This window comes from Rosa chinensis, chromosome 2 (assembly GCF_002994745.2).
Source record: "Rosa chinensis cultivar Old Blush chromosome 2, RchiOBHm-V2, whole genome shotgun sequence".
Classification (NCBI taxonomy): Eukaryota; Viridiplantae; Streptophyta; class Magnoliopsida; order Rosales; family Rosaceae; genus Rosa; species Rosa chinensis.
In genome coordinates, this window is record NC_037089.1 from 24,484,884 (window position 1) to 24,556,972 (window position 72,089).

Consider the following 72,089-nt stretch of genomic DNA (forward strand, 5'->3'; position numbering starts at 1 on the left):
GTGTGTGGCCGCACCAGTTATTATGTGTAGGAGGAAGATGAACAAGAGAGGAGACATTGAATTGGAAGAGATTAGTGACTTAGGCAAGTGTGTCTTTGAATTGGTACGATATGGAGTTTGTTGTGGCTTTTTATACTTGTGGAATGCCCGTACAGAAAGAATGTAGATGTACTGGTTATTCAATCACTTAAAAAAGAGATGGTTAATATTATTAAGAGGTATTTGAAAGTCAACAAGATGAACATGGTGCAATTAATCCTTCTACAATATGCACTGTGACAAATATTAATCCTTCTAGTTATTAAAGCTGGGCTGATCGAAGTTTGTGGTTCAAAGACGGTTGGCTCGGGTGGAGGTGGTGATGGATTGTCAGGCACCGGTGCAGATGATCGAGGAGGATGTAGTGTGTTATACGAATGATGTAGTGAAAAGCCTAATATCTCTCTTACATGTTCACTGTTCAGACAGTCTCAATTTGTTCAAGGGAAGCAAAACCCAGCGGCTCACGTGATTTGTAACCCAAGAACATGGAGCATTTGTTTGGTTAGAGGCCGAGTTTTCTTGTCTGATCGGGAGGTAGTTTTGCAATTGAAAATGTCAGTGCCCGAGCCGTTAAATTAGCTTATGAGTGTGCCACACCACGAATAATGTGCAGTATAAAAGTTTCCGGCTCGGAAGTTTCAATACTCCAGAGTTTTATAGGAATTTTAGAAAATGACAGTATTTGAGCTCGATCATTCAAAAGTACTAAAATTTTTAAATAATTTTGAGAGAAAGTTTGAATTTGTAAAAGAACCCGCACTCAGTTCAACATCCCCGTAAATATATGCGTAAATATATGTTTTTATACAAATGATGAAACAAATCTTAGATGTGTATGAACATATTCAGAAATTTGTCATATTAGAATTTGTCAATTTATATCCAATTAGAAGTAAGATAACAAATAATATCGAACAATAAATCTTGAATCATTCATAGCATCTAAAGGCCTAGACTTCTTTAAAAGTTAAACAAAACAAAACAAAATTACAGAAATCGAACTATGCTTAACCCTTTGGAACCCTTTACGGCACTTTCACGGCCATAACAAAATTAAGAAAATGAAACGTTACACAACTTATTAAATATACTCTAAGCTATAAGCATACTTAAATTTTGATGGATCGAGCCGTTGATAATCAATTTAGACAACAAATAGTATTTTGGTGACGTCATGCATGATCATGAAAAGTTCACTACTGTCTACTGCTCTCATCTCTAGTGTAATTACATGGCCTATAGCATGATAGTTTGCGCTTTGAGGCCTCTCCCGGAATTGCTTATGAATTGTGTTGATAACTTCAAATTCTGATGGCAGTAATTCTAGTATTTTGCTGCTAATTATGTTCAATGATTATTTTTACTTCGACTTTTTTGGATTTGATTGTTTTAGAGACTCTTGTATTTGGTTTTGTTGTCCTTTTTTCTTCTTTTGAAAATTTTTTAATGGTTATTTATTTGGGTAAATACCCAAAGCCAACAAGTTCCAAAGTACTGTAATGTCAGCCAATCTGATGGTCCATTTCGGATCCTTATTATGCAACTGTCCTAGTTGCAGGACCAGAACACCAGATAAATAGAAGCCCCTCAATTCACATGAAAGTCTGAGATGAAGTCCCTCGGTCCCTCCATTATGTGCATCAGACAACTTTCAAAGGTGACCATTTCGTGTGATCGTGTCCCTTGATGTATACATATCAGGCTACAGTCGAAGCACTTACCCACTATACAAACCACTCACTTTCTTCCGCTTGATGTTGCGTGACATATTAACTTTTCTCCGACATAGGTATACCCTCAGACAGTCAGACCTTAGTTTGATTTATTAAAACCTTTTCACTTTTGTTTACGCTACATTATTGTATCGATACATCAAGTAGATTAGTTTGATATATAGATAAATTAGCTCGATATAATGATGGACTAATTTGAGATCAAGTCAAACTAGTCTACTTATACATGAAGTTAGTCTACTTGTGCTTATTCATAATGTATTGATACATTAATGTACCGTAAAATTTTCTTTCTGATCATCAAAATAATCAAATCGAAAATCGTTCGATCATGTCATTTCATTATCTTCATGCTTATTCCAGTGTATAATTGAAAAACATTATGATTGTCAATTAGACAAACAAAATTAAATGGGGAAATAGCTATCTTTCCTCAGCCGAAAAAGGTTATTGTACTAGATGCAAGGAACTTCTTTATCTTTGTAAAGATGGGGCACACAGTGGTCGAGTGGTCCATTTGAAAATGATATTTAATTACTAGATTACCAGAAACAAAATCCCCGTGCGATTTGAGATTTGACTTATCCAATTTACAACAGTAATAAGCTTTTTCAGATGAGGAAGGGAACCATGGAGGACTGTGGTTGGGACGCCTTGAAGATTTCTGCATATCTCACTTTCAATACTTTTGATTTACTTTTCTGTAGTGCACAATATTCTTCTCATCTCCAGCAGCCTTTGAGCCGAAAGTGTAGGATTACAAATCCAAGAGTGGATCATTACTAATCAGATTTTCCTACTTCTGTTATCTTACTATGGATAGATATGCATAGACTCAAAGGCATAATGTCTCGTAAAAGTGGTAAAACGTTTACTAGCAAAATATCTATTCAAGAGTTACTGCAACGATCAAACCTAAAATTAAAACAGTTCACAAAGTGTTGTTTACTCAAAACCTAAATGACTCCAGAAATTTTAATGTAGGATAAGGCTTTAACCAATTTTAACAAAGAATATAAAAAAAAAAAAAAAAAAGAGCGGAACATGTCAATAGATTTTTGCCCTAGGACAACCTCATCAATCCAAAGCAAAAAAAAAAACACGGAACGTTATGTATTCACAATTGCTAGACTACGACGACTTTCAAACAACATGTATCACCCATGAGAAGGTATGCTCGGTGATAATTGACAGCGGTCTACATGAGAACTTTGTGGCAAAGAAAGATGTGGATTATTTTCAATTATCGATGGAGAAGCATATTGATCCATACTAGATTCCATTCGGCGAGGAAGAATATGCACGAGTGTCAGAAGTTTGCAAAATTCCTTCTATGGGAAAATTTTATATAAAGAAGAGGTTACTTGTCATGTGATCGATATGGATGTTACTTATGTCCTCTTTGGAAGACCATGACATAAAATAGTCAAGGGTATGTATTGCCAAGATGATTCATATTTATTTTGGTGGGAGTCTCACAAAATCAAATCAAATCAAACCTAAAAAGAAGATCATCAAGAATGACCCTCCTAAGATGTGTGAGAATCCAAAGAAGCTTTGTCCATTGATAACCAACCTATTGAAGACAAAGTAGGCCTCATCATTTAACCCGCAGATCAAGTGGGCCGATGGAGGCTCGCAAGCCCGACGGCTAAAAGCCCGTTGACGACCCCTAAGACAAAGAAGTTGATCTGTTCATCGAATGGTTAAACATGTATAGAAAGGATATTTTTGATGGTGAAGATCAATATATGATCAAGTACGATTCTCAACGCATAACTCAATACTATTCTATCAACATGATTGTAGCTGATAAAGCAGATTTGGAGATGCATGTTCACCAAATTAAAAACTTTGTCTCTACACCAAATTCCATGTCATACATGCCTACTAGTGATCAAGATCAATCCAAGGAGAAGTCGATGTCGAATCCTTTTCAAGTGGAGGAGTTCAGGTTCCAAGATGCATATTTCAAACTTGTCTATGGTATTGGATTCATGGTGATACCTTCTAAATTCAAGAATGTTGAAGATGATGGCTTATCATATTTCATTCCTACTAACGACCGAGCATTCAAGCAAAACTGGAGGTCGAGTTCTTTTCAAGTGGAGAAGATAGATGTAGCTCATCTTTAGCCAATTTCAACAAAGAATATCAAAAAAGAAAGAAGCGTCGTCATATTAAGAAGAATGATTTGAAGATTGGAAATTGGTATTCAAATAAGCGTCTTAATGATAGAATTATTTGTAAATTGCTCTTTTAGATATATCAGGTTTCTCGGGGTTGGGACCCTAGATACAAATTGGCGTAGTTTGACTACTAAATTCTAGAAGAATTTAGGATCTTATTTCCTGATTTTGGTTAAATTAGAAACCTTTGTCCTAGTCTATAACTAGTTGTTATTTACGTTTTCTAGTTCTACTAGGTTTAGGATTTGGGCACTATATAAGCACTTTATTTTTTTTTTTGAAAATCTATATAAGCACCTTATTAGATTGTAATTTGAAGTTTTGAGATATTGAACAATAAAAATCAGAATTAGAGAAGTTTCTCTTTGTTATCTTACGCATGTTTCCGTATTCGCTAGTGGATTCGAGCCTATTTCGCAAGTGGATTCTAACTTGTTCCATTTAATTTCAACACTTGACGAAATCATGTACGATCCTATTTCGCAAGTGGATTCTAACTTGTTCCATTTAATTTCAACACTTGACGAAATCATGTTTCTACAGTAACACGCTTCCGACATCAACTCTAGCCTTGCAAAAGGGTTCTGTTTACTATCAACATCACTCTACTTTCTCTTTTCATATATTCCAACCAAAACCTTCATAATGACAAGAAATCAGACTACGAATAGAACAATGCTATTGCTAATGTCGTAATCTGTATTCTTTCTAATCTTAAGTCTGACCCCTTCAAGACTCTCAGAATGTGTTGATAGGGCGACGATTAGCCACCCTGCAATTTTTCCTTATCTCCCCAGGTTGCTCAATCTGCAAGTCACCCATCTTTATCATCCCCTCAATAAAAGCCTTGAAAAATTCTCCTTGATCACTGCTGAACAGCTTAACAAATCCTCTTGTCTGCGGAAATGTGAAAAGTGTTTGATCCGAATTCAGAAACCCTCTCCCGGAAGCCAAGTCCTTGAAGTACTGGTTATCAAATATTATAGGTGTAGCATCAAGGTCTCCAGTCACATTTTGGTCCACATTCAAAGGGCATAGTTTCTTTAGCTTTTCTCTGAACTTTGGTTCAATGGCAGGGTCTGGCCTGCCAGTGCCGGATTGGTTGTACATCCGAAACATGATGGAAAAGCACCGCCCCTGTCCAATGGAGTGTGACCCTGAAAGTGCAACAAGGTCTTTGACAGAAAGATTGAATTTGGCAAAGAGGTCAATGAGGGAAGTTGCATTGGCTCTTGGACTCGGCATAATGTTGTCCGAGGCTTCTTGGCTAGCTGTTAAGCTGTCCAATCTCCCTACCTTTACTTGCCAATCTGGTCCTCCAGTCTGACAACAAAAAATCAGAAGGACAAACCAGAAAAAGAAAATAACTCTCTCAAGTCACAATTCATGTTGTACAAATCTTTCTCTAGCATTGGTTATAGTCAAAGGAAATTACATATGCAATAGCATGATATCCTCAAAAAAGGGGAAAAAAAAAAAAGTAATAGCATGATACTGCAAATCAACATTACAGATACAATCTTGTGCGGTAAAACAAAAAACACCTTTTGGGTTCAGGAGTTCATGACCCCTTTAACATCAATTGACAGGAAAAAAGAAAACATCTTTTGCCAGCTTTACTCATTTCATCCTTTAATTACAGAGGGAATACTTGTCTCTAAATCCCATTTTGGCATGGGGTAGATTTGCAATCATGGTCTGGTAATCCAAGCCACAAATTAACAAAACTAGATTTTACATTTTTAGTTTTGGGTGATGATAAAGATGGATAAGAGAGAATCATACCAGAGCAACAGCATCTCTAGAAGCCATGATTATGATGTCAGCACAAGAAACAACACCAGGACAGGCTTTCTCCAAGGCTTCCTTGACTTCATCAACAACCTCATAAGATCTCAGTGAATTTATGTTTGAAAGGGAGAGTTTTTCCCCAAGCATGGTTGGAGTGTCATCAAGTAACATAGAAGCATCACAACCCTACAACACATATAACTTAAAACCATAAACACAAAGGCCTATAAGGTCTATAACCAAATTAAAGCTTTTTGCTTTGTTTTACTCACATTAACAAAGCAATCATGGAATTGGAAGCGCATGACCGAGGCAAGGCTCCGGGGCTCTCTATCATAAGCCTTCTTCATGACACCCCGGACTATGGTTTCAGCTTCCGGGCACGTCTCGGAGTAATAATCGGGGCAGAGCTGCACGGCCGCCCCGGTTATTATGTGGACAAGAAGGAGGAGGAGAGGAAAGAGGAGGGGAGACATTGTATTTTTCTTTATGTCCAATCCAACTTTGTGCATGTCTATATAGGTGAAGAGGTGAGGAGGCTCTTACCCTTTTTCTGTTTGGGGATTTGGATTGGTGGGGATGCAAGGATGGCTCATAATGGGGTTTCAGAAGACACAAGAGAGCAGGACGGGAATTTTCTGGATCCTACTGTGTGCTGTGATGGCAGGAAGCAGGGGAATATATGCAATTGGGCAAGACGGCCGACTTGAAGAGACCATAGGCTGTTGAGAGACTGGGAGTGGGGACTGGTGGCTGCGTCAACAATTACGACACCCACGATGTCACGATGATGCTCTGACTGATTCTGAAGAGACTATCAATATATATACTCTTATTTCCTGATACCATTTTGTAATTATGAGGTTTGTCCTGAGACCCTGAAAAGATCTATTTTTGGGTATGGATTTTAATGGGATGTAGACTGAGGAAAATCCAGCTGTTATAGCACTGGTGGGAAAAAAAGAATAAAGGCATCATTACTTCATTAAGCAGGCGTTTTTGAAGGCTTGATTGTAGAGGATATCCAATTCAGGGAAAAGAAGAGATCCAGATCACCTTTCCTCTGCTTTTGCTGAGGAATGGCTGAATCCAAGTGAGGGAAAACCTTTTATTTTATTTTCTTTTTTCTTTTAACTTGGACTCGTTGAACTATAGTGTGAAAAGAAATACCGTTTTTTGTTTATAAAAAAGAAATATTATTTTTTTCATTTTAGTAATCAATTAAATAAAACGTACTACTCTCTCTCTCTCCCTCTCAAAAGAAGAGGGCAGCTAGGGTTTCCTTGGGTAAGCTTGGAGGCTCTCGTCCGGCGGCTCCCATGTCGGGACATGCTTTTAGCCTTGTCGGTGAGCGGTGAGTGCAGCTGGGCGGGGAATTTTTTATTTTTTTTTATTTTTTATTTTTATGGCTGTTTCTCAGCCTGTTGCTACGGCGGCTTGGCTCGAACCTTGACGAGCTTGCAAGCCTTGTGGTGGTCCTGCTTCTTCTGATCGCTTAGAGGCTCTGGCGGGAGCAGACTGGTGGTACCAGCATTCTGTCCCTTGATCGGCGGTGGCTGGCAGGATAGTGTGAGGTGGGGTTTCGACGGGCTCTTTTAGATCGAAGTTCTCCGATCTAATATGGGTGCTTCGAAACCATGCGGGAGAAGGTGTTTTGGGGGAGGTGGTGCTTCTTGTTAGCTTGTTGGCGATACTAGAGGAGTGGATGGTGGCCAACGGCTACTCGTGGCAGTGGCTAGAGTCTTGTAAACGTGGTGGAGGTGTGGTGGCTGCTGCAGCTTGGAGTTTGGCTAGGGTTTGAGTGTTTTTGGGTTTGGACTTTGCTTTGGGCCCAACTTCATTTTTTTTGTTATTTCTTTTTGTCTAATAATGCTCCCTCTTTTACGGGTGGGTGCAGTGGGACTTGGCCTTGTATACCTTGTTTCTCTAGGACGTTACAATGTGCCCAAGGATCAGTAATGATGTACACCATGAGGGTCTTAGGCGGATGTACTGGTTTTTTTGGTGTTGTAGCTTCTTAGTGTTCAAGGCGTAGTAGTCTAGGCTAGTAGTCATTTTTAATGTGCAGTCAGTGCACTACTTGAGCAATGATTGTAATATGAGGGGTGTTTGTACCCTTCATGCTTGACCGAATGAGGTCGTATGATTTTATATCAATGGATTAGTTTTCCGTTCCCCTAAAAAAAAAAAAATAAATAAAACATACTAAAGCATTACTTTTCATTGTTTAGTTTTGAAAAAAATCTATAGAAATGATTGTTTACTTTTCATTACTTTTATAGAAATGATTTAGTCATGAAGAGTTAAACATCTAACGGTGGATTTGTCGAACTGTGATTTAAAAGTGAGTCTTACAACCGTTGCTTTAATCCTCATTTTAAAGGTCTTCATTAGAGACCCACCCATATATATTTGGGAATGTTATGAAGTATTGAGGTGTTATTTTTAAACTATGAAAGGCATAAATGTTCATTTTTATTTTATTTTATGACGGGGAAGTACAAATTGCCATTGCCCCATAATTTTTGTTTTTGGACCCAACTTTTCTCATAGACTTTTCTAATGGGCCGAGAGGGATATGAGAGCAATACGATAGAGAGACCAGCCCAAACCTAAACCTCCCGGGGCGCACAAGAATCCGATAAACCCACAGCAGCATATCGAAGCGCAGCGATTCACTGAGAGCAGCCACCAATGGGCAGAGGCAGAGGAGGTTCACGCACTCAGAGACGCCACTTCCGTCAGAACAGAGAGAACGTCTGGAAGCGCACCAAGCCCGATCCTTCCTCTGAAAACAATGGCGCCGCCGCCGACCCTTCTTGGCAGCCCTTTGCTACCCAAAGCCCATCATTCGAGGAGTACTATAAGGTGTGTATAATATGATTTGTATGCTTTTGGAGTACTAAAGCTTGAATCTTTGTTGCTTTTCAGTAGTAAAGATTGTAACTTTTTTTTTCTCTCTTGGGTGTGATGGTGTGTAGGAGCAAGGGATAGTTGCCCCAGAAGAGTGGGATTTGTTCATGGAAGTTCTTCGAAAGCCGTTGCCGGCTGCTTTTAGGATCAATTCAAGGTAGTATATGAAGTAATATGGACTCAAAGGAGATGGTTGTTCAATTGCAGTAGTGTTTGTGTGTAGGCATTGACTGAATTGTATGTTTTTTTTTTTTGTGTTTAATTTTGCAGTAGCCAGTTTTGTTCCGATATCCGAACCCAGTTGGAGAGTGATTTTATGATATCTCTTCAAGCTGAGGTAGGGTTGCTTTGAAACTTGGGTGCAGTGACACCTTGTGTTGCTACATTTGGATTTGGTTGTTAGTGCAAGGCATGTTTCGGTTTTTGCTTCTTTTTTTATTATTTAAACTATGCTGTTCAGGTGAGTGAAGGGGGTGAACCGCAGCCTATCCGGCCATTGCCTTGGTACCCTGAGAATCTTGCTTGGCAGTCAAATTTTTCTCGCATGCAGCTGAGGAAGAACCAAACTCTTGAGAGGTAAATGATGTAAATTGTTAGAGATATTGGGTACAGTAAGTAGTGAATTCCTACCTAGAAACTATGTCATTTTGGAAGCTTGTAGTACATCCATATTTTTATGCCACTGTCCTGTAGTTATTTTCAACCATATGCATGACTGTCCATGGCCCTTTGTGCCCCTAGGAGTTCCTATATCAGTAATATGTATCCACCCGAATAATTTTGCTGGTTTCAAAGTCAAGTTGCTTGATTCAATCTCAGTCATGCTCTTTCTAATTGTTTTTTTTTATCTCTTTTTTCCTAGTTCTGATGATAGGATTTTCTCAGGTTTCATGAGTTTTTAAAGCTTGAAAATGAGATTGGAAACATCACAAGACAGGAGGCTGTCAGCATGGTGGGCTGTTGTTATTTACTGTTTGTTCATTTATTGTTTAAAAACTGTTAATGTGTTGTGATCATTGTTTGTAACGTTTTGGGTTTTCAGTAGACGAAGTTCACTTTATCTTAATGCTCAAGGATTCAGTCGTGGTTTTTTTTTTTGATGATACAGGTGCCTCCTCTATTCCTTGATGTACGTCCAGAACATTTTATACTTGATAGTAAGCCACTTATGTTGTATTTATTACTCTCTCTCTCCCACCACCACCCCCCCAGTTGTTCAAGGTTAAAACCTTGTTTGACCAAATGATAGGATTTGGACTTTTTAGCAATAGAAGAAAGTAGTTAGTTCTTTCCATAATGAATTTCTAAGCTTCTTGGAATTTTGAGTTAAAAGGTAGATGGATGAGACTGGCATAATGTCTCGTAAATTTTCTATCTGGAGAATTCTCTACCGGCCTTTTGTTTTTTTAGTTCTGTGAAGTTTATCTCATGTGTATCTAGTATAAAGAAGTGGCAGATTATTGTTGAATCATTATTTTTAACAGTACCAAACTTTTCTGACCATGTGCTGCACTTTTCCCAGTGTGTGCTGCACCAGGTTCAAAAACATTCCAATTGCTTGAGATTATACACAGATCAACAAAACCAGGACTCCTACCTGATGGATTGGTATGCATCCTTTTAATTCCTGTTTTATGTTCTTTCAGATCCTATTCTTCTATTTTGTCTTCTCTTCAGATGAGAGTAGTGGAATCCCTGTCAATACCCTATTTAATTGTCCTAGTTAGTACAAATCCTTCTCATTCTACTGCCATATCTGAAATGATTCCTTGTTTTTTCCTTTTTCCCATGGATTAAGGTTGTAGCAAATGATCTTGACGTTCAAAGGTGCAATCTACTCATCCATCAAACAAAAAGAATGTGCACAGCTAACTTGATAGTCACAAACCATGAAGCTCAGCACTTCCCTGGCTGCCGTTCACACAAAAAAAGCTCTAGTGCTTCTGAAATAGGAACTGAATTGGAGCCACCCATCAGTCAACTTCTCTTTGATCGTGTTTTATGTGATGTCCCTTGTAGTGGCGATGGTACCCTCCGCAAGGCTCCTGATATCTGGAGGAAATGGTAGAACCTTTATTCTCAGTTACAATTTCTTTTGGCAGGTTGATGAGATTTGTTTTGCTTATGTACAGGCATGCAGGTAATGGCAATGGGCTGCATGCTCTACAAGTTCAGATAGCTATGCGAGGTATCTTTGATGATAAACTTTTGCTCAGAATTTCGATATAGTTGTGTGGCTCTCGACTTCTGTCTATAATTCTTATGTATTGAAATTCATATTTTTCCAGCTCTCTTAGAGATTTTGAGTAATTTCGTACAAGTGCCAAGTCCATTATATGCTTAATGTGTTATGAGTGAATTGGTTAGGAAGCGTCACATATATGTGAATTCATATGACTTCTTTTCCTTGGACAATGTGACTTGTCTAGTGGATGCTTATGTGGTTTGTGGCTTTCAGATAGACCACATATTGTCAATTAATGATAACCCAGAATGTATGTAGATTGATTGTACATCATGTGGAGTTTTTTCCTTGATGCAATGCATTTCGTTGGGAACTAGGGAAGTAGTTATTTTAGATGCTGCACCAGGTGCATGTTAGTTTTTCCTGGGATTTTGTATTTTCACATCCCTGCGTTGTTTATTAAGAACATTACTTTAAATGTCTCTCGGATTGATTCAGTATAAACTTTGCTTAAATAGACTATTGTGAGTTTAGACAGAACTTAAGTCATTGTCTTTCAGTGTCTGACATTGTGGGCATACATAGGTCTTCTTCTGGTTAATCAGTGAACAGAGGATTGAAGGAAGGCAATTTTATTTCTTTTTTAAGTGAGCATACAAAGTGTAGCTAATGCGATATTCTTTATTACAGGTTTGTCTTTGCTGAAAGTTGGTGGAAGAATGGTTTATTCTACCTGCTCTATGAATCCTGTTGAGAATGAGGCTGTGATTTCTGAGGTAATAATATTTGATATAATTTCTACACACCAAGATCCTGGATCTCTCTAATTTATACATTGTATGTATGGACTATGGAGTTTGTGTCACCTTTTGAAGATAGAGGCAGAGAAATAATTGGCAATGTTTGGTTCTTATGCAGTTGCAGTTTTTGTGAATAAAATTTATAAAACTAAAATTTGAAAATTTTACATTATCATGTAGGTTTATTTTGTTTTATCTATTTATTTATTTTTTTGTCAAATTAGTGTGCTATAGTGGCCGAAGAAAGTAGTTAACTAGGGACATATTTGTTAAAATATTGTAAGCCAACGTGGTGAACTTTCTTAAGATTGCTGAGAGCCAGAGAGCCTGTAATTTATGGACTCATGATAGTTTGTCATGGCATGCTAACCATGCTAACCATGGTGGAGGGTTATATTATTTCCCAGTATTGAACTACCCCAAAAATCATTGTTCTCCCCTTGCAAACTCTGTAATAGATTGGATCATGTGCTGTTTGACATATTGTTAATGATTTTCTAATTAGTTCAGTTGCTGATGGATATTTGTTTTGTTTCATTGCTCAACTCTTTTGACCTAGGGCATCAGTTGCATAATTGCATCATTTTCTTTTCTGCGACTATGCATAGAAAAGTTGTGTGTAATTTTTTTTTGTTCATTTGACCTTATTTGACCACGATGTCTGCAGATTTTGAGGAAATGTGGTGGATCTGTTGAGCTTATTGACGTCTCTAGTGAGCTTCCTCAACTTGTCAGGCGGCCAGGTCTTAAAAAATGGAAGGTTAGTTAGTGTTTACTTTGTTATGCTAGTAAGCTCTGATGAAAGTATGATGTGCATTGTTTAATAAAAAGCCACTTTGTGGAATATAAGTTTTCTTTCTTGGTTACTGAACTGGATGGGATGGATGCTGATATCATTTTGTAATGCTATAACATGGTCATGCAACCACTGAACTAATGTAGAATTGTAATAAGGTATCTTTGCTAGTATTTTCTTTTGATGGGAAAACTAAAGAGTGGAGAAGCTGCCATATCTGCTTTCTCTCCAGGTAAAACCTGCAGGATTTCATAAATTGGAAGATAGGATCTATGCATTAGTAATGTTAGGTGGAAGCTTTTTATCCTACTTGGCTCCTTGGCTATGTGTTAGTTCAATGAATATTTAAATTTTGTGTCTCCTAATGCATCAAATTCAACTACATTTCCCATCTTATTGGATAGCATCCTTGGTCTTTGATATAGTGATCTAAATTGTGCAATGTTGCTTTCAGCTTCAACTTTCTTTCACTGTATAATTTCATATTTTTCATTCACTTCTCATCTCAGGTACGTGACAAGGGTCGATGGTTAGTTTCCTCTAAAGATGTTGGCAAATATCGCACAAATGCCATTGTCCCTGGCATGTTTCCATCTGGAAGAAGCCTTGCAGTATCAATGCACCACAGTGGTAGTATGGATCAGGAAGAAAAGCAGGAGAATGGTGAATATGGAAATGTTGAAGATGCATTGCAGTCAAGTGAGGATGCTGTAATTTCAGCCAGTGAAGTAGACGAGGAAGTTTCTTCGTTTCCACTAGAACGTTGCATGAGGATAGTCCCACATGATCAAAATGGTGGAGCTTTCTTTATTGCAGTCCTCCACAAGCATTCCCGTTTGCCAGGTGACATCTATCATCGAAGTCATTGGATCTTTCATAATAATTGAATAGCCTGGGCTAAGTTAATTTGTAGTGTCTTATTAATGTATGAATTAGGTGAATACCATCCCATGTAGGAAACAGGTTCTGTCCTATGCAATAGGTGTGACTTTGATTTGGATTTGAAGCAAATCATGTACTCTTCTGTTTATTTCTTTTCTAATTTAGTTTCTTTCTTTTGCATGTTGAGCAGCCAATCAGGGGACAACTTGTCCTGAAGGTGACTTGTGCTCTACAACTGACGAGCTGATTGTAAAATTACCAACTCAGGATACTGAAGATACAAATGGGTTGCTATCTAATTTGGCAGATGATACAGATGAGACAACTACAGAAGCTGCCTCAGAGGCAGAGTTAATTGAGGGTGAACAAGAGGGGGCCACTTTGGAACCCGATACTACCATAACGAGTGAAGAAAATGTATCAGAGGCAAACCAAGTGCCTGGTGATGTGGAAGCTGATCCAAAGAAAACTCGAGGAAAAAGAAAGCAGCTTCAAGGCAAGTGGAAAGGAGTTGACCCTGTTGTATTCTTTAAAGATGAAGCTGTCATCAATGCCATAAAGACATTTTATGGAATTGATGAATCATTTCCATTCAACGGCCACCTTGTCACAAGAAATAGTGATACCAATCATGTGAAGAGAATTTACTACATTTCAAAGCCAGTCAAAGATGTTCTTGAACTGAATTTCTCTGTTGGAGAGCAACTTAAGATAACATCCATTGGGCTTAAGATGTTTGTAAGTATTTCCAATCTGAACATTATTATTTTTTCTTTTCCTTTGAAATAATGTCCTGTTATTCTTCTAATTCCAGAGACATGGTCAAATAAAGTTGTGTAACATTGTCATGCTCGGATGAAGTTGATGTGATGCAGGACTTATGCTCTTCATCATGATGGCTTGCTAAAAAGCACATAATTAGAGAACATGTTAGAGAAAATAGAAGAAGACTGAGAAAATAATTAGAAGGGCAAAGGAAAAGAAAAGATTTAATAGCAAAAGTGAGAAGAGAACCCAGGATATGGATTTGAATTATGAGATATTATCTATGTGCTTTGTTATTATAGAATAAAATTGAACTGTCTTGTCCTCTCAAGTATTGGATCAATATATATAGATGTATTATGTTCATCCTAGGTTCCTTATCCAAGTTAAAATTTTTGCTGCAGTCCTGGGATTGATGAACAATTGTTTTTTATATTTATCTGTGATGCTTAAATAATATTAAGTTGTCTCTATCTAATTTGATCTCATTCTTTATAGGAACGACAAACTGCAAGTGTTGCAAGTTGTGCACCTTGTGCATTCCGGATATCATCCGAAGGATTGCCACTTATTCTTCCGTACATCACCAAACAGATTCTATATGCATCCCCAGTGGACTTCAAGCATATTCTTCAATATAAAAGTATCAAGTTTTCTGATTTTGTTGATGCGGAGTTCGGTGTGAAGGCATCAGGTTTAATGCTAGGGTGCTGTGTGTTAGTTTTGAGCAAAGGTACATAGCATCATGTGGTCAAGGACAATAGTGGTGATTTATGTGTATATTTATTATTTACCCGAACACGTTTTATATATACAGGTGGCAAAACCTCGTCAGATCCTATTCAGGTAGATGAGTCAACAATAGCCATTGGATGCTGGAAAGGTAGGAACAGTTTGTCTGTGATGGTCACTGCACTCGACTGCCAAGAACTGCTTGAAAGGCTTTTGATGCGCATTGAACCTGGAAATGGAAATTTGGAGAGTAAAGACGAGGCTGCTAATGGTAAGGGAGATGTGGACATGAAGGATGTGGAAAAGAATGGTGACGAGGAAAGTACCACAGCAGCAACTGAGGGATAAGTAAGAACTTTTGGGCTTGCAGACTTTATTGTTGTACTCTAATTAAATTAGTGTTATTATTGGATTTGGTTACTTGTTGTTTTGACATAGAAGATCATATTTTGCACTGTCAAGCAAGTTCATGATTTGATAAAAAGTAGCAATTTTGGTTTGGAATCTTTTGCTTTTAACAAAGATTACTTTGGAACTACTTCTGTGAAAACTTAAAGCTACAGTATATTTAACGAAATAGAAGGTATAATCTGTATTAGTGTATTTCCTCTCTTTCGGGTTTCTAAAGTTGCCGTCTGAGATTAGTCACTTCGCCTTCGTTTTGTCTGAATCGTCGGTGGAATCCAAGATGTGACCATAATATTTGCGTTTAGCATGCAACTCATGCTGCCGAGGAAGGCAGGAAGCCACCCAAATATGGGCGAATATCACCTTTTCTAATCAAATCTTGCGAATATCAAATATGAGCGAGGCTGTAATAAGGACCTTTAAAATGTAAATTTCATGAGAACTTTTAACTTAATGGTTGGATGACTTGTATGTGGTAAAATATTTCAGCTAAAATTTGAAACACTCGTTAAATTGTTAATTTCAAAGTTCTTAAATATGAAATATATGGATTGAGAATATCAAATTTATATTGCAAATAGCATTTGATCGCAATTTTAAAAAAATTAAAAATCGGGGAACATTATCAAATCAATCAGAGAAGTATTTTGAATACTTTTAGTAAATTCTATTTTGAATACTCGGTACTTCCAAATTAATGAAACTTTGGATCATCAGAAAACACTATGAATAGAATCACTTCTAAATTTGGCTGTCTGAATATCGAATGTGCATATTAATGCCTACCACAGAAGACTGATCAGATAGGAAATATCCTCACTCATGTATCCAACCATTTAAAGGTTAACTACACATTTAAAAGAACCGATGACTGATGACTGATGACAGGCGACAGGCAAACACAAATCAGCTAAGTCTTTAGTTCATTCTTCCATATCAAACACACAATTAATCAGCTCATGCAAACTAAACTAGCAAGGTAAAAAATATACAAAGAAATTGTATCACACCTCTCAAAATTTGCTAGTATTAAGAATTTTGAAGACACTCAAGACGGCATCCCAAGTTCAGAGAATCAAATCACAATGATGTACAGCATTTGCTCTTGGGGGGGATCACTTGAGCTGGGCCTGGGACGAGGATCTTCTTACCTGACAGAGATGCAGGGTTTCCATTGCCTTGATTTTCACTAGCAGCCAGGTGCTTCTTGTTAACAATGTTGAATATCTCTGTCAACACAGTCAAGAAGGCACTCTCAACATTAGTTGATTCCAATGCTGAGGTCTCCAAGAAAAACAGTCCTTCCTTTTGAGCAAATTCTTTGGCATCTTCAGTGGGAACTGCACGCTGGTCCTCGAGGTCACTTTTGTTGCCTATTAGAATGATGACAATATTCTTGTCAGCATGGCTACGCAGCTCTTCCAGCCAGCGGGGTATGTGATCAAAAGTCTGGCGTTTGGTTATGTCATAAACCAGCATTGCCCCAACAGCACCCCTGTAGTATGCACTTGTAACCGCTCTATATCTGTGCAAAAGACCATAATTAATCATCAGTTGTCAATACACCATTGGTGCAAATTAACAGGAGCCACAAAATAAGGAAGTTAACAGGAGTTAGAGTGGCAAGATCTCAAGTCTTCCTACTTTAAATATGCAACCAATATAACTTATCTTCAATGATGCAATTAATTTTTTCATCAGTTACAATCCTTGTGCAACACCATAAAGCTCAGGGGGTAAAAACATCAGAAACAAGTTTGCATAGGATCACCTCTCTTCGAACCATCATTAATACTTAAAAAGCTATATGAATGAAGCAGCTTGAGAGGCATAGACCATCTTACAGCATACAAAACAGACAAAAGATTAACGAGTTTTCAATTTTTACTTACTATGTACAAACAAAGAACTACAAGGAAATATCAATCTAACAATTTTGGAGAACCAAGTGAAATGGTAGATGCATCAAAATTCAAACTGATTAGTTTAAAGAACTATAACCTTGACAAAGACAACCAATGAGTTTAACGGCCAACCCAAAATAAATGGAGATGGATAAATCTATGCATAACCATGTATTGTTATGAAAAACCAAACGGAAAACATTCTAGCCATGCAATCATCTCTTCCACCCCGAAAAATAGATTAATTCTGACATTACTTACAACTTTTGAACAGTAACTGGAATTATTAGGCAAAGTAATCAAGCATAAGCACAGGGAGGTAATGGTTCTATAGTGGGGAAAGTCAAAAAAATATTAATCACATCATTTAATAAAGGGAAACAATTCCTATCACGCTTTATTATCCATGACAGAGAAAGGCCAAAAAGGTCAATAGAAGGACCAAAAACTATAATGTAGATTCTACATGACCTATAACTTTGTCACCAACTTTGCAACAATGGTGATCAATATTTAGAATCAAGCAATACATGGACCACAGAAAGAAAGAGTACCAATGCATTCATAGCCTTTATGGTCCATATGGATGGAGTGACTTCAAAAGGAGGATTGACAATATTAAATTAATCTAAAAAATATAAAATAAAACATTGTATAGTATTTGACATAAACATACAAATCCATACATAGAAACAATATAATCAAGTAACTTGATCCTCGTAATGTCAACTAAATCTCTAGATTTCGAATCAATCCATCGAAATGGAGCCTTACAGTTCCCAATCATTTGAGTCGACAACCATGTCACTATAACCCCATACAAAGTACATTATAGTGACACCAAACAATGGATCTGAGATTCTGAAACCACAGGTCATATGAAAATCCAATATGAAATCTCAACTTCTAATCTATCCCTATAACTTTCATCTCAAACCATGAAAACCTCATCCAACACACCAATGCAACACTTCCTCTGCAATTCACTTCACACATCCAAAAAACAACACCAACCCAAAAACAGAACCAACAACACCTTAAAAGCACACTAGAACTACATCAAAACCCAAAAACCCATGTACAAAATTGAACATAAAAACACAAAAAAAAGCTATAGTAAAGAGCAAAGCAGAGACCTTTCTTGGCCAGCAGTGTCCCAGATCTGAGCTTTAACACTCTTGTGCTCAATAACCAGAGTCCTGGTCTGAAACTCAACTCCAATAGTGGCCTTGGAGTCCAGGCTGAACTCGTTCCTTGCAAACCTGGCGAGTATCTGAGACTTGCCCACCGCAGAGTCCCCAATCAGCACAATCTTGAACACATAGTCAATCTTCTGGCTCGAATCTCCATAACTCGCCATTTCTACTCCAAACCCAGAAGCCAAAACCAGATGAATGAAGCTCCCCAAGTCTTTAAAGGATTGAAATTTATCGAACTGGGAGAGAGATTCAAAGACTCCACCTTTACCTTTGTAAGAAACAATTATATGTGAGGTGGGGAATATGTGGCGGCATCCCACCGTAACAACCGTGAGCCCACCAACGGGGAGAAGGTACTGTCACGTGGAGGGTTGTTACTCGTTGGAAGGGTGTGGTGTTGGGGGTGTAGTGTGGGGCTCGTTGTATAGAATTGCAGTGGGAATGGGGGTGTAACCGGCGTATGTCTCGGGTGAGTTGTCCTCTCCGCTACTCCTGTCTTCGTTGACGGTCAGGCCGATCCTTCTTTTTATGTTACCTAGGGCCACCCAAACCATGCCTCCGAAGAGATGCACAAAACGACACGTCGCTTTTTAGTTTTCCGATCCACATTGTTGTATGCCTTTTCAGAGAGAGAAATTTGGAACCGACATATTTTGCTTGTACAATTCGACGAGTGCTCTAGTTTAATTCGGCTTGATAAAATTTATAAAAAATTGTATCGATAATTATGCACATTTATACTATTATTAAGAGAGAAGGTTTTGTTAACTAAAATTAAAAAAAAAAAAAATTATGGAAAATATCATATTAGAGTGTGAAATGATAAAAATGTCACATAGTTTCCCACTTGATAAAAAGGTCCATAATGAATTGTTAGTAATATTAATTTAATCCTTATGAATAATGAGGTGATATTAAATGTCAGTTTTTAATTTTTTTGATTCTGATTCTGCCCTTAAAGCTTAATACATGGTTATAACCTTAATACACTAAACCGCAACCTCTCTACCTTCGATGTCCTCCAAAACCTACGCCTCGATCCCGTCCTCCAAGTCCAAATCGAATAGTTGCCGATCACCGCCGCGCTCTCCAAGTTCTTCTCCGACGTTCTCCCTCAGAACCTCACCGTCGACCTCGCGGACTTATTCGATGCCCCGAAACGGTGCGGTTTCGGTTCCGGAACCAGTGCGGTTCGAGTTTCGGAGGTAATTCACTGTATCAGAGTAGAGAACTGGCTTATCGGATTAGAAATTTGACAATTGTTCATAGCTTCGTGAATTCTGGAATTTAGTTTTGGATGAAATGACTGTTTATGCTTCTTTTTCTTCTTCTATTTCTTAAAGGATTTGCTAATTCAGTATGAGCTATAGGTAATTCAGTATGAAGCTTCCGCACTTTCGTTTTTGCACTTGTTTTCTCAGTAATTCAATTTGTGTATACAATGGATTTGATCCATGTAGATCGAATTTTAGGTAGAAGATTACTGATCTGAAGCGTTTAAGTATACTGTGGAGTAGTTCATTTTTGTTTTCTTTCAGCATCAAGTTCTTTGATTATGGCTTCGTGCATCTCGAGCTATTCATCGTCCATGTTTTTTTAAATTTGTGCATGGGTTGTTTCTCAGTTACATTTGACATAATAATTGAGAATGATTAATATTCTAAAAAGTAGCTGCTGGTTCAGTTATGGTGTGTCTGGATCTACTGTGTGGTTGAGTTTTTTTGAATTGTAGTAATGGTGTTGTTGCATATGGTAATTTGTTTAAGCATGTTCGGTATTATTACTCCATTTGTGATCGATTAGATTTGGACCTGTTTGTTCTATGTTTTTGTATTAATTATTGTAGGCACTGTCCCAATAAAACCTGAAGTTCTAGATCACGCACTGTTTTTTTTTTTTACATCCACTATTTGCTTCATAGGCCTTCTCAAACATAAATTTCTCTAGAAAACGATGCTATAGAGCTCTTAGAAAATCTGTTCCCTGTGGAAAAGAGGCACCTAGCAATTAGAAAGTAACTATTAACTTTCTTGTGTCGAGAATGCAAAAACAAAATGGGACCAAAATTTTTCACTTTACTAGGCTCACCATCGGCCGCATTATCAAGTAGAATCCTTCCCTATGTCAAGTGAAGTTAGTTTTAAAGATCACCTTTGGCTTTGGATTGCTTGAAGCAATGCAACATTTCTGACATATGCTTGGTTGAGTTTTAAGTTTCTTAGGTATTGGATTGTTGCAGCTATGATGTTTTTTTTATTTTTATTTTTTTTTTATGAGAATTTCTTCACAATCCTGGATATCTTTGACTTCTTTTGTTGATTAACTTGCTTTTGGGTCTTGTTTAGTGTCCTCAGCATTCTATTATAAAGTTCTTTCAACATGATTGACTCCTGAATATCACTTTCTTGCAATTAAAATGAGGACCAGTTTGATGCAATATGCAGCATGTGATGCCATGATTTTTGGTGTAAAACATCCTTCTTTGCAGGATGGGACCAAAGAATTGTGGGAATGTGCATTAGCGAGAAGCGCAAGTTGAAAATTACTGCACATATGGGCTATGTGCATTAGCGAGAAGCGCAAGTTGAATCCCAGGTAATAAGATTACTTCCATTTCTGAGATTCTCATGTATATACCTCCTGTTTGGGCAATGAGTATATGTGTAAAGGAAATGAAATGGTTGGAGAACATTTGATAATAATTGATGAAAATAGTTAAGATGCAAAACCATATTTAGTTAAGATGAAAATTATTGATGGGAGCTGTAGTGGAATGATTCCTAGCTTAAGCTTCCTTTTTTGGTTTTTCATATTTAGTTTTCCCAACTTAGATTGTGGTTGTTTGAACATTACAGGTGGTGCCACACTGATATTCGACACCGAGCTCGTTGAAATTTTGGGGAGAGAATCAAAGAACGACGGGGAGCTGTAGTGGAATGATTTCTGGCTTGAGCTTCCTTTTTTTTTTTTTTTTTTTTTTTTTTTCACATTTAGTTTTTCTAATGAAATTACTTGTGGTAACTAGTGGTTTGGCAAGGCAAAACGTTATTTTGCTTTATAGCCATTATCAGATTACACTGCTTTTTTAATCTAAGATTGAAGTTTATGTTACTATTCTGTCACTTGCGGCTCCCCTATTTCCATTTGTGCAGTTTTTCACTCACTTAGTTTGTTCAAGGAGAGTAGCCTTGAATGGTCTCCAGTTATTTTGCTAGTGTCTTGGCATGTGACATGAATATAAAAGTGACATGGTCAGTGACTTGGCAAATGACATGGATATATTAGTGACTTTGCCAATGATTTTTGGCATGTGGCATGGATATAATAGTCATATGGCCGGTGACTTGGTGATGATATGGCCAGTGACATAGCCAGTGGCTTGAGGTTAACAGTGACATGACCAATGACCTCACTAACTAGGGACCTGCTTAATTGACGAGTGTCTAGACTAGTGACTTGAGGTTAACAATGACCTGACTAGTAACCTCACTAACTAGGGACCTAGCCTGGTCAGTGACTTATGTATAATAATAACATGGTCAGTGACATGCAATTGGACTTGGTCAGTGACATGTTCATGACTGTGATATAGTCAGTGACTTGAGGTTAATAGTGTAGATGGCCAGTGACCTCACTAACTAGGGACCTGGTCTAGGCAGTGACATGTTCATAACTCTGATATGGCTAGTGACTTGAGGTTAACAGTGACCTGGCCTGTGACCTCACTAACTAGGAACCTGCTTAATTGACAAGTGTCTAGACTAGTGACTTGAGGTTAACAATGACCTGACCAATGACTTCACTAACTAGGGACCTAGCCTGGTCAATGACTTATGTATAACTGTGACATGGTCAGTGACATGCAATTGGACTTGGTCAGTGACATGTTCATGACTGTGAAATAGCCAGTGACTTAAGGTTTACAGTGATCTGGCCAGTGACCTCACTAACTAGGGACCTGGTCTGGGCAGTGACTTGGTTAGTAACATGTTCATAACTCTGACATGGCCAGTGACTTGGGGTTAACAGTGACCTGGCCTGTGACCTCACTAACTAGGGATCTGGCCTGGATAGTGACTTGGTCAGCGACATATGACTGTGACATGGCCACGAATTGACAGTCACATGGTCAGTAACTTTGCCAGTGACTTAAGGTTAACAATGATTTGGCCAGGGATTGACAGTGACATTGTTCATGATTGTGACATGGCCAAGGATTGGCAGTGACATTGTTCATGACTGTGACATGGCCAGTGATATAGTCAGTGACTTTGAGGTTAACAGTGACTTTTCCGGTGACTTGAGCTTAACAGTGACTTAGTTAGGGATTAACAGTGACATGTTCATAATTGTAATCTGGCTAGTGACTTTGCCGATGACTTCTTTCTCTACATCGTTCTATCATCTTCTGATTCCACCTCTCGGTAGTCTTCGTCATCGTCGCTTGGTTCCCATTCTTTTATTTTTGGTCTTACCATTTTTGATGTTTAAATTCTATTCAAAAATTTTAAAATAAGAAGGTTAGCATTGAGCTTGTAAGTTACATGACCAGTAACTTGGCCAGCTACTGATCTGGCCAATGAAGTCACAGGCCATGTCAATGACAATGTCAATGACATGATCAGTTACATGGTCAGTTACATACATTATAAGTTACATGGTTAGTTATATGATCAGTTACATAATTTGTGACATGAGGTTAACACACGTTGCCAAGGAGTTGGCCTTTTCCAGTGACTTCTCTGGCCAATGACTTGTCTAGCGACCTGGCCAGTGACCTCACTGGCCAGTTTCATTATATTATCCTATAAAGCATGTATTTGACCAGTGATTGGTGGTGACATGGTTAGTGACGTTGCCGGTGACTTGAGCTTAACAGTGACTTAGTCAGGGATTAACAGTGACATGTTCATAATTGTAATCTGGCCAGTGACTTTGCCGATGACTTCTTTGGCCAGTTACTGATTAGGCCAATGAAGTCACAGGACATGTCAATGACAATGTCAGTGACATGGTCAGTTACAGACATTGAGTTTGCAATTTACATGACCAGTAACTTGGCCAACTACTGATCTGACCAGTGAAGTCACAGGCCATGTCAATGTCAGTGACCTTATTAACTAGGGAGGGGCCAATGACATGACCAGTGACTTTGTTTATGACTGACCAAGTTACTGATCATGTCACTGGCCCCTCCCTAGACAATTGTCACACCCCGAATTTTGAAATAAGGATTCAAATCCGGAACATGACTAATAACAATACAAATAACGTTCTGAATTTTTCTCTCAGAAACAACCACACCTTACACCTCTTAATATTACATCAACCAAATCCTCAAGCTACTTATTACAGCACACTCTCACCAAATCAAATTGTAAGCTCAAATGAGTATAATTCTCCTCACAAAAACAAATGCTGTAAATCTAACACTAATACTCTAAACCGCACGATCACTGCCCTGATTCTCCTGACCTGTGAGATTACCCGCTACACAATTTGAATAGTGTACCGGGATTGCAACAACACAAAATCCGGTAAGCTTTTTGCAAAGCTCGTGAGTAAACAAGAAAGAACTATTGATTGATTAAATTACAATTCTTATAACTCAAGTAAACAATCAACAAATATTGCAGCATTAATATGTGAAATAACATTTGAGCAACACATGCTTGATCACAACCAACAAATATTGCAACATTAATATGTGAAATAACATTAAAGCAACACATGCTTGATTTTCTTTTTACCAACACCTTCACATATTCAAAATATATCATGGATAGATATTTGATCAATTTCACATAACACCTTCACATATTCAAAATATATCATAGATAGATATTTGATCAACATAACATAAGTCTTTTTAGTGAATTTTCAGATTAACTGGTATCAGATCATAAATCCACGTGTTAGGGTCCATAATACCAAAACACGGGAAAACCAGGTTGACTGGTATCAAATCATAAATCCACGTGCTAGGGCCATAATCCCAAAGCACGGGTAAGCCGCAGCATACCAAGGCCACCACCAAGGCATGTATACTCAAAGTAAGCACCCTTCCTAAGAGTATAATAGTGCACTATCTGAAGGGACTAGAGCCCACAGCTTAACGTCATCATAACACCCAAAACAGTTTTACCAGTAATTCACTTAAGCACGGGGTTGTTGTAATCACCCGGCTTCATAATTATATTTTTCAGACATAATCAAGTTCACAACATACAATCTTTATAAATTTTAGATTGTAAATATGCATATGTACACCCACATAAGAGACCTATTATTTCAAGACAATCTTTACTTCTTAAAATAATTTCCACATATTCACAATTGGCCATATAAAATAGCTTTCACATCACATGATCAACATTTCATTATTCAACAATTAAATGGGAGATTAATAGCTTGAATAATATCCAATCAATTCTCAATCATTTCATCATGCTAATCACACGCCAATCAACATATATATTTCACGTAAATATATATATACGTAATCATCCGCTCAGGAATGACTACTAATACCAACTATAGTTCAAGTATAAAAACCGTGAAATTCATTTGTATAATAAAATCATTTTACTTACCTATGGACCGTAGTTGATCAAGTGCATATGATTTAAAACAAATATTTATTCCATAAATATTTTCACACAATTACCACAAAAAATAAGGTAATTAAATTTATTCGGTTCGTAATATGAACCATGTGAGGTTTACTTACCTCTAATCCAGCTGCGTCTTCTAAAAAGTCAAATATAACAATATTCCAAACGCTCGTCAACTCAAACCGTCACCCACCTAATCAAATGTGACTTGAAATTAGCCAATAATTCCAAAACATACTTAAACGACAATCCAACGGTCGGATTCTTCGCCCGTGACCTCACAAAGTCATCGGGACAGTTATACGATCAACATATCAGAACTACAAGTCCATCGGACGGTCCGATCTTCACAGATCATTAATCGAACAATCGAAATTGATCGAAATCGTAAAATTCATAACTTAATCATACTATCTCCAAAAATTATGAATTATATATGCAGACGATCGTATCGACACGTAGAACACAAAAATGGACAGAAACTGTCCTTGGGGTGGCCGAAGGTCGCCGGAAACCACCATCACAGTGGCGGCACCGCCGCCCATCCAAAGTCAAAATTTGACAAAACTCCCAACATGAAAGATCTTCATCTTAACTCGAATTGAAACTTTCATAACTACACCAAAGTCCGATTATAAGCCAAAAAGTAGAATTTTTACCTCATAAGGTTTGAAACCCGAAGAACCCTAGTTTTGAATTAGTTCCAATTCGATCTCCACAGATGAAATCGATGCAATCCACCTTAGGGGAAATGATCTACATCCTCAGAAGTGCAGAATCCCCTCAAGAATCACGGTAAAAGGTGGCCGGAGGAGGGAGAACGATGGTAGGGAAAAGAGGTGATTTCCAACTCGACTGCACCGTGTTCTTCGACTTGTAGCGGCTACCACGTTGGTTATTGCCCCTCGATGTCTTCTACAAAATTGTAATATAGCTCAAGCCCAGAAAAATCCATTTTGGAATCAACTCGATTCGAGGTCGGATGAGAGAGATATCGGCCGGTGAAGGAAGAGCAGCATCGGCGAATTCCAGCTCGAGCTGTGCAGCTTCTCGGCCTCCTAGCGCCTTACACGGTTCTTTTCTCACTTTGATGTCTTCTAGGAAGTTTTAAATGACTTCAAGGCGAATGAAATTTCTTTTGGAATCAAGTCGATCGGAGGTCTGTGGAGGGAGATATGGCCAGTGGAAAAGAGAGGCCGAAATCTGGGCTCGGGAGAGAAAAATCTGCAGAAAATTTCCATTTTTGAAAATTTTCGGGATTTTTTGCTATTTATAGAAATTTCCCCAAATTTCAATTGATCATAACTTTCTCATACGAACTCCGATTTTTGCGTTCCACATATGCACGCGATCGTATCGACGAGCTCTACAACTTTCATGAAGGAAGTTTTTCCCAAATTCCATACGTATAAAAAGTCACTTTTCCAAGCTGACAAAGTAAAATCGAACTTTTTGAAATCAAAAATAAAATCGTTCGAACTACTTACACAACTTCTCCAAGCTTCGTACTCGCCCCTATTACCGTAAAATCAATTCTAAAAATCCACGGAATTTAATTTGGATTTTTCGGGGTATTACAACAATACAACAGGGATTGATAGTAACTTGGTCAGTGACTTTGACAGTTACATGATCAATGACTTAGTAAGTTACTTCAGGTTAATAGTTACCTAGATAGTGACTTGAAAATTCCAAAATATGTAAGTGACATGTAGTGTGACTTGGGTCAATGCCATGTGTATAACAGTGACATGGATATAATAATGACTTGACAAGTGACATGTTATTCACAGTGACTTGAGTACTAGTGATCAACATTGGACATGACTAGTGATCTGGCCAGTGACTTGAAGTTAATAGTTACCTGGCCAGTGACCTAAATATAACTATGACTTGAAGATTCCAAAATATATCAGTGACATGCAATGTGACTTGTATAATATTGACATGGCCAAGGACTTGCAATGGGACTTGGCCTGGCTAGTGACTTGATCAGTAACATGTGTATAACAGTGACATAGTCAGTGATATGCAATGTGACTTAGCCAGTGACTTGGTCAATGACGTGGATAACAATGACATAATGACATGCAATGTGACTTAGCCAGCGACTTGGTCAATGACGTGGATAACAATGACATAGTAACATGCAATGTGACGTCACTACACCACAAACAGTCATCTATATCGGCCAAAAAACGCTATAGTATCATGTCATAGCGTTATAGAAAATGCTATGACAGCCCCCGCTATGGTAGGTCTGTTGGTTTAGATAGCGTTTCTGGGAAACGCTATCTATAAGTCTGTAAGCATAGCGTTTACAAAATGCTATTGATTAGTTTTTCATAGCATTTCCGACTTGCTATAAAAGTATTTTCCATAGCGTTTTTAAAATGCTATTAGTTTTCCATAACGTTTATAGCGTTTTGTCAATTGTCTCTGTACACTTATTATAGCATTTCAATGATATCATCTAAACGTTTGTGTTGAACTGAAAATTGACAGCCATAAACAAAATAATTCATTTAATAGTTCAAAATGATACATAATTAATTTGTAGCATACAAGAAATTCAAAAACTAGTCCAACCAACAAGTTGTGTCTTTGGATCCATTATGGACTACTTACTGAAATTTAACAAACTGCAAAAACATAATAACTAATTTACTGCATTGCTATTGAATTGAGGGAGGTCATCATCTTCACCAATATTGGACTGCTACAAAACAGAAGACAAAAATCATGATTAGAGAAGTTGAAAAGTGTGTTAATCGATCACAAGTAGCAGCATGATTAATTAGATATGGCATGACCAAAACTGACCACATTTCCAAAGCATAACAACTTTGTCAGATGGCCAAGCTATTGTAGTACCAATAGCATCTTCAATGCAATGTAGCTCAGATGTTGGCCTCCAAAGAGATGCAGTAGGGACCCTTGAGATATCAACCCAAACTTTCGTAGCAGTAGGACCTAAAGGAACAAAATGAACAAGCTCGCCTGGATCACTTGAAGACCAATGTCCTTCTGCTACTATTTTTCCCGAACCACTAAAATCTAACAAGTTGCACTTTTTCTTGGAGTTGTTGTTCACATTCTAGCAACAAGACTAACATAATGATATCAGATTATAAAAGGAACTAATACACTCACATATCAAAATAATGGTAGTACAATCAGCAAAAGAGTTAAAAATTACCAAAGGAGATGATAGGTTTCCAACTTCCTCAATGTTTGGACTATTTTCCAAAACAACTTTGTTAGCAGGCCATGCTACTTTAGTGCCAATATCATCTTCAATATATGTCATGTTAGGCGTAGTTCTCCATAAAAATGCTTCAGGATATGTTCGGACATCAACCCAAACTATCATGACATTAGGTCCGAGAGGAATATCATTAACAAGCATCTTTGGAGTATTAGAGAACCAACGACCTTCAACAACTATTTCCTCTTTTACACTCCAATTGAACAACTTGCACTTGATAGAATTCATGTTTTTACTCTAACAATCAATGAAAACAGGAGCAAATGACTAAGTAGATATGCAATATAAATAATAGGAACAATGAAAATAAATGAACAAGCTGTAAAAGGAAAAGTATTTTACCGAAGGCATATGATATATTATCTTCATTCTCAGATTGCTGAATGATTTGCAAGACCACTTTATCAGCTGGCCACGCTATTGTCTTACTTTGAGCTTGTTCCATACAACTCATATTAGGTGTAGGCCTCCAAAGAAAAGCTTCTGGTTTTTCTGGAATATCTACCCTCACTTTCATTGCATTAGGTCCAAGAGGAGTATGATTGACAAGCTCATTCGGATCACTGGAACACCAACGTCCTTCGGCTACAATCTCATCCATTCCACACCAATCTAAAAGCTTGCACTTGTCTAGAGATTTGGGGCTCATACTCTACAATGTATCAAAATACATAATCATATCGATACAATTTTAACTTGAAAATAACATATTTAATTTAAAGAGGTAATACTTAACCAAAAAAAAAAAAAAACAATAGAATGTAATAGTTACCACTGGAGAAGTCTTGTCAACTTGAGACCCATTTTGCTCATTTTTATCTTCCTCATTTTGCATTGTCTAACAATACCAAAAAATAAAAAAAATTTAATTGTAGTAAAGTTATTTATTGGTGTACCACAGTTTTACTTTTAAAGATACATCTACAAGTGTCTTACCTCATGATGTCCAATTAATTTATGGACTAAGCTCTCCAAATGCTTCATTATACTTCGCATATCAGTGTGTTGCTCTTCTAGCTGGAGCACATGCTTGTCCCTAGACTATAAGAAGGCTAATTTTCTTATAGTAACTCCTCTTCCTATTCCTCTTAATCGTCCAGGTTTATCTTGTCCTAATACTTGGGAAAGAGCATCTTCTCTCACATTAGTTGTTGAGGATGAGGGTGAATCACTTTCAACTTCTCTTAACTTCTCTTGAATGAAGTAACAAATATATAATTATATATGTTCTATTTTACAAAGGGTCAGCAATATATATTCACCCATATACAAAAGGAATGCCCTTACAATAGTTTCACCAACTGTTGTATTCACAGGTGTACCATCTTTTTTTGTGCGAGATTTGATCCAAACTTTAACCCTTGACACAGAAGATGGGTTGGCACTATCTCTTTTCTACAGTCATATATAGAAAAAGAAAAACTGATGAAATAATCATATTTTCAAAAAATTTGCCTTAAAAAGCATTAATATATGATATGTATTACCATATCAACTGCTAATCGAACCATTCCCTTGCGACTGCATGTGTGTGGTACTTGTTTACGCCACAATGCCTTGTATTTGTCACTTATAGCCTGAAGAGTGAAGTCATTTTTTCTTTATCATAATACTACCCCTTAATATAATCTTGTACTTAATTAGCTCAGAAAATAGCATACCTTAAATGTTGGACTTGTTTTTGTCTTGACAAACTTCTTCCAAATTGCTAAAGTTGGTACGTTGTCTGGTTTGAGCCGAAGTCTTTCTTGTTTGTTCTTTGCTGCTTGTATTTGACGAACTAATCTAGATTTTGAGGCCCTCCAAAGGCATCCCATCGACTTAAATATGACATCTTTTTGCCATTCTTCATCCAAGATGTATCTTGCCTGCAATTTATATCAAAGTATTGGAAACCTAATTTATGAAGACTAACATGTGTTGGAAAGCTTAAAATGACAATAGATTCATACCTGAACTTCTTCCCATAATGGTACTTTAAGGTCATCACCAAGTGTTACAGGTACATGCTCTCGTACAAGAAGGCCCAAAAAAGATGACAAGCTTATTGACCCCTCTCCATATGGTTCACCCAAGCTATTAAATTGAACTTGAATCCGACTCTCAGGGTCCATAGCAACTTTCTTCATTTTGGTTGGACCTCTTTTCTTTTTCAATCCTCTTGGATCTTCAACTGTATCTTGTACAAATGCATTTTCTTGGACCGCATCTTGTTCAGAACTATCATTACTTGGAATTGGTCCATCTTGGGTAGCTTCTTTACTAACTTGTGTATGTACTTCTTGGAGACCTGCCATTGGATTCACATCTCTTGCATCAAAGTCTTGTGATATTCCATCGGTTTCCTTAGTATGCTTCCTCTTACTGCGACCTGCCTTTGTAATATCACTCACCATTATCATTTATCTGTTTCAGAAAAAAAAGAAGTAAGCATCTATATAATTCATTATTAACCTGGTTTCATATATAAAACTAAATATGCATATATCACAGTGACATATGAATAATTCTCATACAAAACTGATAGGAGCATTTTAATGCGACGTTTTAACTGTTATTTCCCTATATTTTCTGCGTTATTTCCTTAATAAAACTTTGTTTAGGAAAGTTTCCATTCTTCGAATGGGAAAGTTCCTAATTGTAGAAAGTTTCCGTTTTGTAGTTTCTATTTTCCATTTTTAGAAAGTTTTCATTTTAGTTTAAGAAAGTTTCCATTTCTTATTTTAGAAAGCTTCTATTTTCAGGTTTTTTGAATAAATAAGCTGAATTGAGTTCATAAATGGAACGAGAAGTTTCATGAAGATGACATGGCAAGGAGAGAATCAAGGAAGAGTTTTTTTTAAAAAAAGGAAAATATATTTTCCTTGGGGATTAAATTTGCCGTGTAATACTTAAGGAAAAACAAGGTGACAACGTGGGAATTAAAGATGATTGATTGAGGATTTCAAGGAGAGATTTTCTTGGGAGACTTTTATGGAAAGAAATATTGTTGGAGGAATAATTTGGTGTGATTGCCAACGTGAAAATCAGAAATAATCAAGGAGATGACGCCAAGAGAGATTCAAGGGAGATATTTATGGAAGGAAAATATGTGTGCACCAAGGAAAAGCTAAAAAGTCGTCTAGATTCATCCCTAAATTCCCTAAAGGAATGTTGGCCCAAATTCATGAAGAAAATCAGAATAATTTCAAGGAAATTCGGCAATTAAATATTAAGGAGGTATTTTAGAGAATTATGATTGGTTGGAACACATCACAAGGCTTACTTGGCATTCTATGATTGGTTGGACCACATCACAAAGCTTACTTGGCGAATTCCTATTGGTGGAAGCTATGTGGAAATTTCTAATTGCTTTGTGAATCCTAGCCGTGCTCCTATATATACCCACCTCTTTGACGTTGAGAGAGGTTCCACACACCTTAGAAAAATTCAGAAAATTCTCTCCATCCTCTAAAGCAAGCCACGGAGTTCAAGCAAGGCCAAGGGAGAAGAAGCATAACCGTGAGCATCCATCATCCATCTCCAACCTTGAAGCTTGCTTTCAAGATTCAAGAGACCACCACATCAATCGTTCATCACCATCTCCATCTCACGGTGTAATCCGATTCTCCTTTGTGACATTTGCTTTGAATTTCGTTGGTTATGAACTAGTTGACATATGTGTTTGAACAAATATTAATTTCTGGAATTTTTATGATTAATTGAGAATTTTCAGATTCATATTATTGTTCTTCGAGAGTTGCTTATGTGGGTTTGTTTAATTAAATTTGCGTTATAGATAACTTTTGTATTTTAATCTTATGTGGTTGCAAACACTTAGGGTTTCGATATAATTGGTGCTAGGTTTAAGAACATGAAATCGACTTTTCGTTTTGTGTAAACTTGAATCAAAGTAGTAAAGGTTTTGTACAAAGATCGAATTTAATTAAAGAGAATTGCAATTAGGTGGACTTTTCCATACTAAGTTGTACACTTGAGTTGATAGCCTTTCTCTATGTGTAATGCGTTAAACATGACATGATTGACTAGCTTTCTAGGGTTTGATTGCATGTTTGATAGGATTAATCTAGGTGCTTTCGCTTAGGTTAATTAGCATTGAAAAGTAAAAAAAATGGGAATTCATTTGCTTTCGAATGTTTCACATGATTAACTCCTTTCTCATGACTTAGATGAACAATATTAGGGTTTGAATCAATTTTAATCATATGTTTCAATTTTGATCTTTGTTCTCTCATTCCATTTGTATTTTTATGTTTTTGCATTTTAATTCTTTTGTTTACTTAACTAATTTTCGAAAAACCCAAAAACAAAATTCCCCCTTTTTCGTAAATAATGTCTATACTTGTGAATATCTTTGTGAATATTATACTTTGTTTTAATTTTAATTGTTTGTTTGTCCTACATTGATAGGTGTACCCTCAATCCCCGGAATAGAACGATCCCTACTTACTTTTACTACTAATGACATTTCAGGGTTAAATTATGCGCTTGCTTTTGGCCGCATCAAAAACACAATAATATTTGCAGCCAAAACACAAAATAATAGAAACACCTTTAAAGCATGACCAAAAACCAAACTCCTCACTAACATGACAGGACCCACCCCGAATTCCACCCTGGAATCCGAAGTGGTCCTGCGGGACCCACCTTTAAAGGAGATTTACCAAAAATTTCGGCATAACCTCCCTCAAAAATGGATAACCCAAAATCTTGCGGAAAACAAAATTCACTTCTAATAATCCAGCCACAACTCCTGGAGTCACCCTGCTCCCAAATTCTACCAATCCCATCTCAAAAACTAACAGCATCAAACATAATCTCCAAAAGGTATAAGTTACTACAATCACCAAAGTTAGGTCATAGACCTCCAATATAATTCGTACAAGTTTGGGTCACATATCCCTTAGTAATCAGAGCATTCTAGGAATATAAGTTTAACACAGAGTACAGTAGGCTAAATAAATAACCTACAAAATATGATGACGGAAGCGGATGCGGTCACTATGGCTCACTTCAGGACGCCGAGCAGCAACACTGAAAACTGGGCATTTGAAACCGAAGGGCCCAGGGGAAAGTACGTAAAAACGTTAGCGTGAGTGGATAAAAATAAACAATTTAAAACCAAATGTATTTTATACTTTCCCACATTTATTTCTTTACAAATCCCGATGCATGCAAGGATTAACGAAAGTAAAACAAAAGGAGTTCCACTCATGAAAGCCGACTAGCCCCGCTAGTCACAATCGAATAAAAGAAAAGGTGGAAACTCCGATACTCAACGAAAAAGAACCAGCCCCGCTGGCTAAAATAAATCGGACTAGCCCCGCTAGTCGAAAATAATATAAAGAGTAGGGGAAGACGATAGCCATACAAGTGAGCCTCCCAGGCTTGGGTGATAGCCTCCCAGGCTAAAAATACTCCCATGACTCCCGTAATATACCCTTACGCCACTAAGTGTAGCGATAGGATACCGGGCTACAGATTACTGTCACAAAGACAGTAACCTGCGCCACAAAGGCGGAGGGCTACGGTGATCCCATCACCGCGCCACAAAGGCGGAAAATCAATGCTAGCAATGATAAGTCACCCAACGTATGGCAAAAGAAAATCCGAAAACCATATAAATCCATAAAACTTCCCCAATTCTCGTAATTGAATTTCCAACGACGTGTCCCACACGCCAAAATAATCTCATCTTCAAAATAAAAGGAATATAAATAAATATAAAGATTAATTTCCTTGAATCTCATAAAAATCTCAATCTACCGAATATAAATAAAATATAAATAGTATAAATCCGGGAATCCCATCGGAGATAAATAAATAAAGGAAAATAAGCATAATCTAATGACGTGACCCCGCACGCCATAAAACCATCAAATAAATCAATTAACCAAAACTGTTTCCGAAAATAACCATATGCTCGAAAAAGTAAATTGATAAATAAATTATAACTTCGGAACCGATTAAATAAATGCATGCATCATTCTTTTGCAAATAAAAGTCCACTCACAATATATGCTCAATCGTGACGTCGCTCGGTATTTTCCTCGTATGGAGACTCCTCTCGTCCTGTACGAATAACAATCATAAATATATAATTCACAGGACGGAACTTTAACTTTACGATACTTATAATTGGAAATTCAAAACATCCCTCTTCCTAAAATCCGACTCTTCAACACTCTACAACATCCACCCTTAACACTCCATCAATATTCATTCATCGATAAATAAATTCTAGATTGAATTCGAAAGAATTCCGGCGATCGAAACCACGTAATCGTTAATTAATCAATTTAAACTCAATTCCTAATTCCTCCGATTTCCACCAAACTTCAAGTATTACATTCTACAATCATTATGGGGTATGTGGGATTAAAACGACAATTAAAACACAGCTCTACGCGCCACCACGCGCTACCTACAGTGGCCCACGCGCCGGCGGCGACCTTCTCCGATGACCACCAAATTCCGGCAACAACATCATCTCAACAGACCCAATCAACTTCTCAACTACAACATTGATCAATTTTACCTCTAAGTGGCCGAATCGAACCGGTGAAAATTTTCCAGAAAAGCTCAAGAACCCTAAAATCGGGTTCGATCGATTCCACCTCTACACGGCAAATTGAGAAGCAAGACCTTAGGCAAAATGATCTCCTGCAAAAACCGAACCTTCGATGTGAATATGGTGGCCGGAGGTGGCCGGAATGGCCGGAAATCGGCAAAATCCCCAAAACTGCAACCTTACCTTCCCGGCGTGAAATCGAGCTTTTCCGGCCAAAACTCCCCAAACCCAGGTCACTGGTATCACAAGCGGGTTGAGGCGCCCCTGTGGTGACCGGTTGCACGCCGGATGGTGGCCGGAATCGCCGGAATTGATGGAAGAGGGAGAAGGGCCGAACCGGAGGAAGAGAGATCGGGGGAGAGGAGAGAGAAAGAGTTGGGGTGGTTTCCGGAAATGGAAACCCACCCGGGTAACTTTCCACTTTTATCAAAAAGTTACCATGAACAGTAACTTTACAATTTCGGCCATAACTCTCGCATACGAAGTCCGATTTTTACGAACCACATATGCTCGCGCTCGGTTTAACGTCCCCTACAACTTTCGTGAAGAACATTTTCTCAAATTTTGACCCGAACAAAAAGTCAATTTTTAGGGCCACTAAATCATTCATAACGGTTAAAAAAAAAAAGTATCCAACAATTATATCTCAAATAAAGAGTAAATCGAAATTTCAAGGTTCGGGATGTAACAAACAAGTTCATATACTACACAAGTAGGCCCTCACAATTCTCCCTGACATAACTAACTCTCTCAGTAGAATCATCAATGTCCATTTCAATTTCCTGTGGCAATGAAGATACGTCTACATTCTCATCATTTGTCCCCAACTCATGGAAACCTCTTGGTGGTGCCTTCATTACAACATACCAATTAGAGGAATCATCTTCTTTTGAATAGAAAACCTGTTTTGCTTGAGATGCTAGGATATATGGATCTCTTGCAAATGATATTTGACTTTGCTGTAGGTTTACAAGTGTAAATCCATCTTCTTCCTTGACACCATTTCCTTTATTCGCCCAATGACACTGAAAGACTGGAACATAAAATAGATGATAGTCTAGTAATATGATATCAGTCAATATCCTGTAGTAAGTAACCAAATCAGCCACTTGTGCAGTATCTTTTGCATTTGCTCTACACATGGTTATTGCATCATAAGTCACTCCACTATTTTGAGTTTCTCTATCAAGATCCTTCATGTGAAACCTCTGTCCATTGATAATGTATCCTTTAACTGATAGTGCACTCTTTCTAGGACCATATGCCAACCATCTTAATGTGTTTGAGTGATTCTTCGAGTCAATAGGAATCTGTCACACATTTAAGAGTTAATTGGTGTACCTTAGCTAAGCAATAATTAGAAGAACAAAAAATTTGAGATGGTGGATTGCAAGTAACCTTGTTTTTTGTCCATTCTGCAAATCTCTCGGTATGCCGGTTCTAAAGTAAGGTTTCATTATTTGCAAGCCGTTTGTCTTTTGCTTGCAACTCCTCCAAATGCATACTAATAGAACACATTACTATATTAATATGAAATAAATATATAAAACTAATATATATATAAATAAACTAAATAAGTATATAAACAATAATGTACTTACTCTAAAAATGGATCCATTATGGCTGTGTTCAGTAGCACAAAACGATGTGCTATGTCTTTCTCTTTGTCAGTCAATGTAATCGATGTAGCCTTAGAAATTGGACGACCTTCAAGAATGACGTCATTGACAAAATCTTCATTTCGAACTTCTTTTTCCTCCACTTGTATGGATTTTTTAAGAAACTGACTACAAAAAGCGATGCACTCTTCTGCTAGGTAGGACTTTGCAATACACCCCTCAGGTCTTGCAGGATTTCGTACATAATCTTTTAGTGTTTTCATGTACCTGAGTAAAAGAATTTAAATTAGTACATGAACTAATTCTAATTGCATCACGAACTTTAGCATGAAAAGAAAACTAGACATAAATCTAACCTCTCAAAAGGATACATCCAATGAAAATGAACCGGTCCACACAAGCGTGCCTCTCTTGCTAGATGAACCGGTAAATGTACCATGATATCAAAAAAAGATGGCGGAAAAAACCGTTCAAGCTGACACAAAGTTTCAATAACCTCATTCTCAAGGATCAGCAACTTTTCTCTATCAATAGCACGTTGACATAATCTATTGAAAAAAGTACATAACCGAAGTATTGCATTTCTAGGCCTTTTCGGAAGCAATCCTCTTATAGCAACAGGCAACAATTGTTGCATTAGAACATGATAATCATGAGATTTGAGGCCCATAACCTTAGAATCCTCCAATGATATGCAATTCCCAATATTTGAGCAATAACCATCAGGCCCTTTTAAATCATATAACCTCTTGCAAAATCTTTTTTTTTTAGGCCTTGAAAATGTATGTGGTGCTGGTGGAAGGTACAATCTGCTTCCATGCTGTTGTGGATGCAAGTCTTTCCTAATTCCCATGTCTTCTAAATCTTTACGAGCACTAATCCCATCTTTTGATTTCCCGCTATGCAACATCGTGCCTATTATACTTTCACAAATGTTTTTCTCTATGTGCATTACGTCCACATTATGACGTAATAGAGGTTCCTATACACAAAAATCCAGAAAATAGTAAGCAATTATAATGTAAAAAAAAAAAAAAAACATAACACTAACCTCCCAATATGGTAAACAAAAAAAGATCGATCTTTTCTTCCACCTAGAAAGCTCATTCTGATCATCGACATCACTGGTGTCATCTTCATTATTATTCCTTTTCCTTTTTTTGTTCCCACCTTTTCCAAAGTCATTTGGAAAATCTTTAAGAGCAAGAGAAATATTTCGTCCTGTTAAAATTCTAGTCTTACTACCATGTTCCACACTATTATCAAACAAAAATTTCTTTCTTTGATATGGATGTGAGGGTGTAAGAAACTTCCTGTGACCCATGTATGCAAATTTCTTGCTGAAGCGTAACCATCTGTGATGTGTATTTTTGCCACATATAGGACATGCTTTTTTTGCCTTTTGTACAACATCCAGCAAGATTTCCATAGGCTGGAAAGTCATTTATGGTCCACATCAACATTGCCTTCAAATTGAAAGTTGATTTACTGAATGCATCATAAGCCTCCACCCCATTCTGCCATAAAAATTGAAAATCTTCTACAAGTGGTTGTAGATAAATATCTATGTCGTTTCCGGGTTGCTTTGGACCAGGAATCAACAATGTTAACATAATGTTCTCTTTCTTCATGCATAACATAGGGGGCAAATTATACGTGACGAGCATTACTGGCCAACAAATATACTTGGAGCTTAAGATGGAGAAAGGGTTAAAACCATCAGTAGCAAGTCCAAGTCTAAGATTGCGTGGATCAGCTGAAAATGAAGGCCATTTATCATTAACCATGTCCCAAGCTAAAGAATCTACAAGGTGACGCATTTTTCCATCAGTGCTTTTGTTACTGAAATGCCACCTTAAATCTTTTGCCATTTGTGCAGACCTGAACATCCTTCTAAATCTCGGAATGATAGGAAAATATCTCAGAACCTTAACTGGAACACCTTTTCTGATCTCCTTAGTACGCTTATTTTTCTTCCATCTTGAAGCACCACATTTTGGACAATTGTCCAAGTCCTTATACTCTTTTCTGAAAAGACAACAATCATTCTCGCAAGCGTGAATTTTTCAAATCCCATGTCAAATATCTTGAGGAACTTTTTAATCGAGTACAATGACTTCAACAGAACATTGTCCTTCGGTAACAGGCCATGAATAGTCTCTAAAAGCTCATTGAAATGGGTATCAGACAATCCACTCTTGCTTTTGAGTCGATATAAAGCTACAATGGCTGACAACTTTGTGTAATTGGGACAACCTGGGTATAAAGGAGTTTCTGCATCTTCTAGGTTCTTCATGAATTGATCATCTTGCCTCTGTACAGTAGCTTCATCCATAGAGTTTGTAGGCAATCTTCATCCATAAAGTAGGCAGCTCTATATAAGTTATATGCCTTATCCTTGGTGGTTTCATGATCAACACTTTCAACATTTACTATCTGATCTCCATGTTTTGTCCAATGTGATCTTTTCTTGTACTTGGAATCCATCCCCTTTGTAACCAAATGTTCAAAAACAGTAGTACTATCTTGATGGCTTACATTACTGCAATCTTTGCAAGGCCAAAGAATCATTGCAGGATATCCCAAATTCTTTTCAGCCGTCTTCACAAAATGTAATGCTCTTTGCTCATACTCTGAACTAGATCTATGATTAAAAAGAAAGAGAACAGGAAAAAAAAAACATTCTAAGTCTAATTAAATTTCTATGTTACTTTGCAAGTATTAATGACCAAAAAAATTAAGTTATGATTCTTACCTGGGAAGCCACATCCACTCTTTATCCATCATCTTTAGGATTCAAACAATACTTATGCAAGCAATGTCTAAAATTGAAACAAACAAACTAATTCTAATCGATCAATAAAGTACATAATTTACTTCATAACTGATATCAATGAATAAAAAACATAATAAACTTCATATATGCCAGCACAAAAGAAACAAAAATAAGCTGCCACAATATATGCATTAGGAATTTGAATGCAGAAAAACACAATAACAATCACAATGGCAATGACAAAAACCAATTAAGTTAAAGAAACAATAATGCTCTCTGATTTCAATGAGAGCAATATAATTTAGATATAAACTCTCCCTATGTTAAATCACACCATTTCTTCCAATTTCATGACATATGAACTCAAACTGCACAACCGATTGACTCATCCACAAGTTGCCAAACCAGGTCCTCTAGTAACCACTTAACCAGTTCAAGAGACACGAGTTTAGTATAGTTAAGGTATTAAAATCAGTCACCAGCTAGCTGATTGGGAAAATTGAACCTAAAACAAATCCAACAGATCGAACAAGGACACCACAGTCCATCAGTTCAGTACGCTCAATACATATCAAAATAGAACGACAACAGAACAAATGTAATTTCACTATTCTCATGTGCTCAACTGATATGGAACTAACATCAATTTTTAGCACCCAAAACAGCACCACCCCAAAAATTTTACTTTCTTTTTCACTCTTCCTTTCATCATAATTCTCAACAACCAAATACTTAGACTCTTACCATATAAATTAACACAAACTACCATAAATTATATTACTCTAACCATCAATTTATCATTCTTAACCTGAACAAATGCAGATTAGTGAAGGAATATAGTAGCCCAACAAACAACAGCACATGCCCAAGGCTAATTGAATCTTAAGTTGAAACAAGCCAAATTGAATCTTTCAGACACAATCAAGAGTAAAGAAAATAGATTGAAGAACCAAATAAAAAATACAAACTTGCAATTACCCAAAAAAAAAAAAAATCAATGGTCTGTCGGAGAAAGGTGACAAGCAACAAGAGATTGAAATATATTGGTTTGTCGGCAATGTAAGCAACAAGTAAGAATAGTACTGAAAAACAATGTCTTCCCTAAGAGAGAGAGTTATTTGCAGAAAACAGAATTGAGTATATGTTTAAACCGTTACCTTCAAAGTGAAATTTAATCCTTTGCAAAGCTTTCCTGGTTTGAGAAAACCGAAAAACAAAAAATTAAACCAATACCTAGATATCATTCCAAAATTAAACTCAAAAGAAATTTTCAAATTGAAGAGATTGATTTCGGAGCTCGATGGGAATGAAGAGAGAAGATTGATGAGTTCCTTTCATGTTTCATACCTTATGAAGAAACGAAGAGAGAAGAGGAGAGAGAGAGAGAGCGGTGGGGCTGAAGAGAGAGAGCGGCCACCGAGAGAGAAGAGAGAAAGAGTGCCACCGAGAGAGAAGAGAGAAAGAGTGCCACCGAGAGAGAAGAGAGAGAGAGCGTCCACCAAGAGAGAAGAGGTTTTTGGGGTCTTAGTTATTGCTTTTCATTTAAAGTGTCACCTACCTAAAATTAAGCCCGCTTATGTTTTTCATTACCCGCTTACTACTCCCGCTCAAATTTTTAATAGCGTTTAAAAATTTACAAATGCTATCAAAGAATAAGCTATATACAATCTATAGCACTTGCTTAAAAAATGCTATTATCAAGTGCTATAAATAAGCAATTTTGTTGTAGTGCGTGGCCAGTGACTTAGTCAATGACGTGTATTACAGTGACATAACCTAAAAGAACGATATCATCAGTAACTTAAAAGGCATGTTGCTTGTAAAGATTAAGAAATCCTCCATACGGGGACCAAGAATAAGAAATCATTGCCTTAAAACAAATGGTAGTCATAAACCTTAATGAGAATGACTAAAGTGCATAGAGCATGTGGAGCATAGATCATTATAAAACTTGCATCATTGTACAAATCATTCAACAAAGCTTCAAGCATAAAAAAGTGAGATTGCACGGGATGAATATAATCTAGATGCCCGAGAAGAGTAAAAAGACATCTATGCAGCTTGTAGTTACAAACTTTAATCTTGTAATCGTCACCTGCAAAAACCGAACACAGATTAGTTGAAACATGAATTGTACCATCTACAAGTTAATGATCTTCTATAGAAACAAAATACAGAATCCCTTATCCCCAAGGGTAAATCAATTTGTGCAAGAGTAACATGGGTATCAACTAGTCAAGGAAATGGAGCTTGTTTGCCAACAATACTCATACTAAATCAATTTAGTTTCATTGGTAAGCTATTTCTAAACTCTAATAACATAAAGTTTTCAAAAATAGATCTTACTGGATCTGAAAGTAGTTAAGCTAAAAGCTTAGCATTACAATAAATGTGAAAATAAAACTTGCTCCATTTCTAGATCAATCATAAGGTGTTAAGGAAAAAAAACACACAGAGAGAGAGTTCATTCGTTTATTTATGTAGCCATCATATGAAACAAAAAAAGAAGAAGGCAAAATTGCTTACATGTAATACAAATATCATCTGAAATCTGAAATCTGAAATCTGATTGTAATTTATGTATAACCCATTCACAAAAATGGTGGCATGGTACGGGAGCATTCTTCATTGTCTCTTGCTGCAACTAGAATCATTCTTTAAATATTTTTGAAGGTGTTACATCTCCAAGTATGGCTATTTTCAGATAAAATTGAAAACAAGTACAAACATGAAAATTATAGTCTCAATCTGATAAACCACTCTACGTGCTCTATCAATTAGAACATTAATAATTCATTACTTCAGCATTCCACTATGCTATTCAGCTCAGTTTATGTCAATTTCACATTCTCCTGGCATTCAATTCAAAATTCCTCTTCCATTTTTTCTAATTACAGTTTTCTTCAACCTAGATCTATACGATTTGCAACGACAACAAACCAAAACCAGATACCGCAATCACCAAAAACAATTGCATATAACAAATGGCAACGAAACCGAAAATACACATGCACATACAAAATTTGTACCTCCAAACACAAAGAGAGGCTGAGATTTGTGGAAATGAACATCGCGAAGAGGTCCGTCCCATAGCTAGATCACACCACTATGCAGAATCACGAGGATCCACGACATCTTAGTGTGGAAGCTTAGTCCCTTCACTCTTATTACTCTTCGTCTTGAACTTTGTCAACATCTTCACCACCGCGATCACTGTAAAACAATGAAATCAAAATTCACCACCGCCTGAACAAAATTCACAAACGAAATCGCATCCACTCTAACTAACTTGATACCACAAATCAATCGACCAGTGCGAGATCCGACTGGAGGATCCGAACTCCAGCAACCTCCATCGAGACCGTGTTCGACTCATCGAGCTATTTCGTCCTTAAGATTGAGGACGGCACCGGTAAGCACGTCTTCATCGGCCTCGGGTTTTCCGAGCGCAACGAGGCGTTCTATTTCAACTTCACGCTCTCTGATCATGACGAGTAAGTCAAGAGATGAAGAGGAGTCGTACGACCTGAACGATCTGGAGTGATCCGATTACCGGCGAGTCGGCACAACTTCAAGAACTCGTACACCGATCCTAACGAGGCATCATTCATCGCCATTCACACTCTTTCGAGGTATGTGTCTGTGTGGAGAAGAAGAAGAAGATAGAGAGCTCTCTATTGATAAAGGTTCAAACGGGCTTAAGGGAGAGAGAGATCTGTCAGTGGCAGTTTTTGTAATTAAATGTAACTCTAGTGGTAGGTTGTGAAGAGGTGACCTTAATTATCATGGGAACATTTGTGTATCCTGAATTATAATAAAACACTTCAAAATGACCTCTTTTATCATTGGCCCTTAAAAAAAAAAAGTACTAAAATAATCTAGAAATGTTTTTTTATTTTCCTAATCAAAGAAAGAACTGTATTAGAAGGCCTTAGCCCATATGGTTACAATCATACTGCATTACATCCACAATGCAGTTTGGTATTGTAGTAAACCAAAGACTACTACTACTAGACTCAAAAGCAATATTGGCTAGTCTATGTGCCACTCCATTACAGGTTCTTGGAGCATGGCATAGTGAAACATTATGGAAGGACCTGACAACAATCTTTATATCATCCACCAGCCCACCTAAAGCATTCAAATCATGGTGCGCATCAGCTATATCATAGGTCGCCTTAAGACAATCGGTTTCCAGTACCACGTTGTCAGTCTGCAATGTTTGCAGCAGTTTGAGGCTTTCTTTGACAGCTAACAGCTCAGTATGCTTAGCAGAGCTAACATTAGAAATAGGAATTGCAAATGCCGCCCGAAAATTCCCTAGGTCATCACGTAGAACTCCCCCCAACCCACCATTTACTTGGTTTGGGAGATAACTTCCATCAACGTTTAATTTCCATCTACCTTCAGAGGTTGGTTTCCAGTGTTGTGGAGTTCGTGCATGAGTAGGTTGAGGCACTTGTCTAGCCTGTTGAAATTCCTGAAGCCATGTAGTGGCGCTTAGAAAGATGTCGTTGACAGATTGTTGAGTTCCATTCCACACTTTGTTGTTCCTATTCTTCCACAAAGCCCATAGTACCATAAGAAGGTGATCAAAAGCGTCATGTTGAAAGCTCATAGCCCTTTCCAGGATCCACTCCTTGAATTGAATGTGTAGCAGTAAACTGCCGCCAAGATTAAAAGGAGGGGAAGATAGAATAGCTGAGGCAGCAAGACACTTACATAGTATGTGTGCCGTATCTTCAAAAAGGTAGGAACAAAAGGAGCAGTCAGTTGGTCCCTGAAATCCCTTGGTACACAGTTTGATGCGAGTAGGCAGGAGGTCATTACAAGCTCTCCAAAGACATATTTTCACCTTCCCCGGTACATTAGCTCTCCACAACTTTTTCCATAACACTTGGAATGGATCTCCATTAGAGGTTGAAGCCAGGGCATTACCTAACACCATGGGTCGTGCAACCCAATAGGCAAATTTCACCGAGTAGAAACCTTTTTTCTCAGGGCTCCATAACAGATTATCTCCCATTGGTCTATGACTAAGAGGTATGCACAATATTTTTTGAGTTATGGCAGGCGAGAAGGTAGCATGAATCATAGAAGTCTTCCATTCTCTGTTGTTGGCATCAATGAGCTCTTCGATCATTTCCAACTCACAACCCTGAGGCCTTTGGACTTGAAACTGTTGACACTCCGGTATCCATTTGTCATGCCATATATGCACCTGTTTCCCATCTCCTACACGCCACTGTACGCCGGCCTTGAGCAGCGGTCTACCCTGCAGTATACTCCTCCAAGAGAAGGACGGAGACTCACCAAGTTCAGCTTTCCAAAAGGAACAATGAGGATGATATCGAGCCTTGAACAACTTGGCAATGAGTGATTGTGGGTTAGAAACCAGCCTCCATCCCTATTTAGCCAACATAGCTAGGTTATAGGCATAAAGGTTTTTGAACCCCATCCCACCTTCATGTTTAGTAAGACATAAACGTTCCCAGCTTCTCCAATGTATCTTCTTCTTCTCATTAGTATCTCCCCAAAAGAAAGAAGCACAGAGTTGGTGAATGTCGTCACATAAACCCTTGGGTAGTAGGTAGCAATTCATGGCATACAATGGCATGGTCTGCGCTACAGCTTTGATCAAAATTTCGTTACCTGCACTACTGAGAATTTTGGACTTCCAATTGATGAGCTTATTGGAAAGTTTCTCTTTAATATAGGCAAAGATTTCAGTCTTTGACTTGCCTACTCTCAAGGGAAGCCCCAAATACCTGTCATGTTCTTTAACACATTTAACCTCCAGAATAGAGGCCAAGTGCATCTGCTGCTCATGTGGAACATTGTTACTAAATACCACACTGCTCTTTTGGAAGTTCACCTTTTGTCCTGAAGCCTGCTCATACACATTGAGAATATTTCTATATTGATAACATTCCTCAACATTAGCAGTACCAAATAGAAAACTATCGTCTGCAAAAAGCAAATGATGTAGAGTTGGAGCTTGGGATGCCATCTTCAAACCGGAAATAACAGTGTCATCAAAGGCTTTGGTGATCAATGCGGATAATCCTTCCGCACATAAAATAAATAGAAAAGGTGACAAAGGGTCACCTTGTCTGATTCCCCTGGTTGGAGTAATTTGTTAAGAGGGCTCCCCCTGAATAAGAATAGAGTATTGAACAGAAGTTATGCACCTTATCACCATCTGAATCTAGGTAGGAGAGAAACCCAACTTTGATAAAATAGCTTGCAGAAAACTCCATTCTAGACAATCATACGCCTTATTGATGTCCAGTTTCAAAGAGAAGAAACCAGTCTCTTAATGCCTCAATTTATGCATAAAATGCGCTGTCTCTGTTGCTACCAGAGTGTTGTCAGAGGTTAGCCGGTCAGGAACATAAGCACTCTGTAGAGGCGAGATAATATCCGGTAAGCACATCTTAAGTCTGTTAGCAACCACTTTGGAACCAATCGTACAAATGACATTGCAAAGAGCAATGGGTCTAAAGTGCATAGCTTCTTTCGGGTCTTGATCTTTGGGATGAGACAAAGATATGTATGATTGGATTCCGGCCAGATTTTCCCTGTTTCAAGTTGGCATCTCACAGCCAAACACAATCCTGGCTAACAACATTCCAATACTTTTGATAAAAAAAAAAGGGGACATACCATCTTGACCAGGGCTTTTAGATGGATGCATTTGAAAATGTGCAGCTTTGATCTCCTCATCCGTACAGGGCTTTAAGAGATTATCATTCATGGCCTGTGTAACTATGCATGGGGTTGCGTCCATTACTCTCTGCAAGGCAGTAACGTTTGTACCCTCTATAGAGAAAATAGAAGTGTAATAGTTCATGAGAAGACGCTGAATCTCAGTAGGTGCTGATTGCCATTCACCACTTTCATCAATTAAACCCTTGATTGTGTTCCTACACCTTCGGTTGCTTGCCCTCCTGTGAAAAAAAGCAAAGTTTCTGTCTCGTTCTCGAAGCCAAAGTGTTTATGAACGTTGCTTCCAGTACTTTTCTTGCAACGTGAGGAGTTGGCTGTATTTCACATGTAGTATTCATTGCTCCTCATATTGTTGAGGAGAAAAAGGTTGCTTCATGATATCATTAAGCTTTTCCTAAATGATCCGCATCTCTACTTTCTGTTTTTCAAAATCCATGCCTACGGCCTGCACACTCTATCATATGACCCAGTTGCCTTAAGGCATTACCCGTCGTAGGTCTTGCCCATTCCTGCTGAATGATGGTGGAACATTCCTCTCTTCCATGCCAAATCTCCTCGAAACGAAAACGTTTACACCATCTCTAGTACTCTGCCTGCTTTCACCACTGACCTAAATCAAAAGGGGGCAATGATCTGACTCGTTCGGGCTTAAGGTTATACAGCTGTTGAATGGGAACTTGCTGCGCCACTGTGTATTCTGAAACCCTCTATCCAACCTCTCCTTTGTATAGCGTTTAGACCAAGTGAAGTGACTACCAACGAACCCCATGTCGATGAAACCACATACCAACATAGTTCTCCTGAATCTGGCCATGGCAGCAGCAGCCCTTGGAGGTCCCCCAGATTTATCTGCTAGATTCATTACCTCATTGAAATCTCCCGCCATGAGCCATGGTAGAGTGCATGGTTGGGCAGCTAGGGTTTCAATGAGGGACCAAGTTCTGTCTCTGCCTTCCCTTGCAGCCACTTCGTAGATCCCTGTGAACCTCCAAAGCTCAGTACCAGGTTTGCCTACAGTAGCGTCTATGTGATTGGAACAAGAAATGTTAAAAAATAAAGCCCAACTTTTATTCTCCAAAGACATAATTATCAAAGCACTAAACAAGAAAAAAATTTGAGTTTTTCTATTGGAACCTCTAAATTTACTCACTTGATCTCTATGCTTTTTACACCTCCTATCAAATTTTCAAATACTAAATTTACTCATTAAACCTCACTAAAGTTTCTCAAATAACCTCACTCATATAATTTACAAACAAACTAAGATCTTTATAATAAAAAACTTAGTCATTTCAATTATTTAATTACTCTATAAATCTTAATTACATCTCCATTCCTTAATCAGACAACAAAAATCTCTTATCCAATAAATAAAAAAATCAAACACAAGGTATTGAGTTTTAAAAATTAATAAAAATAAAATAACATGAACTATTATGTGATTTTTTTTAATTTACTTTTTCTTTTTTAGCTGTGCGAAAAACAAAAAAAAATTTAATCATTTTTTCTTAATATTTCTCTATTTTCTGTACCTCAGGATTAATTAATTAAATATTTTATTTATTTATTTTTATTTGCTAGCTCTGTTGTTTTTTCTTCTTTTTGCAAATATAATGGATAGATATAAATTTAGGTCATAATACAATTTATTTTGTTCTCCCTGACCAATATGCGTTCAATATGCATATCATACATTTTTATCTTAATCATAGTTTTATTTCTTATTAAATATATATGAATGCTTTAATGAGTATGTAGTGAAATTGGAAAATGAAAATAGATAAGGAAAATAATAAAGAATGCAATATAATATTATTGAATTGGAAAGTCTAGAGAAAATAAATATAACAATTTTTTTGTTATAATTATTGTCTTTAATAGTCATTTTATCGTAGGTTATATATATTATTTAATAATTCATAATAGAATGATGTCAAGTGAGCAGATTTGGAGGTCCCAATAGAAACTCTCAAAAAGTTTAGATAAAAATGAGAAAATAGAAAAATGTAATCCATTTTCTGTAGATAAATATGCATTATCTACAGTTATGTGCAGGGCCGAATCAAAAAAGGAGAAATGGTTTCACTTTCAATTGTTTATGTAATTTTCTATAAAAAAAAAAGAGAAAATTTTTAAATAAATAAGATTCGTAGTATCCTGGATGGGAATAAGAACAAGAAAATAAGAAATTAAAAATAATTTAACGAAAAAAATCCCTTCTAGTCTAAAAAATCGGTTGTAATTATTATTTTCGACCCTGAATGATGAAATCATTGTAAAATGGCATGTTATTTTTGTTGTTGAGTTTTGAAAGAGCTACACTTCATTCCTCTTGTAACATGACAAATTATTGGTGTAGATAAAAAATAGACAGAAGAGCTACATTTCCCTGATTTGTTCCACTTTAGATAAAAAATAAATGAAACTAGCTCCCAGCGAGGATCGAACTCGCGACCTTTCGCTTACTAAGGTCAAACTAATTTTAGTTCTTATATCTCTCACTTTTTAACATTTCAATCAATTTATTTTTGTTCAAGTAAATCAAGAATATGTATTTGACACAAACTCTAGGTTACTTGACCTAGTTGTAATAGAGTTTTGAATTAGAGATATTCTCGGAGATATTTATAGATATCCGATTAATTGTACTATTATCTTTCCTTATCCAACTCTGATTCTATGTCTTGTAATCCTCTATATAAAGAGGCCCCATTATCAATAAAAGTACGACTCAATTCTCTCCCAATACAGTTTTCCTTAACACACGTTATCAGCACGAAGCCCTAACCCTGAAACAAATAGCCAAATCCTGATTCAAGAAGCTAAAACCCTAGATCCGAATACAAAACCTTGAAACCTTTCTACCTCCGCCACCTTGAAGCTCTCGACCCCAAGAATCCAGAACCGGCTGCAGAGCCACCAAAACTGGCCGGAAACCTACCGAATCGGCCACCGGAAGCTCCAAACCACCCATAGCAAATATTCCACCGGTTCACCACCTTCCTAACATCCAATTGCTACCAAAATTTTCCAGAAGTAGCACCTTAATCCTAGGATACGGGAACGGGAAATTTTTTTCCCTGAATCGGCCTTGAAAGAGCTAAATCGGCCACAAATAGAAGTTGCACTCTTGAACTGTTAGAGAGAAGAAAAGAGAAAAAAAAAAAAGGCAGCCCAGAAGGAGTCAAGCGGCCTAGAAGCACAGTAGCACACATGCCCACTGACGTCAGCAGAATTGCCATGTCATCACTTCTGCCAAGTCAGAACATCTAGCCACCTCGCTTCTGCCACGTCATCAGCTAGGTGCCACATCAGCTCCGGCCACTTTCTGGTGATTTTTCCGACCATTTTCCGGCGATTTTTTCCGGCCAAATTTTCTGGCGACCTATTTCAAGGTATTTTTTTACTAAAAGTTCCCATTTTTTTTTTTAGTTTTTATTGAATTTCTCTTCTTTTTCTTGGAGACTTGCAAACTCCCTTCTTCTACCCCTCTTTCTTCATCATAGGGGAGACCTAATTAAGCCGAACTGTGGGGGTTCGTGCTCACTCTAAGCTTGGAGCTTGTTGCGATCTCCAAACTTAGAGTTTGTAGAGAATTTATGATCGACCACTTATGTCCAAGGACCAAAATATCGAGTTTCGAGGAAATTTCGATGGTCCCGGAAAAGGAAATTTCGACGGAAATATCGATTTCGGTAAATAATCAAGAAAAATGATGGAAATTTGAAAAAACATGAAAATTTTAAGTGAAACTTTAAGAAATGTTTATTCAACTATATTATCTACTCTATTTGAAAAGAATATATTGAACAAGCTTCATTTCATAGTGACTTGTAGTGATTAAGGGTTGAATTGGTATATATAGGATCACTGACAGACAACAATTATAGAATTTGACTTAATACATCCTAAATATTTATTATTAATTATGAAAATAAATTATAAAAAGCAAATACTTAGTAACCTTGAGTAACTAATTTTTTATTCGAAAACAAAAAAATGTGAGTGAGGAAGTAGAAATGGAAAGAGTGACATGAATATGTTGAAAATTTTTATATTTATAGAGTTAGAATTTCAAAAGGTAAGTTGAAAAATATTAGAGTGAAGTAAAGTGAATTTTGATAGTTGAATTAAAAATTTGCAACTCTTGGTATTGTGCTTTGTTCTTGTTTTATAACCAAAAAAGAAGAAGGATAATTCATCAATTTTATATGTCCAGAACAGACTATATTAATAAAAAGATGTTAAGAATGAGAACTAGAGCCTCCCAGCAGAGTTGGTCTTGGTGCTGGCTCTGTTCCAAGAGGGTAGAGGTTCGAAACCATCATCTGCACAATTGTTGAGAATTTTTTGTTTGAGAGCAACTCATGAAAATTTCAAAATATTGCGATATTTTCTATAATATCCAATATATCGCGAAATATCGAGATATTTCAAAATTTTTGGACGAAATAATCATGGTATGTGGAGAAAATATCGCAGGTTTAAAAAAACGATATTTTCGGCGATATTTCGCCGATTTTATCGAATTTTTATTCCTTGCTTATGTCATTGTTTCGATCTAATCCAATACCTCTTGGAATTGAATTTCTTGAAAGCGATTACGCTCAGAAATTTTATATGTTTTCGTGGAAGCTTTTTTAGCTTCGAAACTAATTATTTTTCTTGTTCTCTTTCAAAATGAGTAACCTGAACAAATTGGACTTTGCTCCATTGGGAACAACTGGCTCTGGATATCACAGGTGGGTTCGTGATGTCCGCTAACATCTCAAGGCTGATGGAATCCTAGATACAATTCTCGAGCCTAGCCAGGATGTGCTAACTGTTGAGCAAGCTCAAGCTTTGGAAGCAAATAGAGTAGCCTTAGAGGCAAATAAGGCGAAAGCCATCATCCTAATGACTCATCATATGGATGATTTGCTCCAGTACGAGTATATGAATGAAGAAGACCCCAGAAGGCTGTGGGTCTCACTTGAAGAAAGATTTTGCAATGTTCGTGACTCCCTGCTTCCTGACCTAGAAGTGAGATGGCATAGCCTCTGCTTCTGTGATTTCAATTCAGTTCTTGACTGCAACTCGAAAGCACTTCGCATTAAATCCTTAATGGAATTATGTGGTAAAGAGATCACAGATGCGATGTTGATTGAGAAGACTCTCTCTACCTTCCCCGTCTCTACATTGATGGTTGCTAAGAAATATCGAATCGATGTTACTGCAGGACGGATCACAAGGCTCCATGAGCTCATTGGAGCCATGAATATCACTGAAAAGCATGACAACATTCTTGTGAAGAACTATAATTCGAGATCCGTGGAAACAGAGCATATTTCGGAATCCAATTATAGTCTCGCCCCTAAGAGAGGGCGCCGAGAGCGAAACCCTAATCTTAGGGATACTTCTGGACTTTCTGGTCCATATGATCGGTCTACTTAGGAAGGTAACCACCAAAATAGGCGAACACGGAACCGAAAGGTCAACGTGGAAAGAGAGAAGGAGGCAACACCTCTGGCCATGTTGGTGGCGCCACCAACACTAAGAGCCATCTAAATGACCCTTTCAAAGCTCAATCCATGAAGTCTGAGCAAAGAGATGTATGTTCTCAATGTGGAGTATCCGGTCATTGGGCACACATTTGTAGAGCTCGTAAAGAAATTGTCCCCGCCTACAAAGCATATTGTGAAGCAAGAGAAGCTCTCTATGTGGAACAAGAAGATCAAGAAGATGATCTAGAGTGAAGGGTTGAAGACTACAAATCTGGCTGGGATCAATAGATCGCCAATTCTGTTTAAGTCTTTATTTTTCTAAGAGATGTAATTGGCAATTGCCATATACTGTGTAGTAAATGTCATTGGTTTAGTTTTTCTTCACATAGGCTCATCCAAAATGAGTAGGGCTGGGATCAGTTCTGTTTTTCGATTTTTTTGCCGGAACCGATAATGTTTTCCGGTTCGGTGTTGCCCCGTTTTTTTGCCGGAACCGACATGAAACCGGAACCGACTTGGAACGGTTCGGTTACGGCTTGTAACCGGTTCCTGTACACATGTAAACCTATCCAGTTTCTCAGCTTCCCAGCCACATTTTGTTCTGCAATTTTCTCAGTTTCTCCATTAAAGAACACACCAGAACTGGAGGAGGAAGATAAGAGGAGGAGGAGAAGAATATGGCTGCTGCGGCTATGAGAGGGAAGAGATGAGGTAGGTATGACTAAAAAGAAAAAAAGAATTAGTGGGGAGTAGATTAAGGAGACTTTTTGATTTTCTTGGCAATTTTCTATTGGAGAAACCTAGGGAATTGGAGTGAAGTCAGTGAACATCACGTGCTGATAGGTAAGGAACATAATAGAGAGAGGGAATAGAGAAAAAGTCAAAAAGAGAATAGAGAAAGGGAGGTAGTGGGCTGACAGAGAGAGAGAAATGGGAGTAGGTCAGTAGGGTATGTATTTTATTAGAGAAAAAATAGTATAAAAAGTAGAGAAAAGTGTAAATATATGCTACACTCTCTCGGTTCGGGTAAAACAAGAAATAAAATTGAGGAACCGAAACCGAACCGAAATGTACTATATTAGAACCGAACCGAAAATAAATAGTGAATTAAGAGACAAAACCGAACCGAACCTGCCAAAATCGGGTCGGTTCGGCCTGGTTCTTCGGTTTATCGGTTTTTTTTCCCAGCCCTAAAAATGAGTATGATGTTGTTAATGTTAGAAACCGAAGGCTCTAATTAACGTTAAAGAGAAAAGAGAGCGAGAGAGAGATAACGCTGACAAGTATAGTGGTTCGTCTCCCACTTTGGGGGAGACTACGTCCACTTAAAGATTTACTATGTGTTGGGCCTTGAGGCTCAACGAGATTACAAGAGTTGTAATGGGATGGTTATCTAAGTGGGTGGAGGACCCTTTTATAAGTAAGGGAGCCTCCCCTCTTACACTTGTTTTCCAATGTGGGACTCAAAGTCCCCCTTTTCTAGTCTACAAAGGCTAATTGTGAGGCATCTTGCCAAGGTTGGGAACTTGGCTTCCCGACAAGCTCTTGAGCACTTCCGACCATCGTGGCGTAGCTTGGACGTCGGGCTACGGGATGCATATCGTCGTTGGGTCCCACCATGGCTTGTGGGCCCCCCACGAGGGTGTTGTTTATGCTTGGTGACATAGATATTGGCCTTGCTAGTAGAGGTATCTACAAGTCCTCGAAGTCCCCAAGTGAGAGGAGCTTCTTGGTTGAGGAGTTATAAACACGATGTTATCAAGCATAAATAATGTCCGAGAGGCGCCTAGGCCCTACAAGTCCCCGAACTCCGTAAGTAAGAATGGACTCATTAACCTACACAACAAAGACAAGAAAAATGCGCATATGTAGAATGCTTGTTGTATTGGGCAATGTACGTGAGTTGCATTGATATGCATTGGCATATCCGAATGTACGAGGTGCACGATACATGTTGATGTATATATGTGAATGGTGCCGAGTATGATCGGTTTATGACATATGAGCTCGAGAATGCACATGATTGTGTAAGCATAGTAAGAATGAGCATATGAAGTGAATATGATGCGTAAAATGCATGGTGTGCGTAAGAAAACGAATGAGGTTGAGTTGATGAGGTTACACTCGTGAGGCGTAAGTTGCACGAATGCCGTGAATGCGAGAGTTTTGTAACTCAAATGTGAACGTTATGTTAGTTTGGTTTCCACTCGTATTAATGGAACGCGAAACGAATTCGATTTGTGGCAAATGACAAATGGTAGAAGAATTCAATGTTCCATTAATGTGCATTATGCCGAGAAGACGCTAGTGTAAAGCTCGGGAATGCCGGGAAGGCAAGCGCGTGGAAATTCGGGGATGCTGAGAAGGCAAGAGCATTAGAGCTAGGGGATGCCGTGAGGCATTAACTGGTAACTCGAAGGTGATGCCTTGAGGCATGAGCGTAACCGTTGTTAATTATGTTGGGCTGTATATACAAGTCCCCGAAGTCCCTTGTCAAGGAGGGTTTTCTTGCAAGGTTAATACCAAAGCGTAGCTTTGTGTCGTATATCGAGCATAATGAGTGCGAGTGCAAGTGCGTTGTCTATCTAGAATTTTGTTGGAGCAAACGCTTTTGCCCTTTCTGGTAGGCCCTCCGAGGAGTCCCCAATTCTTGGTTATAGACCTCCGTATGGTTGGAAAATTGTTTAATGAGGGGAGCTGCATTTGAGCAGTGGACGTTAGGTGGCGAACCTAATCTTTCATACCCAAGCGTCGGGGGTTAACTGCCGGATTAATGGTTGCCATGGGTTGTGTTAACTGGTCCCTTTACTCTTTCCCGGGGAGAAAATCTTGACTGCAATACCGCGTAGCGGTCATTGTCACTGTGAGGTGTTGCCTTACCGCTTGGCGGTTGGTCGTAGACCATAGACTCATGGAGTCTAAACCCGTTTTAGGTATTTTTCCCGTAGGGAGAGTTTGACAAAGTATGGTGCCCGAAGGTTAGACAATATGTTTACATATAGTGTACATGTAAATCTTGCTAATTGTATGAAGGACAATAAATGAGCATAGCAAGTAATATATGCGGATGTTATGACCATGTAACGTGCATAATTTAGATAGTTGCAAGTGTAATGGGTGTCCATATAATTTTTTTTTGGAGTAGTTCCCGGTGAATAGTATGAAGCATTGTGAACTTGGGGCTTAACTAAAGTATGTTGGATATGTTCGAGCGAGTTGGGTGTAATTGAGCGGGTAGGCGCTATGAGAGCATGCAGGGCTTAACCCAAGCAAGTCGTGGCCATGCTCGATACCCAAGCGAGTCGTAACCCAAGCTAGTCGTAATCCGAACAAGTTTAACTAAGTCATAAGTGTCACAACGTTTCAAGCATGTCATAGTTTATTTAAGTGAGTGCAACATGTTTATTTAATTGAGTTGCAATTAAATAGAAGCATGGCATATGTGTATAGCATGTACTTGTAATAAAGTTGCTAGTAACATTTTTTGTATTTTTGTAGGCATGCTTAAGGATTATGGAGACATGGTAATGCATGGCAATAGTATGTAAGCTTGGTAGGTGTGCTACTAAAATTGAAACAAGTTGGAAGCATGCTTAAAAGTCATAGAAGCATGTAAATGCATATCAAGTGTGATATATTGTAGGCATGCTTATAAGTAGTAAAAAACATGTAGAGGCATGACAATAGCTCTAATTCCAAGAGCGTGTATTGGGATATAGTTACTTATCTTATGACGATTTGGAGCGAGTTGGAGTTTGGAATCAATACAAGTACCCAAATTATGTTGGAGTTGTCCAAGCATGACATTTCATTACTTTGGCAGATAAGGTGATTCGATAATGTGCACAAACTTGTAGTCGAAGTAATCTTTGCAAGTAGTTGAATGCTTGATAAAAATAATTGAATTTCCTTAAAACAAAATAATGATCAGTACGCACAAGATTTGTAAAAGCTAGCAAACACTAGTAGCTTGCATGTGGATTTTTGATAGAATAGACAAACTTCTTGAATATATATATCAACTATGCAAAGTGCGCAAGTCATGTAGTTCATTAAAGACACAGCCAATGATTGTTTACAAATCGACATAGGAGAATACAGAACTCATTATGTATAATAGCAAATGAAACATGGCAACTATATATGCCATGGGCAAAGATGATAAGATGCATACAATGGAAACGTGTATGTCATATGGCATTAATTGGATAGCCACTAGATATAAATATATGCATCAACTATGTGTGTTTACTAGTTATGAGATCAATTAGGTTTTAGAAGTAATGGCATGCTGACAACTTTTTTGCATATATACCTTAGATAATCACACAAGATAAGGTGAATCTCAATAATGGTAGATCATGTACAATTATAGATATGCTGTATGTAGATCAAGTTATTGATAAGAGGCGTAGAATAGGCAAGTGGTGTCCATAGCGCCATATATATATATATATATATATCACAATATGCAGATAAATTAGGTGGCAAGAGACCTTAGCAGACAAGTGTGACGTTGCTTATATGTGGCATTGAATTAGAGTATAGCAGATCGTGAAATGAGGAAACATAACATGTAGCAGGTAAATAGCAGCTATGTTATGGGCTTAGATAGATGCATCCGTTCAATCATATGGTAAAAGTGAGATAACCCTTTAATGTACATGCATATGCAGCCACTTATACATATTGTTTATATATATATATATATATATATACACACACACACACACATCCATGCCCCATGTAACATAAGGTTAGAAGGGTGAGTTTCTGTTGGCATCTCCCGAACTAAAGAAGCCAGAAATGTATAGTAACCTTTGAAGGCAAAAGTTCAAACATCTGTAGGCATGTGCTTGTGTTAATAGGCATGGCTATACATGCTTGTATGAAGTAGAGATCATATATACAAGAGCATTCATGAAATGGTGGGATGAATGTGTGTGTGTAGAGACAAATTTACTCATGCTATTGATACGTGGCATCGATATAGTATAGTAGCTAGCATAACTGATCATGCATATAGTTAAAACATTGCAAGTGTCTGGAGTGGCATAGTCATTTGCAGCCCCATATATATAACTCATGCGTTGGTTTGTGCTCAGGAAATAATAATGAAATCCGCAGAGCATGATTGAACTATAAACAGAGTATATGAAGGAAGGTGCTTATCTCATTTGTGATAATTGAAGATGATTGAAGAAGAAGGGTGTTGGGCAGCAGAGGATGATTGAAGCCGCAGTTGATGCCTTGATGGTGTACTTATCAGTTTCTGGGTGTGAAGAGTAATGAGATGGGTGTTTCAATCCGATGGCTGCAAGTGGCCATGGCCATATCAAATATGCAGGTGATTGTGAGACAGAAGTTTAGCTGCGGTCGTTCGTTGAAGAAGTGCTCGGAGTGGTCTGCAAGACTTGAATAAGAGAGATGAGCTAACGAACTGACGATGATGAGAGGATGGCGGTCACGACCCCGTTAAATTCAGTTGGCGGTGACGATTGCTGAATGGTTATGTCGGGAGGTTCTTGTTAGCGGTGAGACAAGAAGAAGCCAAGCTGCAGTTCTTGTTGGCGGTGCGACAAGACAAGAAGTAAAGCGGTGGTTCTTGTTGGCAGTGCGACAAGACATGAAGCAAAGCTGGACAAATTGTGTTGGAGTTAGGTGGAGCGGTGGAGCCTTGTACGACGACACAAAGATGGGGACTTGACACTGACCAAATCAAACTAGGTGTTGGAGCTTGGCGGCCGTCAAATGGTATTTGACGAAGGAGATGAAGCTAGGAGCTTGGCGGCCGTCAACTTATATTTGACGAAGGAGATGAAGCGTGGAGTTTGATGAGGCTTGGCGCAACTTGGAGTTGGCGGTACGAGACTTGGTGTTGTTGCTGCTAGGGAGTGATGCAACGAGGAAGAGTGGTGAGTTTGTGTGCGACAAGTAAATCGGGGAGATGAGGCTCCGTTAAAGCCCAAAGCGTGAGGTTCGATCACATGAGTGGGTGTCCAAAGTAACTTCCGTAAAGCTTCATCAAATTATTGTATTGAGGTGGTTTTGCTTGGCAGAGGTTTTTGGCGGATGACTCTTGGCTTCGTGTTTAGCGGTGCTTTGATCGAAGAACATGCAGAGGCTCTTGACGGAGGATCTTGGCAGAAGGGTGTGGCGGTGCGTCAATGTGCTGGTCACCGATGAAGCAAGCTTCTCGCATCCTTTCTGGGTGTCCAAAGTAAATGACAGCAAATATGTCGTTGACCAACTTTGAGTTGGTGTTGACTGAGCTCAAGAGAGTAGTTTGACGCTTACAAGGGAGGATAGCTTAAGTTGTCGTCATGGGTGCCCAGAGTGTATATGGCGGTGGTTCTTGTGTTGGCGGTGCGATAAAAAGCAAGGCTGCATCAAATTTTGAGTGCTAGAGCTCGTTAATTCTTCTTCGTTAATGTAATTTTTTTTTTTTGTTTTGTTTTGTTTTGTTTTTGTTTACCACCATGACTTAGGCACAAGTGTTTACCGCCATGACCTAGGCACAAGTTGTCGTTAAAGATGAGATAGTTTTTTTTTTTTTTTTTGTTATTTTTTGTTACCGCCAAGTGTGATACTTGACGTAACGAAGGAAGCCACTGAGACTCTGAGAGCTGATGACAATTTGAAAACATTGAGTGATGATCAAAGAAAATTGGAGCCCTGTGAGTGATCAAATTATAACTTAAAGAAGAATTAAGAAAGTTCCGTTAAGCTGACTTAACGCTTGGTAGGTGACGAAGCCATTGTATCGGCTTCCCACAGACGGCGCCAATGTTAATGTTAGAAACCGAAGGCTCTAATTAACGTTAAAGAGAAGAGAGAGAGAGAGAGAGAGAGAGAGAGAGAGAGAGATAACGCCGACAAGTATAGTGGTTCATCTCCCACTTTGGGGGAGACTACGTCTACTTAAAGCTTTACTATGTGTCGGGCCTTGAGGCTCAACGATATTACAAGAGTTGTAATGGGATGGTTATCTAAGTGGGTGGAGGTCCCTTTTTTAAGTAAGGGAGCCTCCCCTCTTACACTTGTTTTCCAATGTGGGACTTAAAGTCCCCCTTTTCTAGTCTACAAAGGCTAATTGTGAGGCATCTTGACAAGGTTGGGAACTTGGCTTCCCGACAAGCTCTTGAGCACTTCCGACCATCGTGGCGTAGCTTGGACGTCGGGCTACGGGATGCATATCATCGTTGGGTCCCACCATGGCTTGTGGGCCCCCCACGAGGGTGTTGTTTATGCTTGGTGACATAGATATTAGCCTTGCTAGTAGAGGTATCTACAGATGTCTAGGAAGGTTTTGAGATAAGTGGTACTTAAGCGAACTTTAATCCACTGATATCTCTCTACTCACTTGGTCGTATTTATTTTGGAGTTACCGAAAGAAGTCAAACGACTACCTTTGTTTTGCATTAGCTAGCATTTGGATTAGATTTTCCTAATGGTTAAGAGACAATGATGTACTCAGTTGGCTTATGAATAAAATTTCGAGTTCTTTTCATTATGACTCCATTTTAATTATGAGCATATTACTTTATGACTATGATGGCTGGGCCATTAGTATTAGTTCAAGGACATGGAATAGCCCAAGTTTCCCTTGCCAAATGGGACCTTGATTACTATCACAGAAACTCTCTACGCTCCTGGGGAAAATAGTACCCTATGAATAACCAACGGATATCATGCGAAAACACATGTAGAGAAAAAAAAAGAGTTCCTTTGCAATACCTTTAACAATTGCGAACAATGATGCATCTTAGAGAAGTTTATGTGTCTCTCTAGTGGACCCTATGTCACTATTCGAGTTATTAAATCCAATAAAGTCATGAGAGAAAATCTCTTGGATTTAAATACATATTAGCTTTGTCACGACAGGATAGGTCATCCGAGTCATTATATGATGATCCGACTTCACACGGACATCCATTCTTTCGAGCGAAACGAAGAATGAATCAAAAGTTGATTCCTAGACTAAATGTGACACCGCTGCTGCCTCTTGAGCTGCCGCCGTCCACCACCAGCCTAGGGCTGACACTGTCCTTATCCATGACACCATGGATGGCGTCCATCATGGTGATGGTGCCCCAAGTGATGTTGCAATCACCAACTTTGCTTCAAATAGCATTTCAGACACTTAGGCCTAATCAAAATCCTCATTGGTTGCTTCTAAAGCCTCTCGCTCATTTTACAAAGCTTGTTCCTTAGGGAAGTTAGGACTGAGACTGTCTTATGCAAAGGATATGAAAATACTCATTCTGTTCTTACATAGAATCCATAGGGATTTTGTGGACTGATTCAACCAACCTGCGGACGTTTAAATATCTCATGATGTTGGTTGACACGCAAACACGCTGGTCACGTATTGTGCCATTGTCCACCTGTAAATGCTGCTTAGACTACAATCCTAGCACATATCATATGACAACGAGCTCACTCCCTGGATCATCCTATTCAGTCAATTGGACTTAACAATGGTAGATAATTTACATCGAAGACTTTTGAAGGTTATTGCAATAGGATTGATGTTGGACATCATATTCTCATGTACACAATGGTCTCACGGCGACTACGATTAGCCCGGACATTGGTAATGCGCACCAATCTTCTTATATCCGCTTGGGGTGAAGCAATATCGCATGCAGCTATACTAATTCGTCTACGACCCACCGCCACTCAATCTACATTTGCGTTATAGCTAGTGACTGGGTACAAGTATCGTACTTACGCATATTTGAGTGTGCCATTTATGTGCCAACTGCGCCGCCATAGCGCACTATGATAGGTCCTTATAGATGAATGGGTAACTACGTTGGATTTGAGACTCCAACAATTGTTCACCACTTAATGCCCTTGCAAGGCGATCTCCTTACGGCTAGATTTGCGGGTTGTCACTTTGATGAGATAGTCTTCTCGTCGTTATGGGGAGATAAGAACACGAATGTTCAGCAGGAACGACAGGAATTGTCGTGGCCTGTCCCCACTATGTCTCATCTCGATCCCCACTAAAATGACGAGATCACACATATCTGCTGCAAACATGCCTGCAAGGAAGGACGTCCTTACGAGTGGATGTAGCGCCATCCTACACGGAGGTAGGCATGGCGCCAAAGCCAAAGAGAGTGGTACTCTGGCGTTATAGGCCATGGCCCCAGCTAGAATGTATAGGAGGCCCGTGGGTTCGAAGGATACTTTGGCACATTCCAATCCTTTGATCATCAAGACTCAAAATCCGTCTAATGAGAATTTTCAGGATTATGGTTATCGTTGGGGGCACCTCAACATCAGAACCTTTTCTTGAGAATATAGAGCTCTTTCAAAATTACACTAGTGTACATGAGACGTGGGATAGAAACTCCATCATAATTGATGATGTAATCGCGCATTTCGTTGCACATGAGTTTGTTGAGTTTAATGATATCAAACCATGCTCCGTTGATGAATGAATGCCAACGTAGAGAAATTTGGCCTAAATGGAAGGATGCGATCCAGGTTAAGTTGGATTCTCTAACAAAGATGAAGGTTTTTGAGCCAATGATGTCAACACCTCCTGACATAAAACCTATTAACTAATGGGTCTTCGTTAGAAAGCATGATGAGAAAAAGAGATGGCAATCTTGCCTTATGGGGCAAGGTTTCTCACAAAATGCCCTGGAATCGACTATAATGAGACATATTCTCTCATAATGGATGTCATTGCACTTCACTACCTTGTCAGTTTGGTAGTTTCCGAATAACTGAACATGCAGCTTACAAATGTCACTATGTATCTCTATGGGGATCTAGAAACGTAATGTACATGAAGGTTTATGGTGAACTTCATTTACACAAGTCAAGTGACTCTAGACCACAGAACGTGTTTACAATAAAGTTGAAACGCTCACTAAAGTGACTACTTGCTTGGGAAGGGATATGCCTGCGAGTTTCCATAACAAGTTTTTAGATTTTATTGCGGTTCATGTTGGACATGATCTTCATTGGAAGCCCTTAAAGAGTTAAAGAAAACCGTTGAACACTTGAAATCCGATTTTGAGATGAAAGATTTTGGGAGAAACGATTATGTCTCAGTTTGGAACTTGAGCATCTTGTTGATAGATGCTTAGGCATTTTGACAAGGTCAAACCTTCAAGCACCCCCATGATCGTCCGTAGTCTTGATCCTGAAAAGGATTCTCTTCGTCTGAAGGATGATGACAAAGATGTGCTAGAGGCAGAAGTGCCTTACTTAAGTACAATAGGCGCATTATTGTACTTAGCTCAATGCATAAGACCGGACATCTCATTTGCAATGAACTTGTTAGCTAAGGTATAGCTTTGTGCCAACGCGACGTCATTGGATTGGTGTAAAATATATCTTTTAGTACTTGAGATGTACGATTGATATAGGCTTGTTCTATCCCTACAGAGAGATGATGGATTCGGACCCATTACACACCAAAAACGCTGCCAACGCTGGCCTGCGTTCTCTATCCCCATCCCCAAAATGACATAAGTGTTTTGGAAGGTTTTTGCTGATGTTGGGTATCTCTCTAACCCACACAAAGTTCATTCCCAAACTGGTTAAGTGTTCACCATGGGTAAGACTGTGATATCTTGGAGGTCTACAGAATAGACCCTAGTCACTATATCTTCAAACAATGCAAATATTATTGCTCTTCATGAAGTGGTTCATGAATGTAGATGGATTGTATCCATAATTACGCATGTTTGAACAATTGTGGTTTGAAGTCTACCACAGATGAGCCTACAAGCATTTAGGATAATGCTGTTTGTTTTGAACAAATGAAGCAATGCTACATCAAAAACGACAACACCAAGGATAATCAACAGCAACAGACTCTCCTCAAGATCAAAGTGAACTAGGTTCGATCTGAGGACAGTGTGGCAGACTTGCTCACTAAGTCATTACCTAAATTCCACTTTTGAGAAACATGTTGGTAGCATCGTTTGCGGAAATTATCCGAACTCCCATGACCATAGTCATCAGGGGGAGATGCAGACATCAGGGGGCGATGTCTACTTGTATGGTCTCGAAACGTGAAGAGTGTGTTGTGCTCTTTTTCCCCTTTGACCGAGGTTATTTTTGTCCCACTGGGTTTTGTTACTTGACAAGGTTTTTAATGATGCAACGAGAGGAGCACCATGTTTGGGCGACAGAAGGGGGAGTGTTCAAGTAAATCTCAAATATGTGTCTGGCCCAAACTCTAGGTTACTTGACCTAGTTGTAATAGAGTTTTGAATTAGAGATATTCTCGGAGATATTCATAGATATCCGATTAATTGTACGATTATCTTTCCTTGTACAGTTCTGATTCTATGTCTTGTAATCCTCTATATAAAGAGACCCCTATTATCAATGAAAGTACGACTCAATTATCTCTCAATACAGTTTTCGTTAAACAATTTATTTATTTATTATTAATGAGTGGTTCTATTCATACTTCCAAATTTAGCATTTGAACCTCCCTCTTTTTCCAAGTAATTGTTGATTGTGAAAATACATATAAAATGACTAATTTAGACATGTAGAAACAGTGGGAAAACAATAAATTTCTCTTCTTCATCAAATTTTCCTGCTTATTTCCTAAGAACATATCTCAATAGATAATATCCTATTTTTTATGTTTGTTACATTCACTGGTGTTGAAGAATGTTGAAGAAACCTTACCAACATAACCACCATTATTTCATAAACTTTAGTAATGTATACAATGAAGTTTGCATGCATTTTAGTGTTCACTGAGCCTCATACTTCCAGTTCAAAATTTTTCTTTTTATATATCGAAGCACTCTATATGCAATAGAACAAAACTAAACAAGACAAATTATTTCAGAGATCTCAAAGATTAAATCATTAAGATCGATCCCAACTTCAAGTAATAAAAAAAACAAATAAAAATTGTCAATGCATATCCTACTTTTATGATCGTCCCATCTTTAAAAAAAAAAAAGAACTATGGTCTTCCCATGTTGCTCTGCATCGATCTGGCTATAATTGATTGTATATCAGTGCTTTTGATAATGGAATAGGTGGGACAGAGGGAGGGAGGGAGGGGGAGAGAGAGAGAGGGAGGGAGGGGGAGAGAGAGAGAGAGAGAGAGAGAGAGAGAGAGAGAGAGAGAGAGAGAGATGTTCCACCCCAACTATGTCTTTGCTTAAAATAATAGATTGATGAACTCCATTCTGAACCTCCATCTCATAGTTGTAGAAGAAGAGTGAAAGATCAATTGTAGCTGCTTGGTATTAAAACTTTATCGAAAACCCTAAGCTTGGTTGGATAATAAGTCCAAAAGCATTTTGGGAAAATCATGGGAGGTGCAGTTAGCATATTGTATATTTAAATAAGCAAACTGGAGGTCTAATAAGAAAGGAGGTCCAAATGCCAAACACCCTTATTTCTTAAAATGGAATCGTCATAAAGGATTATTGGATGATGTAAACCTTTTGGGCTTAATGCATAGAATCGGATATGGGTTTACCCTCTCACTTTTGTTTTTTTTGGGCAAAAGAACAAAATTAAATTAAAGAAAAAATATTACAACCACCACATGTGGTCGAATTGGTAAGACCCTCCAAGTGTGAAACCCTCACACCCGGGTTCGAATCCTGTCGATGCTGATTGGAGTTTAAATCTCAAGTTATTCTTGGTTGCCAGGGGGAAGCATCTTGACAAGACGTCTCGGCACGTATTAGTCTCTGACTGACCTCTCGGTACATATTAGTTTATGGGCCTAGAAAGTATTTGAGGATACCATGTGATTTTAATAAAAAAAATATATGTGACAGCTACAATGAAGAAAAGTGCGTCTATCTTCACAATTCAATAAGACTGATCTTTTCTCAGAGTAGAGCATAAACCTAAAAAAAATTGAAGAAGCCCAATCAGGAACAAGAAAATTGCGATTTAGATTGTGTTTCGATGAAACAATACATCAATGAGAAGTTAGTGAGATAAGTTTAGCAATTTTTTTTTAGATAAAGAAAATAGAATTTTTCTTTCGGAGGTATGCCCGAGTGGTTGAAAGCCCCGGTCTTCAAAACCGGTATAGTTCGAAACAAAGAACTATGGAGGATTCGAATCTCTCTCCCTCCTCTTACTCGGTGAATAGATTTGTTGTGTTTCTTTTTTTTTTATTGGTTTTGCCCAGCTGAGTCGCATAAAATGAAATGGCTCGGCTAAATGGGATAGTTGAGCCAGAAAAGAACTAGATTAATAGAAGAGAGAAATGAGTTGAAAAGAAAGGAAGAAGGAATACTTTTTAAATAGGACTTGACAAAGGAGGCCTGATGGCGGATCCGATAGAAAAGTACCCAACCAACTGCAGTCCAGAATCAAAGACAAGAACCACAAAACTCAAACTGTCTCTGCGTCAGAGATCATCCTTTGCCAACACAGAAACCAAAAGAGGGAGGGGGGATCTGCAGAGGAATCAAAGAGATAGGCACACAAAGTGTATTCAATCCCTTGTGTTGCACCATCATAAATGGATTTATCTGCTACGGCTGGTCGTAGCCCTCAATTATGTGAGCTTTGGGTTTCATGCTTTTGTTTTACTCTATGGTTATTCGTTTGGCACTCGAGTAATAAAGCTAGATATGAGAGTATAGAGCCTAATGTCTTACGGGTTCGAAGGTTGAACGCTGGGTGTGTAAATGCCTCTAGCTATTGGCATCTGGGTTCATGAATAACACAACTCAAGATCTTAGGATTGTCAAACGTTTTGGAGCTTCATGTAGGCCAAGGTGTGTTCCTCGTATTTGTTTGAACCCAAAATAACATTTTTCCCGACAAGGGGGACTCGAAGAAGACCGGGCTAATATCTGTGGCCCAAGCGATATATTTTCAATAAGCTCGGAAAATATTGTTTAAAGGCTAAATAAAGCCTACTTGGAAATCAAGCAATCTCGAAGCAAATCTAAATATTCATTGATTTACTATTTAATTATCAATATATTTGATAATTAATGGTGATTTGCTTGGTTGTCAAGACTGTGCGAGACGGGAAGATTATGCAAGCCATCAAGAGCGCGAGCAGTTTGGGCAGGAATCAATCATCTTGATTGCAAATATGATTATATATGTATACATAGTTGCCCATGCATGCTAGGTCCAACGGTGGGCCAATTGAGGAAGAAGCCAAGATTCCCATGCAATTAAGGGGAACGTGCAAGAATGGACTCTTATTGATTAAGGTATGTATATATTGCATGGTGAGACAATTAAGGAATACCATGGTGGGCCATCATTCATCAGCCAATCATATGTAAGCAACCAAATGCTTGCCCATGCAATTAATGGCATGCACGTACAATATATACTTCCATGCAATCATGCTTGATGGTGGAACATATATGTATGTATATGATATATATGATGTGGTGGCTCATGCATGATTTAATTAAGGAAGGGATATGGTGGACACGTGAAGCATGGCACAAGTAACAAGGAATATATGTCTACAAGTTAAGCTGCATGGCTAAGATTATGTGGGGCTACACATATATACATAATTAAGGACTGTTGAAGGAGTCCTCACGAAGATACCTCGCAGTGTGGCAAAGAGATATATATGCAATTAAGGTGGGCCATCATTCACCAGCCAATCACATGCAAGCGAGCGAGCAGTTTGAGTAAGTTACAATCATGCTTAATTGCAATAAACAAGGGGTATGTATCCTGCATGCCACTATGCTACGGAGTCTTCGCGGAGATATATGAACATATATATGTGCATATCCTACTGCATCTAAGAAGAGGAAGATTACGTCCAGGACTCTAAAAGGTAATTAACCTTACCTAGAAGATTTCTATGACAGAGTCAATCTCTTATCGCTTACGATAGCTATCAAAACTATTAAGAGTTTTGATTTGATTCAAGGCCAATAACTGTGGCCTAAAATATAGTATTTCATTCCTCTTAGGAAGGTGAATCTGCAGTAGCCTATATATAAAGGCTAAAGACGATACAGAAAAGGACCTCTCTCAAATAAACTAATCCCAGCGATTACAAAGCCTCCTCGGAGCAAACCTTCAACCTCGTTGAAATCCGGTGACCGCGCGCCAGTCCTAGTCTCTCCAAGAGCCGACTGTCAGCATCACCAGATCAACCCGGCGACCGTGCTTCCAGTCCTAGTCTCCTCGCGAGCCGACTGTTAGTGCTACTGCCACCGATACAACCAGCGAAGCAAGGGTAACGCCCTCGCAACCCAGCGAAGCTAAAGTCACGCTTTTGCAAAACCCGTGCTTTCTCCAAACTTCCCAGTGATTGCTCTGCTCAGCCTTCAACGTTGAGTATCGATTCGGTGACGCGAAGAGATCACAACCAAAGTCCTTATCCGTAAGGTAAGAAGTCCTTTTCCGAAAGGCAAGAAAAGAACTTTGTGACGAGGTTGGTGCTCTCCTCGTCCACATCGTTTGATCAAGAAGTCAGGTCAAGGGATTCTCCAACGACTGCACCCCACGGTGCTGGCACGCCTGCGCAATCACATCAGCAAAAGAGACAGTTTGCACCCCTACCGGATTTACGCGTCAAACAGTATTACTGAGGTTCATTGGCATTCCCCGCCATATGATTGGATTAAAATAAATACAGATGGGGCTTGGAAGAGTACATCCCATGAAGCTGGTTATGATCGTGTTTTTAGAGATCACAACGAAGTATCATAGGTGCATTCTGTTCTAAAATAAAGTAACTATATATTACTAATTATCTAACTTAGCCTCTATATATGGTTTCTATGTGACTAAAAAAATTGGTTATTGCCACTAGAAAGATGAGATAGTAATGTTGGTAATGTTAAACTTCCTGGCATTGTTTGTAGTTCTATTTGTACTCCTTACTCCCAAGGATGTTGGTCGAGTGGGAGAGTTATTAGCTAAATTTGCAGGGTAGGTCATTACGTACAGATCTTATAGTTGGTGACTTGGTGGGTGCGATTAACTTTCATGGAGTACCTTAGACGTTACCCTTTCTCTCTAAAATGAATACTAGGGTATCAACTATCAGTAGCTGGCGCATTGTTAGCTAAAAATAGAAGAAGAAGAAATATGAAGAAGACTGGACGAAAAAAAAAAAAAAATCATAATGAATACTAGGGTACGTAAAACAGCTAATTAAGCCTCATTAAGTACATACATATACCCAGGACTCTATGATATTCATTTATTTTTTATTTTTTAAAATTAAAAAAAAAAGAAAAAAAAAAAAATAGATGGATGAGTCTCTACTCTCTACAACATCCAATGTTCAAGTTATCAAATATGATTACATTACACACCAAATGAGACAAATTTCGTGTCCATGAACATCTTGAGGAAATCTTGTGGCCCTAATTTGCTAAATGATCGGCCTCAAAGTTTTATCTTTTAAATATGTGCTTAAAATTATGAGTTAAGGGACTTGATATTTGATAAAATTGATTTGATTTTTCAAGGGGTAGAGTAAGTGCCGTTGATGTAATTGATGAAAACTTTGGAGTGATCTTCTTTTAAAGTCAGAATTTGAAGCTTGAATGAGACCATCACAAACAGCTAGGGGTTGGCATAAACCGAATCGGGAGTCAAAAACCGACTTAACTGGGCTGGAAAAATGGTCCGGTAACCGAACCGGATGAGAAAAGCAGTCAAAAACTCATCAGCCGAACCGGACCGGATCTTCCCGGTTTGGGACCGGTTCAACCTTTTAAACCGGCCGAAGTCAACCGAATTTGACCGAATTTTAAATACATATATTTTTTTTAATGTGTTGTCTCTTTCTTATTGGATGATTGTTATTTATGTTGCACCTTACCACACACAATTGCAACTACCTCATATAAATTCTTATAACCCTAGAGATATCAGCCTCATTCTCCACAACCTCACACCCTCACTCTTATCTCTCTCACTCTCTCTCTCTCTCTCTTCAACTCTCATTCTCCGATTTCTCTCTGTCTCTCGCCATCTTCCACAAAAGATTAGGCCGCAAACAAATGTGATGCCCCGGAAATTCGTATTTATTTTCCGAGGATTTTCCAGAATTTAAATTTTGGGTATCGGACGGTTTTGTGGCTCGTGGATGGAGCGGAAGTGTTTCGAGCGAATAATTAATCAGGAAGCGTCATTTGGGGGGGGGGGGCACAAGGGTTGACTTTTTATTCGTTGGGATTCCCTGAAAACTTCCTTCACGAAAGTTGTAGAGCGCGTCGATACGAGTTCGTGGATATGCGGAACACGGAAATCAGAGTTAGTATGAAGAAGTTATGGCAGTCGGAAAAAGTTTCTATTTTGGTATATATGGGATTTTTCCGGAAAAATATCAGAAAAATCAGAGTTTCCATTTTGGGAAACTTTTCTCTCTCCTCTCTCCCAACCCGGTTTTGCCCTCTCCCTTCGCCGGCTGATTTCTTCACCGTCCGGCCACCAATCGGCGCGATTCCAAAGGGAATCCTGCTCGCCTCAGTCCCCTCTGCATGTCTGTGGTGGTGATTCATCGTGGGAAGCACTGTAGACGGCTCTACAAGGCTGGGAAGTTTGGCGGCGGCGATGCTTTGAACCCAGATCGGAACTTCCGATTCCGGCCACCTTTGCCGGTGATTCTTGAGGGCTTTTGGAGCTCGGAGGAAGTGGATGCTCCTCTCAAAGTGGCTTGGAGCGATTTCACTTGTGAAGGAAGAATCGAAGCTTTGAAATTCTAGGGTTTCCATCGACCTGTTTTGTTCTAAGGTAAAATTCGATCGATTGGTTTATATTTGGACTTTGGTGTAGTTATGAGAGTTTAAATTGGAGTTGAGATGAAGAACTTTGGTGTTGGGAGTTTTGTCAAATTCTGACTTTGGGCCGGCGTTGGCGCCGCCACTGTGGTGGTGTTTTCCGGCCACCTCAGGGATAGTTTCTGTCCCTGAATTCGATCTACTCGTCGATACGAGTATTTCGATATATTGTTTGTAATTTTTGGAGATCGTATGAACATGTTAGGGTTTTTACGGTTTCGGACCGTTCGATGTTTCGATCCGTGAGGATCCGACTATCCGATCGACTTGTAGTTTTGGCATATCAATTTCGAAGACATTGGGTGGTCTCGGATGTGGTTTCGCCTGAATTGGCGTCACTTTGAGGATTTTAGTTCAAAACAGGGGTTTCAGACTTAAATCGTTTGTGGATTGTTGCTAAGTTGAAACCGTATGTGATTAGGTACTTGACGAGGTATCTTTGGACGGTTGTTTTGTGGTGTGGCTGCCTTGTTCTGTATTGAAGACGCAGCGGGAGTTTCGAGGTGAGTAATCTCACAAGGTTCATTAATGAACGGAATACCTTTATTGTTTTGAGAGTTATTTAGTTAACTGCAAACTATTGTTGGTATTAGTGGTATTCCTGAGTGAATGACCACGTGTGTATATATATATATATATATATATATATATATATTTACGTGAAATATGTATATTCTTGTGGGTAGAGGGGTGATTTATGCAATAGGGATTGATGGGTTTCATTCTATTGCTTGAGGCTTGACTTTTCGGGAGACAATGTGTTAGGAATTGGGAATTCCTCTTGTTTGGGAAGTGGCAAGATTTGTTGTTCGTACATCATGGGGGGTAGCGGGGAGCTATCTGATGCTCATGAGTACGTGTTTTTTTAAAAGATAGTTTCAGGGATTCTTTCTTTTAAAATGTCCTGGGAGGACTTGTGAATCATATTCTATTTGTTAGGTTAACGATAGGTATGATTTAGGGTGTGTTGATGTGTTGTGTGTCTAGGTTGGACTGATTTATTGTTGGTACATCATGGGGGGTAGCGGGGAGCTATCTGATGCTCATGAGTACGTGTTTTTTTAAAAGAGAGTTTCGGGGATTCTTTCTTTTAAAATGTCCTGGGAGGACTTGTGAATCATATTCTATTTGTTAGGTTAACGATAGGTATGATTGAGGGTGTGTTGATGTGTTGTGTGTCTAGGTTGGACTAATTTGTTGTTGGTACATCATGGGGGGTAGCGGGGAGCTATCTAATGCTCATGAGTACGTGTTTTTAAAAGGAAGTTTCGGGGATGCTTTCTTTTAAATGTCTGGGGAGGACTTGTGTATCACATGTAAATTGTCAGAGTTTCAATTAGTATGATTCTGTCACAGGGTGACTTGCGTTTGTTTCTTTTGGGAAAAGAATGTGCTGTTTTGGGAAAACAGGGTGTGTATCCCTTTTTGTGTGTGTGTGTTTTGAGTTACTCATACGGGCTTGCAAAAGCTTACCGAGTTTGTTGTGTGGCAACCCGGTGCACCATTCAAACGGTGTAGGGGTTATTGTTGCAGGTCAGGATAATCGTGGCTGATGCTGAGGTAGTGTGCTTGCAGCTTAACGGTAGGAAGCCATTTATGTGACTTTACTGTTATTAAGACTTCCGCTTGTAGTGAGCTCTGAGGAGCATTTACGTTTATTTTGTTGTTGATAATTCAATTCGTAAGCTTGTGTAATATATAACTCTGTGGAGAGTGAGTGTATATTAACTTTGAGGGTTCAGAGCATCAGTACGTACTTGGTTTAAAAGGAAAAAGTTTTCAGGTATTTTGTATTGATGACTGAACGTTCACGCATGTATAATTATGAGATTATATATAGATTTTTATTTGTGTTTAAAAATCAGGGGCGTGACACAAAATTAGGCCATGTCCTTCGAGACTAGAAGAGGCGATCTATGTTCTTCATCAGATCCGTCCACCGCGGCTAATCGACGGACTCCATCCCCCAGTTAAGGTCGCCGTTCTCGGTTTTCTCCATCATCTCCACAAGGTGTTCTTTTTCATTGTATGTAATATTCTATTCGATTTGGGTAGGGTAGGGTGTTAGACTAATAGTTCAATTTTATCTCTTTTTAGGTTGAGATCAGATTGGGTTTATATTAGATATGATTATGATTATGGTTTATGATTTTTGAACTATGTATTGCAGGCTATGGAATCTTAGATCTGGAGGGGATGAGATGAAGCTTGAATATTTTCTTTTTCGATGCGATCTAGGAACCGAGAAGTTGTGTTTAAAGCTTTGATATTTTCATGTTGCTATTAATTTTTTTTTCTTATGAATTTTGGCACTCTTGATTATAGCAAACCCAGTTCAATATGTTTGTTGAGATTAGTACTAAGCTTCAGAGTTTGATTTTGGATTGTTTGCTGAGATTAGTGTATTTGTTTTTCTTTTCTTTTCTTTTCTTTTGGTTAACAGTATGTACTATGTATAATTAGATCAACCCTGGAAAAGAAAGTTTACAACCGCTCCTTCATGCGGTTCAAGTTGTGATCTTGAACTTGAAGCCCAAAAAATGAGTTTTATGTACATCAGATATAATGATAAAAATTGGAATTGGTTAAGAATATGAATTAAAAAAAGAATACGAATTAAAAATATGAGAGATTCTAAAAAAAAAAAAGAATTAAAAATATGAGAGTGAAGGGCTCATAAAAACATTCAATTGCAAAAAGAAAAAGCCCATCTAAAACAGACACCGAATCGGGTTGAATTGAAAATTTGGTAACCTGAAGTTTTCAGCCCAGCCCATTCTCTCTCGGTTCTCGGTCCAGATTTTGGCCCAACCGATAAGTCCAGGTCGGACTCAGTTTTGGCCCAAAACCAAGCCTGCCCGACCCACGCCCACCCCTACAAACAGCTAGTAAGAAAGTTGGCATGCTTTATATGAAGCATGGACCAAGCCACCA

The 72,089-nt window shown here is 38.3% G+C and overlaps 4 protein-coding genes across 4 annotated transcripts in view; 1 reads left to right on the forward strand and 3 right to left on the reverse strand.

Moving 5' to 3' along the window:
• The window catches only part of LOC112189809 (peroxidase 17), a 1,569-nt gene extending 1,477 nt beyond the window's left edge, over nt 1-92 (reverse strand). The window contains exon 1 of the mRNA XM_024329169.2: nt 1-92. This exon is cut by the window's left edge and continues 138 nt beyond it. Coding sequence (XP_024184937.1) covers nt 1-57 — 57 coding nt within the window. The 5' untranslated portion in view covers nt 58-92.
• Nucleotides 93-4,535: 4,443 nt separating this feature from the next.
• Nucleotides 4,536-6,561, reverse strand: LOC112190963 (peroxidase 17). The gene is made up of 3 exons (XM_024330482.2): nt 6,028-6,561; nt 5,750-5,941; nt 4,536-5,287 (listed from the first exon to the last, which is right to left on the reverse strand). Exons 1-3 carry the CDS (start codon nt 6,265-6,267, stop codon nt 4,703-4,705), a joined length of 1,017 nt encoding a protein of 338 aa, XP_024186250.1. The 5' UTR covers nt 6,268-6,561; the 3' UTR covers nt 4,536-4,702.
• Nucleotides 6,562-8,377: 1,816 nt separating this feature from the next.
• LOC112188467 (multisite-specific tRNA:(cytosine-C(5))-methyltransferase) lies at nt 8,378-15,366 on the forward strand. The gene is made up of 15 exons (XM_024327583.2): nt 8,378-8,623; nt 8,737-8,825; nt 8,939-9,005; nt 9,129-9,244; nt 9,554-9,620; nt 9,777-9,825; nt 10,191-10,276; nt 10,467-10,732; nt 10,801-10,856; nt 11,544-11,629; nt 12,321-12,413; nt 12,959-13,292; nt 13,522-14,069; nt 14,595-14,829; nt 14,914-15,366. Exons 1-15 carry the CDS (start codon nt 8,450-8,452, stop codon nt 15,174-15,176), a joined length of 2,529 nt encoding a protein of 842 aa, XP_024183351.1. The 5' UTR covers nt 8,378-8,449; the 3' UTR covers nt 15,177-15,366.
• Nucleotides 15,367-16,038: 672 nt separating this feature from the next.
• Nucleotides 16,039-18,784, reverse strand: LOC112189866 (ras-related protein Rab11D). The gene is made up of 2 exons (XM_024329241.2): nt 18,277-18,784; nt 16,039-16,761 (listed from the first exon to the last, which is right to left on the reverse strand). The coding sequence occupies exons 1-2, from the start codon at nt 18,498-18,500 to the stop codon at nt 16,317-16,319; spliced, it is 669 nt and encodes a 222-aa protein (XP_024185009.1). The 5' UTR covers nt 18,501-18,784; the 3' UTR covers nt 16,039-16,316.
• Between the last annotated feature and the right edge of the window lie 53,305 nt (nt 18,785-72,089).

Excerpts from the sequence above, each read along its gene's own strand:
- LOC112190963 (XM_024330482.2), bottom strand. The coding sequence starts at position 6,267 with ATGCACAAAGTTGGATTGGACATAAAGAAAAATACAATGTCTCCCCTC. Across the intron at positions 5,942-6,027 it reads TCCATGATTGCTTTGTTAAT|GGTTGTGATGCTTCTATGTT; the intron begins GTGAGTAAAACA and ends TATGTGTTGTAG. Across the intron at positions 5,288-5,749 it reads CTAGAGATGCTGTTGCTCTG|ACTGGAGGACCAGATTGGCA; the intron begins GTATGATTCTCT and ends TTTTGTTGTCAG.
- LOC112188467 (XM_024327583.2), top strand. The coding sequence starts at position 8,450 with ATGGGCAGAGGCAGAGGAGGTTCACGCACTCAGAGACGCCACTTCCGT. Across the intron at positions 9,006-9,128 it reads TGATATCTCTTCAAGCTGAG|GTGAGTGAAGGGGGTGAACC; the intron begins GTAGGGTTGCTT and ends TATGCTGTTCAG. Across the intron at positions 13,293-13,521 it reads CAAGCATTCCCGTTTGCCAG|CCAATCAGGGGACAACTTGT; the intron begins GTGACATCTATC and ends CATGTTGAGCAG.
- LOC112189866 (XM_024329241.2), bottom strand. The coding sequence starts at position 18,500 with ATGGCGAGTTATGGAGATTCGAGCCAGAAGATTGACTATGTGTTCAAG. Across the intron at positions 16,762-18,276 it reads GACACTGCTGGCCAAGAAAG|ATATAGAGCGGTTACAAGTG; the intron begins GTCTCTGCTTTG and ends TCTTTTGCACAG.